The following is a 72,089-nucleotide window of genomic DNA, read 5'->3' on the forward strand; positions in this document are numbered from 1 at the left end:
TTCTGGGTCATCACATATTAGTTTTTAAAAGGAAAGAAAAATTATATAAGTTATCCAATTAATAGACTTTTCTGATTTTGCCCACATTTCAAATAGCCAAAAGATGCAGCAGAGGGGCAGGATTCGTTTGGTCTCAATATAATTGAGTACTGTTTGACTCCAATAACCCGGTCCACGTACAAATCCAACTATTACTATGAACCAGAAAATTTTGATGTCTATCAATTTAATCACTTAAAATAAATTTTCGTAATTTTAAGAAATTTAGATAAGAAGTAGGAAAAAAAAAATATAAGTCCTAAAAACTAGAATGGCGAGAAATGAGAAAGAAAAAGAGCGCGTCGAAAAAGGTCGAAAAAGAAAATGTTTGAAAGAAAAAAAAAATAATAAAAGGCGTCAAAAAATAAGAAAGAAAAAGAGTGACTATAAAACTTTAAAACACTCGACTAACCCAACCTTATTATTATCACTAACTTAAAATTAAAATTGCAAATTGAGATTACTAATTGGAGTGATAATTGATACATAGGTAAAAGGCGTCGAAAAATAAAAATAAGAAAGTAGCGCGTTGAAACTTAAAAAGGAACTAAAAAATTAAAAATTAAAAGTTGCGTCTAAAACTATTAAAGCTTACAAGTAAATCTATATCCCAAATGGCAATATCTTAAAAAGGCACTAAAATATAAAAATGGCGTCGCAAAATTCTAAAGCACCTAAATCTTAGTCTAAAGAGAAAGCACTTAAGGGATTTTACGGCAAAGCTTAAAAATCTAAAAGTAAAAATAACTATGGCAAAAACTATGACTTAAAACTAAATATGAGTGAAAAATACAAATATTACGCTAAACAATTAAAAAGGTACAAAATATAAAAATATACTAAAAGTTGTAAAAAGTACAATTTTATAAAAATATTATTTTTATATTATTTATTTTATAAAAGTGTTAATTTTATAATTTAATAAAACTAAATAAACTAAATATTACAAATTAATTAAAACTTAAATTAAATACTAAATGAATTAAATATTTAACCCTAAATACAAATTAATTAATAATAATAAATAATACTCCGTAATTAATGCTGATTAGGGTTCTGGTCATACGCGTCAGGGCAGCTCCGCGAGTTGCGGTGCCACGTACCAAATAAACCCGCGAGTCGCGGAGGTTAAAATTTTAAATGCACAAGTTTCGTTCGACAGGTTCTGTAGTTTTTTTTAAATTATATTTTATATATTTTCTGTTTTTAATAATTATATTTTTATAAAACTTATATAGAAATACTTTATAATTTTATAAATAAAAATCTTAAAAACAGATTTATATATATATTTTTTTTCGGTTTTTAAATTTTTATATTTTTTAATATTTAAAATGTATTTTTACAAAAACTAAATAAAACTTAATAAAAATCTCTTTTTTTTTATGTGGCGTTTCGCTTCGGCATTCCCCGGCAGTGATAATGCTAAAAACGAACATATATTTCATAGCATTATTCCTCAAGAAAGACAAGCTTTTAGTTGCAATTGTTCTATTTACAAGAGATATTCGTTTAAATAATAAAAGGTGAAGACAAAAGACAGATTCGACGAATTGAAGACGCAAACGACCAAAAAGCTCAAAAGTACAAAAGACAATCAAAAAGGTTCCAATTATTGATAAGAAACGTCTCGAAATCACAAGAGTACAAGATTCAAAACGCATAGTACAAGATATTAAATTGTACGCGAGGACGTTCGAAAATCCGGAACCGGGACCAGAGTCAACTCTTAACGCTCGACGCAACGGACTAAAAATTACAAGTTAACTATGTATATAAATATAATATAATATATAATTAATTATATTAATTATATATATATTATATATATATATTAAAAACTATCGGCAGCCAGAAACTTCAAGGGTGTAAAGTGAAAATACCTCTCCGCGACTCGCGGAGTTTGAAGGGCTATTTGCCGCGAGTCGCGGAGCCCCAAAATTCATTTCTGGCTATAAAGCCAACCGAATTCTGATCGAATTTAATCCATCTTTTTTCTCTTCCTCTTCAACGTAATATATTTATATTTATAATTTATATTTTAATTTTAATTATAATTCTAATAATAAGGGTATGTTAGCGAATGTTGTAAGGGTGTAAGTCGAAATTCTGTCCGTGTAACGCTACGCTATTTTTAATCATTGTAAGTTATGTTCAACCTTTTTATATTAATGTCTCGTAGCTAAGTTATTATTATGCTTATTTAAAACGAAGTAATCATGATGTTGGGCTAATTACTAAAATTGGGTAATTGGGCTTTGTACCATAATTGGGGTTTGGATAAAAGAACGACACTTGTGGAAACTAGACTATGGGCTATTAATGGGCTTTATATTTGTTTAACTAAATGAAAGTTTGTTAATGTTAATATAAAGATTTACAATTGGGCGTCCCTATAAATTATCATATACACTCGATCGGACACGATGGGCGGGGTATTTATATGTACGAGTAATCGTTCATTTAACCGGACACGGGAATGGATTAATAGCCACTAGAATAATTAAAACAGGGGTGAAATTACATTCAAGGGTAATTGGTGTAATTGTTAACAAAGTAGTAAAACCTTGGTTTACACGCAGTCGATAACCTGGTGTATTCATTAAACAAAGTATTAAAACCTTGTTACAATTCGAATCCCCAATTAGTTGGAATATTTATCTTCGGGTATAATAATAATTTGACAAGGACACTTGCAATTTATATTTATGACTGATGGACTGTTATGGACAAAAACCAGACGGACATATTGAATAATCCAGGACAAAGGACAATTAACCCATGGGCATAAAACTAAAATCAACACGTCAAACATCATGATTACGGAAGTTTAAATAAGCATAATTCTTTTATTTCATATTTAATTTCCTTTATTTTATATTTAATTGCACTTCTAATTATCGCACTTTTATTTATTGTTATTTCATTTTATCGCACTTTTAATTATCGTACTTTTTAATTATCGCAATTTAATTTTTATCGCATTTTTATTATTCGCAATTTCATTATCGTTATTTACTTTACGCTTTAATTTAAAGTCTTGTATTTATTTTATATTTTACATTAGGTTTTAACTGCGACTAAAGTTTTAAAATCGACAAACCGGTCATTAAACGGTAAAAACCCCTCTTTATAATAATAATATTACTTATATATATATTTGTATTTTTATAAAAGTAAACTAATATAGCGTTGAGCTTTGCTTAAAGATCTCCCTGTGGAACGAACCGGACTTACTAAAAACTACACTACTGTACGATTAGGTACACTGCCTATAAGTGTTGTAGCAAGGTTTAAGTATATCCATTCTATAAATAAATAAATATCTTGTGTAAAATTGTATCGTATTTAATAGTATTTTCTGCTAAAAATAATAACTATTTTATATACTACCCCGCTGCACATCAAGTATTTTTGGCGCCGCTGCCGGGGAAATTACTCTTAAAAGCCGGAAGCGCAACGCTAATAAAAAAAAAAAAAAAAAAAAAAAAAGATTTTTATCTACTTTTATTAAAAGTCGTTTTTGTAAAAATTACGTTTTAATCATTCAAAAATATAAAAAGAAAAACAAAAATATAAGTATTTTTAGGATTTTGTTAAATATTTAAGTTTTATAAGTTTCTTTATCTTTATTTTAATTTATAAAAATATAAATTTTATTAAAAATCGTTTATTTAAATTAAAAACAGAAAACAAAATAAAAAAAAAAAAAAAAAAAAAAATAAAGAAAAACGCGTAAAAGTACAATCTGTTAACTGAATTCTGAATCCCCGCGACTCGCGGGGTTTTCCTCTATATTCACCGCAACTCGCGGAGACCCTCTGACACTCGGACAAAAACCCTAATCACGGGTTATTATTTATTATTATTATTATTATTATTAAAATCTAATTACTATTATTATTATTATTAGATTTAATTTTACTTTTTATTTAATTTGTTGTATTTTGTTAAATTAGTTTTAATAAAATTGTATTATTTGTAGTTTTATTAAATAAATAATATAAAAATAATATTTTTATAAAAATTGTACTTTTTACAACTTTTTGTATATTTTTATATTTTGTACCTTTTTAATCGTTGTAGCGTAATATTTGTATTTTTTAGCTCATAATTAATTTTAAACTTAGTTTTTGCTATAGTTAATTTTACTCCTAGATTTTTAGGCTTTGCCGTAGAATTCCTTAAGTGCTTTTTCTTTAGACTAAGATTTAGGTGCTTTAGAATTTTGCGACGCCTTTTTAAGTTTTAGTTTCTTTTTAAGTTATTTCCATTTGGGATTTAGTTTTTCCTGTAAGCTTTAATATTTTTAGACCTTTTACTATGTATCAATTATCATTCCAATTAGTAATTTCAATTTGCGATTATAATTTTAAGTTAGTTGTAGTAATAAGGTTAAATTAGTTAAGTATTTTTAAGTTTTGATAAGTTTCTTTTATTTTTCCGTCACCTTTTATTTTTCAACCATTTTTTCTTTTTCGACATTTTGCGACGAACTCTTTTTCTCTCTTATTTCTCGCTATTCTAGTTTTTAGGACTTAGAATTTTATTCTACTTCTTATCTAAATTTCTTAAAATTACGAAAATTTATTTTAAGTGGTTAAATTGATAGACATCAAAATTTTCTGGTTCGTAGTAATAGTTGGATTTGTACGTGGACCGGGTTATTGGAGCCAAACAGTACTCAATTATATTGAGACCAAACGAATCCTGCCCCTCTGCTGCATCTTTTGGCTATTCGAAACGTGGGCAAAATCAGAAAAGTCTATTGATTAGATAACTTATTATAATTTTTCTTTCCTTTTTAAAAACTAATAGGATATTCTGTGAATGCACCGAGCAAGACGTTCATCACCTTTTGTACGTTCACCACCTGTAACTCGATCAAGACATCGTTTAACAAATATAACCGCCGTTGATTTTTCTTTAGAATCGTCATCCAGTCAACCAAGTACTTCAGTTCAAAATACCGATAATCCATTTTTTGAACCCGACCTCACAATTGAGAATCCAGAAAATATTCAGGAACGGTTCATAGATCCTGAACCATTAAACTTTCCTCCGGAACCACCAATCATTCAAACAGAGATTGTTGAGGAACGAACTATTAAATCAGAATCATTCAGTGATACCGATTCAACAAATTCAATTATGGAGAATCTGGAACCTTTAAGTATGGAAGACCGAATGAGAGCTAAACGCACTGGCCAAGGTCACGCAATTACTCATCCAGACATTAATGCGCCAGATTATGAAATCAAAGGACAAATTCTACACATGGTGACTAATCAATGCCAATTTAGTGGTGCGCCGAAGGAAGATCCAAATGAACATCTACGTACCTTTAATAGGATCTGCACACTATTTAAAATACGAGAAGTGGAGGATGAACAGATATATCTCATGTTATTTCCCTGGACTTTAAAGGGAGAAGCCAAAGATTGGTTGGAATCGTTACCTGAAGGGGCGATCGATACATGGGATGTTTTAATTGACAAATTTCTTAAACAATTCTTTCCTGCATCTAAAGCCGTAAGACTTCAAGCAGAAATTGTTACGTTCACACAAAAGCCAAATGAAACTCTATATGAGGCGTGGACAAGATATGGAAAGTTGTTAAGAGGATGTCCGCAACATGGTTTAGACACCTGTCAAATAGTACAAATATTCTACCGAGGATGCAACATCACTACAAGAAAAGACATAGATATAGCAGCTGGTGGTTCTATTATGAAGAAAACCGAAACTGATGCTTACAAAATTATTGATAACACTGCTTCCCACTCACATGAGTGGCACCAAGAAAAAGATATCATTAGATCATCTAAAGCAGCTAGAGCCGATTCTAGCCATGACTTAGATTCCATTTCCGCAAAGATAGATGCTTTCGAGAGACGAATGGAAAAGATGACTAAAGATATTCATGCTATACGAATTAGTTGTGAGCAGTGTGGAGGACCACATTTGACAAAAGATTGTCTAAATATTGAATTAACAATGGAACAAAGAGAGAATATTTCATACATAAACCAAAGGCCTGGAAATAATTATCAGAATAATTATCAACCGCCAAGACCGATTTACAATCAAAACCAGAATTATAACCGAAATATTCCATACAACAACCAACAAGGTCCTAGCAATCAACAAGTATCCAACAATACTTACAATCAGCAAAGACCGAATTTTCAAAACAAACCACCACAACAAACCGATGATAAAAAGCCGAATTTAGAAGATATGATGACGAAGCTAGTTGAAACTCAAACACAGTTTTTCACATCTCAAAAACAAACAAATGAACAAAATGCTCAAGCATTTAGAAATCAACAAGCTTCTATTCAAAATCTGGAACAAGAAGTAAGTAACCTAGCAAGGTTAATAGGTGAAAGAAAACCGGGAAGTCTACCAAGCGATACAAATGCTAACCCCCGGAATGAAACAGCTAAAGCTATTACCACAAGAAGTGGTACAACATTTAAACCACCTGAAATACCTGTAACTTCTGATGAAACTATTCCTACTCCACAAGAACCACAACCTGATCAAGATAAGGAAAAAGAACCGGTAGTTGAAAAGGTTAATGAAGATAACACAGTTAAGGATAAACCTTATGTTAAACCATACCAACCACCACTTCCTTATCCGAGTAAAATGAAGAAAGAAAAACTTGAAGCCGAGCAATCCAAATTCTTGGATATGTTTAAACAGATAAATGTAAATCTTCCTTTCATTGATGTGATTTCAGGAATGCCAAGGTATGCTAAATTCTTGAAAGATCTAATCTCAAATAGAAAGAAAATGGAAGAACTCTCGGCTGTTACTATGAATGCTAATTGTTCAGCAGTGCTGTTGAATAAGATACCAGAAAAACTATCTGATCCAGGAAGTTTCACAATTCCATGTTTTCTGGGTAGTCTTAGTTCAATAGAAGCATTAGCAGATTTAGGTGCTAGTATAAATCTAATGCCGTATTCACTATACGCTAAACTAGACCTTGGAGAATTAAAACCAACCAGAATAAGCATACAACTAGCCGATAGATCAATAAAATATCCTAGAGGGATAATGGAGAACATGCTAGTTAAAGTTGGTACTTTAGTATTTCCAGTAGATTTTGTTGTTTTGGACATGGAAGAAGATTCTCAAGTTCCTCTCATATTAGGAAGACCATTCTTAAACACGGCTAAAGCAATGATAGACGTGTTCGGTAAGAAACTGACCCTAAGTATAGAGGATGAGAGTGTTACCTTTTCAGTTGATAGAGCAATGCAACAACCACAATCTGCAGATGATACATGTTATTATATTCAAACTATAGATGCACATGCAGAATTATTAGAAGAATTTCCAGAATTACAAGGAACAGGAGAATGTTCTTTAGGAGAAGGAAATGAACCAATTGATGAAGCTGAAATGTTAGCTACACTTATAGCTAATGGATATGAACCAACAACAGAAGAAATTCAAATGCTAAAAGAAGAAGACAGATATCGATATAAATCATCGATAGAAGAACCTCCGAAATTAGAGTTAAAGCCACTTCCAAACCATTTGGAATACGCTTATTTACATGGTGAATCTGAATTACCTGTAATAATATCGTCTTCTCTTACTGAAAATGAGAAATCACAACTCATTTCTGTGTTGAAAGCTCATAAACCAGCCATTGCATGGAAGATTCATGATATTAAAGGAATAAGTCCTTCGTATTGCACACATAAAATCCTTATGGAAGAAGGTCATAAAACGTATGTGCAACGCCAACGAAGACTAAATCCTAATATGCAAGATGTAGTTAAGAAAGAGATTATTAAACTGCTAGATGCAGGTTTGATATATCCAATCTCTGATAGTCCATGGGTAAGCCCAGTTCAATGCGTGCCTAAGAAGGGTGGCATGACTGTTATTACAAATGAGAAAAATGAGCTTATTCCTACTAGGACTGTAACAGGATGGCGTGTATGTATTGATTATAGAAAATTAAATGACGCCACCAGAAAAGATCACTTCCCCTTACCTTTCATAGATCAAATGTTGGAAAGATTAGCCGGAAATAGTTACTATTGTTTTCTAGATGGATTTTCCGGATATTTTCAAATTCCAATAGCACCCGAAGATCAAGAGAAAACCACATTCACGTGCCCTTATGGTACTTTTGCTTACAAACGCATGCCATTTGGACTTTGTAACGCCCCTGCAACCTTTCAAAGGTGCATGATGGCGATTTTTCATGACATGATAGAAGAATGCATGGAAGTATTCATGGATGACTTTTCAGTCTTCGGTGATACATTTAAATCATGTCTAGTTAATCTGGAACGAATGCTAATTAGATGCGAAAAATCAAATCTAGTACTTAATTGGGAGAAATGCCATTTCATGGTTAAAGAAGGCATCGTTCTTGGACATAAAATTTCAAAAGAAGGAATTGAAGTGGATAGAGCTAAAGTAGATGTAATTGCTAAACTTCCACATCCCACCAATGTTAGAGGAGTTAGGAGTTTTCTAGGGCATGCCGGTTTTTACCGACGTTTCATAAAAGATTTTTCTAAAATTGCCACTCCTATGAATAAACTCCTAGAAAAGGATGCGCCATTCATCTTTTCAGATGAATGTATCAAATCTTTTAATATTCTTAAAGAAAAACTCACTAATGCACCGATCATGATAACACCAAATTGGAATCTACCATTTGAACTAATGTGCGATGCAAGTGATTTTGCAATGGGAGCCGTTTTAGGACAAAGGATTGAAAAACGATTTCAACCTATATATTATGCTAGTAAGACATTACAAGGAGCACAAACGAACTATACAACTACTGAAAAAGAACTCCTTGCTATTGTCTTTGCTTTTGACAAATTTCGATCATATCTCGTTCTAGCAAAAACGGTGGTCTATACCGACCATTCTGCTCTTAGATACCTATTTTCAAAACAAGATGCTAAACCAAGATTAATCCGTTGGATCTTACTCTTACAAGAGTTTGATATTGAAATCCGAGATAAAAAAGGAGCAGAAAATCTCGCCGCTGATCATCTTTCTCGTCTTGAAAATCCCGAATTAGAAGTTCTGAATGAATCGGCCATACAAGACAACTTTCCTGATGAATATCTATTGAAGATAGATTATAAAGAAATCCCATGGTTTGCAGACTATGCAAACTACTTAGTTTGTGGATTCCTTGAAAAAGGATTATCGTACCAAAGACGAAAGAAATTCTTCAGTGATATAAAACACTATTTCTGGGAAGATCCACATCTGTTTAAAAGTTGTCCCGATGGAATAATACGCCGATGTGTATTTGGAGATGAAGCTAGTAAAATTTTAAACCATTGTCACACAGGACCAACAGGAGGGCATTATGGGCCTCAACTAACAGCAAGAAAAGTTTATGAAGCTGGATTCTATTGGCCTACAATTTACAAAGACGTACACCTTCTTTGCAAATCCTGTGATGCATGTCAAAGGGCCGGAAAAATAAGTCAACGTGATGAAATGCCACAAAATGTCATCCAAGTATGTGAAGTATTTGACATTTGGGGTATTGACTTTATGGGTCCATTTCCAAAATCTCATAATAATCTATATATACTCGTAGCCATTGATTATGTATCTAAATGGGCGGAAGCACAAGCTCTCCCAACTAACGATGCACGAGTTGTAGTCAACTTTTTAAAACGTCTTTTTGCAAGGTTTGGAACACCGAAAGCTTTAATAAGTGATCGGGGTACTCATTTCTGTAATAATCAACTTGAGAAAGTTCTTAAAAGATATGGAGTAACTCATAAAATCTCCACCGCATATCATCCACAAACAAGTGGACAAGTTGAAAATACAAACCGAGCTTTAAAACGTATTCTAGAGAAAACCGTAGGATCAAATCCGAAGGAATGGTCCATTAAATTGGAGGATGCACTCTGGGCTTTTAGAACAGCCTACAAAACTCCAATTGGAACCACACCTTTTAGACTTGTTTATGGAAAAGCATGTCATCTTCCAGTAGAAATTGAACACAAAGCATTTTGGGCTTTGAAGACATGTAATCTTGATTTACATGAAGCTGGACGTCTACGATTAAGTCAACTAAACGAATTAGAAGAATTAAGACATGAAGCATACGAAAATTCGTTAATCTATAAAGAAAGAACGAAGAAATGGCATGATAAAAGAATCAGAAGTTCAAAAGAATTTAAAGAAGGAGACAGAGTTCTTCTTTTCAATTCACGATTCAAGCTATTTCCTGGAAAATTGAAATCAAGATGGTCTGGACCATTCATAGTCAAAAGAGTTTTCCCATACGGAACGATAGAATTGATCAATTCAAATGGGATTGAATTTAAAGTTAATGGTCACAGAGTTAAACATTACATACAGGGTCCGATGGAAGTCGACAACGAAGTTAATCACAATTTCGACACCACAGCTAACTAAGTGTGGGGAGAATCAAGTCTTTAAAGAATAATATGAATTTCTGTTAAAGTTAGATTGTCTGTTTTCGTGTAGTTCTCGAAAATGGAACACGTATGGTCTTTCCCTAGCAGACCCTAAAGAACTAGTCTTCTCCCCCCATTCTGAATTTTTTTTTTTAGGTTTTTACGTAATGAAGACTGCCTGTGAACTAAACCATGGTCTAATGCTACACGCTTTGATCACTAAAAGAAATAATGACATACTACCGAGCGAATTAGTATCAGTAATCAGAGAAAGAATGGACGGAGTTAGAAAAGGATCCAGATGCGAAGATAATAAGTTACAATTTGGTAAAGGAAAATCAAAATCCGCAGCGAAAAGAAGAGCACGACACCTAGAAAAATGTCACAAATGCGGAAAATGGTCACATGGAGGTAAATGTTCAAATAATCAAACCTATTCAAATACCGAATTTGTTACTTTATGCAGAGACGGACCGTTCATATGTTTAGAAGAAAAGACAATGAATGCTCGAGGTTACGCCTATGCAGCCATGGAAGACCAATTAAACCGACTATCTTATGAATATAATAGATCATATAACTAAGAAATCTATTTCACAGGTATGTCTGTACAGTTTTTATTTTTATTTTTATTTTTAACCTTTTGATAATAAACGCTAATTTGTTCGCTAAAAAGTATTAAATTGGTATTAAATAAAATTAGGTTTGGCGACCGAAATTATTGATATCCTTCAAAAATTTATTACATCACTGCGAAATTTAACGTTTATTCTTAAGGTATAAATATCTTTAATCAATCAAACCAAAATATTTCAAAAATTCGTCATGAGTTAAATTAGGTCTTGGAACCGAAATTACTTTACCGAAAAGAGGGGCGCATATTTTTGATAATATTTGATTGATTAAAGTGGAATAAAAAGACAAAAAGATTTTCAATTTTATTTTTACCATGTTTTTAAAATTAATATTTAAATCTTAAATTAATATTGTAAACTTTGTAAAAACAATATTTTTAAAATTGTAAATATTTGAAAAATTAATATAAGTTTGGTGTAAATTTATAATATGAATTTTTAAATTAAGTTTGGTTTGAATTTTTAATTTTTAAAATATGAAATTTTAATTTTATGCATTTCAAATTTTAAGTTTGGTGTGAATTTTTAATTTTTAATATTAATTTTGAATTTTATATTTATGTTGTGTGAATTTTAAAAACAAAAATTTACTTTATCTCATTAAGTTAAAAATATGATTTTTAAAATTCGTCGTAAGTTGAAGACTAGGTCTTTGAACCGAAATTGCTTTACCCGAGGGAGGGACGAGAACTTTTATTATCATTATTTTTAATCTTATTGATTTAAAGTATGCCAAAAACATTAAAAAACCCAAAAATCTTAGCTTTTAAAACAATCGCTACAAAAAGACAAATTTTAAAATTTTGTCGAGGGACGGACTAGGACATCGATCCGAAACGACCTCGTCCTAAATAACAAGGGAAACAAAATTTTAAAATTAATTTCTTAATTGTTTTATAAGTTAAAGATTAAAAAAAAAAAAAAAAAAAAAAAAAAAAAAATAACTCCGCGACTCGCGGAGTTTTAAGTACAAACCTCCGCGACTCGCGGAGGGACCAAATTACAGAAAAAAAATAAAACAGCTGCACACGAACTGATCACTCACACACACACAAAAACACCCAAATACAGCTCGAAAAAACCCGAGAAAACCCACGAAAATCATCCCAAAAACTCGATTTTTCACCGTTAATCTTCAAATTTTTCACTACAATCATGTTGAGAAGGATGATATCTAGGAACTACTCAAGAAAACAGGTACAATTACACCCCAAATCACCTTTAAATCCGAATTTTAGTGTGTTCTTGAGCATATTTTAATAATTTGAATTTTGTTAATTTTTAGTGTAATTAGTGTTAAATTGTTAGTATATTATGCATGTATAACCTAGATTGATGCTTGTTAACATGATTTGAAGCCAAAAACTTCAAAATCTTTAGAATCTAGGGTTTGTGTTCTTGAGCAAATTTGGGGCTTTTTGATATAAACAGGTTATGGCCGATTTTTGTCATGAATTGTTGCTAAATTGAGTAGTGTAACATGTCTAGGTAGTTAAATGATCCAAACTTTGAGCCTAAACATGATTTTGAGAATTAAAGTGGACTTTTTCAAGTCCAAAATTCATGAACTTGATTTTTGAAAGATAATGCCATTTGAGACTTGTTTATTTGCTAGTAATGATTATTTTGACATGTTATTTGAGTTGAATGCTTATGAACTTGGCGAAAATTTTCGTATATGCTTATTTGAAAAAGTGTAGATTTGATAAAAATGTGAAAATAAGCTTAAGTTTGATGTAAATTGATAATGTCATTGTAATTATTTTGATTGATGATTTTGCTGACACTAATGCATATTTGGATGCACAAAATTTGTGTTTGATGTGTTTTGCAGACTGAAAGGGGTGAATCTTCATCCCAAGCCCGCCATGCTCCTGCTGAGAACTTGGAACAACAGGAGGTAGATAACTACTACAGGCAGGATGTACCTCATCCAGTCATGACCTTTTCAGATATGCACTTGGAACAGTTGCACCCGAACTTGCAATTTGACAGACTTTGGATAGATTATCCAAAATATCAACGGGGTTTGCATACTCTTCATTCCAAGGTTGTTGAGGTACCGAGGGTCATAGAATGGGGACCCTTGGAAGCTGTAGAATTGGCCGGGCCAATTAGGGAATTACTGGTACAGAGGTATGGTAATTCTTCTTTCAATGACTGGATATGTTTATTCACCATACGCAGACCTGTATATAAAGTATGGTGTGAAGAGTTGTTATGTAGTATAGAGTTGAATGATCGGGTAGCCAGTTTAACCGATCGTTCTTTTATTAGATTTTTGTTAGGCGGTTCGATGCGCCACATGTCTTTACTGGACATGGCTCAGGCTTTACGTATATATACGCCTGAGGAATTAGCATCTGCCGATTGTAGAGGATTGATACTAAACGGTAGGAAAATAGATGAGAATTTTGATACACACGGTGTGTGGAGTCAAATGACAAGCCATCACCGTTTTAAAGGGGGAAACTACTCTTATTTGGATATAGATAGAGCCGAATTAAGAGTAATACATAGGTTTTTAGCTAACTCGATTACACAAAGGGGTAAAAACAAAGAAAAGGTAAATGAACAAGATTTGTTTTACCATATGTGTATTCGAGACCCACACAGCGCTGTAAGTATACCATATTGTGTGGGTTATTATTTATCAGCTATGGTTCGAGGGATGCGTCCACATAGCATAATAGGAGGTGGTATTTTTATTACTTTGATTGGTGAATATCTCGGTGTGGATATAAGTCGGGGGGGATTATTAGTAGAAGAGCCGGAACCCCGCGACACTATAGGTTTAAATGTGTACCATGGTGCGAAAGTTTTGAAGCGGCGAAACAACGCCGCAGTACGATACAATGGTAGACATCCACAGGTAGAGAGAAACCAGGAACAAGGTAATGTAGGAGGGGGGCAAGAAATTCATAGGTTTATAGCTTCTCAGGAATACGAAAATGCTAGACAGAGAGCATTTGAAGATTGGCAAGTTCATCAGAACCAGATCATAGCGCATTGCCAACACATAGGTAGAAACTATATTCCTACACCGAAACCCGTCTTCCCTCCTTGGTCGATAGAGATGCAGCCACCATATCCTACGTATGACCCTGCCGAGGCATTCTATAGCACTTATGGTTATGCGTGGAACCCCTATTGGTACCAATATCATCCTTAGTTTACTTATTTTTATTTTTATTTTGTAATTTGTAAGTATTGATATGTTTAATATTTTTTTGTTAATATTGTAATCATTTTTATAATTTCTAACTTTTATTCTTAGATTTTAATAATTTTTGAATGTGGGGTAATAAACCAAACTTCAAAAATATGTATATATGTTTGCAGTTTATCTTATGTACACAACAGGGTAAAACAACGCATTTTCAAAGACTGGCATTAAGTTCAGCAAAAGCAAGTAATTTTGACGACAATGATGCAAAATGTATGTGAAATAACAACAAGACGAAATGAACAAATGACGTGCACCATTTATCATTCAGCAAACAAACGCCAATATATTTGGAAACTTTGGTAAAAATTTAATCATTTTCACACAAATCACCCTCAATAATTTAAATTGTTACTGATTTCTTGCAAATGAGGGCATTGCAAGATCTTAAGTGTGGGAAGGGGTTAAATTCTTTCGGATTTTAAAAATTTTTATATTAAACACTTGGTTACCATTAAAAATACTAGTAAAGCAGTAGTTGTATTAGAATCTAGTGCTCTCTGATAATAAAGAACAGCCCTAGTCTTATATACTGACTACCCAATTCTAGTAAAATTTTTCAATTAAATGAATTCAAATCATGTTTATACATATTTATGAACGATAAAACTAGGTTTTAACACCGAAATTATTGTTACCTCGGAAAGGACATAAATTGAGAAACAAACTAAAATGTTAAAATTCATTTAAAATGGAATAGAGGACGATAAAAAGAAAAATAAAAAGCCAAGTGTGGGAAAATTTACCAAGTTATTTTTATGTCACATATATTTGTAACAAATAACTGAAAATACTTTTGCTTTGAACTAAACTAAACTGTTTTACCCGATGAAAGAAAAGAAGAGATGGATCTACACGATGAATCAATTCCATCATTAAAAGGAAGTAAAGTCTTCCGAAAAAGACACGCGCTTCTTGATTTAGGTCATGAAGTTGTCGTTCAGACCAGCTGTAGGTTGACGAAAAATCTAGAAAAGTCATCTCTAAAATCGGCTGGAAATCCACGGACCTCAGCATCAAACAGGGTCGCCAAGTGGTCAGATTTATCCTAACCATGAGAAGGATTTATCTCGTACAATGGGGGGGCACCGTGCAAATTAGCTTGATAAGACTAATGAATCAGATCCCCAGAAAGGATAATCTCCTTAAAGATTAAAAATCAGCTTTTAAGACTGATATTACTCAATCCTTGAGATTGACCTTAAAGATTGAGAATTACAAACTCATGGAATTCAATGATATCTAAACTCGAGCTTAAACGAGAAAATATTTTGATCAAAAATACAAACCGATTTGTTTTCTGAAAACCCTATTTTCAATGCGTTCATTACCATTGAACGTAAAATCCTAGGAATTCACCTGGAATTCATTAGGTCACCTGAACCAAATCGGGTGTCAACCGTAAGAACGGTGGTTGCATAACATGGTCAAAGACAGAACCTTGTGCCAGACCGAAAAATTATAAGGGTGAGCTTTTACTATTGCTCCTACTGATAGTGTTCCAAATGAACATATATTTAGTAGCAATATCGTTCTAATATGTAATGTTTTTAAATGTAATTTCCTTATTTTTAGTTGTAATAGTTAAATAAATAAGTGCGAAGACGAAAGACGCAAATCGCTCGAAAATGAAGATTTAAAGACAAAAACGAAGATTTGAAAGACCAAAACATCCAAAAAGCTCAAAAGTACAAGATACAATTAAAAAGGTTCAATTTATTGATAAGGAACGTCTAAAAATGACAAGAGTACAAGTTACGAAACGCAAAGTACAAAATATCTCAGCGTACGAAAGGACGTTCGAAAATCCGGAACCGAGGCATGAACCAACTTTCAGCGCTCGACGCAACGGTGTAAAAATTACGAGTCAACTATGCACAAGAATAAAATATAATATTTAAATAATTCATAATAAGAATAATATTAAATAATAAAAAGTTGTTATTTGAGCATAGTTCAGGGGTCGTAAATGAAAATTTCAATTCTAATTTGCCTATAAAAAGGCAACGATGTAACGATGAAGTAATATATATTTTTTCGATCCTTTTTTCTTTCTATCTTTTTTTTCTTATCAAATATCAATATCTATATTTATAATTCTCTATCATAATGTTAATGTAATCAGATATAACAATAATCTTAATTTTAATTTTAAATTATGATAATAATAAGATTTATGATAGAGATCATTTGAGTGTGTAAGTCGAAATTCTGTCCGTGTAACGCTACGCTATTTTTAATCATTGTAAGTTATGTTCAACCTTTTTACATTAATGTCTCGTAGCTAAGTCGTTATTATGCTTATTTAAAATGAAGTAATCATGATGTTGGGCTAATTACTAAAATTGGGTAATTGGGCTTTGTACCATAATTGGGGTTTGAACAAAAGAACGACACTTGTGGAAATTGAACTATGGGCTATTAATAGATGGGGGGTATTGTCTAATTGAGTGACAACTCATTGGAGTCTGTCGAACCTATCTTCAAATTAATTAACCTAATAATTAATAATGATTATGGTTGTCCTATTTAGTGATGTTCATATGGAATCTGTTATAATCATTTAATTAATCAATTGGGTTGGGTAATTGATTATTCATTCTGATCAAGTGGATGAATTAATATTCATAAACTAATTAAAACAGGGGTGAATTACATACAGTGATAACTGGTGTAATTGTTGACAGAAGTGATAACTGCGTCACAGTTTAAATCCTTAATCAGTTGGAATATTTGACTTCGGGTATAAGGGTAATTTGACGAGGATACTCGCACTTTATATTTATGACCGATGGACTATTATGGACAAAAACCAGATAAACGTATCAAATAAACCAGGACAAAGGACAATTAACCCATGGTAATAAATTAAAATCAACACGTCAAACATCATGATTACGGAAGTTTAAATAAGCATAATTCTTTTATTATATTTCTCATCGTATCTTTATTTACTGTCATTTTATTACTCGCAATTTTATTTTCTGTCATTTTATTTATCGCAATTTATTTTACGCACTTTAATTTTTGTCATTTATTTTTACGCTTAAAATCGACAAACCGGTCATTAAACGGTAAAACCCCCATTTTATAATAATACTACTACTTATTTATATATATATTTTTACAAATAAACTTAATAATATAGCGTTAACTTCACCAGCTCCCTGTGGAACGAACCGGACTTACTAAAAACTACACTACTCTACGATTAGGTACACTGCCTATAAGTGTTGTAGCAAGGTTTAGGTATATCCCATCCGTAAATTAATAAAACTTGTGTCATATTTTGTAGTATTTTGTATTAAAAATAATACTATTTCGTACCCTCACGCTACCACATCAAGTTTTTGGCGCCGCTGCCGGGGAGCGCTAAAACGCTATATTTTTAATTATAATAATATTGAAATAAAATATAATAATATAATAATATTGAAATAGAATATAATAATATAATAATATTGAAATAGAATATAATAATATAAAAATATTTAAGAATAAAAGTTTACGTAAAATTTAAAAAAAAAAGTCGTATTTATTAAATATTTCAGGGGTATATTATGTAACTTATAATTAATAATTGCTATCATGTCGCTTTCATGTGAATAGTAAATTAATTAATTTATTTTCATTTACTATTCATGAATAGTAAATGAATTAAAAAAAAAAAAAAAAAAAAAAAAAAAAAAATTTGTGTAAAAAAAAAAAAAAAAAAAATCGTTTTTTTTAATAAGAAAAAAAAATCGTTTTTAAAAAAAAAAAAAAAAAAAAAAAAAAAAAAAAAATTTAAAAAAAAAAAAAAACGAAAAAAAAAAAAAAAAAAAAAAAAAAAAAAAAAAAAAAAAAAAAAAATTTGTGTAAAAAAAAAAAAAAAAAAAATCGTTTTTTTTAATAAGAAAAAAAAATCGTTTTTAAAAAAAAAAAAAAAAAAAAAAAAAAAAAAAATTTAAAAAAAAAAAAAAAAACGAAAAAAAAAAAAAAAAAAAAAAAAAAAAAAAAAAAAAAAAAAAAAAAAAACGTAAAAAAAAAAAAAAAAAAAAAAAACAAAAACGTAAAAAAAAAAAAAAAAAAAAATTATTAAAAAAAATATATTTTTTTAAAATTTTGTCTATAAAAAAAAATGTTTTTTTTAGTTTTATTACCTTTAGATTTTTAGACTATAGTCGCAACTTTTAGTATTAAGTTTAGTTTTGCCATAGTTATTTTTACTTCTAGAATTTTTAGGCTTTGCCGTAAAATCCCTTAAGTGCTTATTCCTTAGACTAAGTTTTAGGTGCTTTAGAATTTTACGACGCCGTATTTCGCACTACTTTCTTATTTTTATTTTTCGACGCCTATTTTTCGACCTTTTATTTTTCGACATTTTTCGACGCGCAATCTATTTCTTTCTTATTTCTCGCCATTCTAGTTTTTAGGACTTAGAATTTTTTTCTACTTCTTCTCTAAATTTCTTAAAATTACGAAAATTTATTTTAAGTGGTTAAATTAATAGACATCAAAATTTTCTGGTTCGTAGTAATAGTTGGATTTGTACGTGGACCGGGTTATTGGAGCCAAACAGTCCTCAATTATATTGAGACCAAACGAATCCTGCCCCTCTGCTACATCTTTTGGCTATTCGAAACGTGGGCAAAATCAGAAAAGTCTATTGGTTGGATAACTTATTATAATTTTTCTTTCCTTTTTAAAACTAATAGGATATTCAGTGAATGCACCGAGCAAGACGTTCACCACCTTTTATACGTTCACCACCTGTAACTCGATCAAGGCATTTAGCAAATATCGCCGCCGTTGATTTTTCTTTAGAATCGTCATCTAGTCGACCAAATACTCAAATTTCCGATAATCCAGTTTTTGAAACCAACCTCGCAATTGAGAATCCGGAGAATACTCAGGGACAATTCCGAGACCCTGATCCACTAATTATTCCTCCGGAACCACCAATCATTCAAACAGAGATTGCTGAGGAAGAAACCATTAAATCAGAAACCTCTAGTGATTCGGAAACAACACTTCCAATCATGGAAAATCTGGAACCTCTAAGTATGGAAGATCGAATGAGAGCCACACGCACGGGCCAAGGTCACGCCATTATTAAGCCAGAAGTTAATGCGCCAGATTATGAAATCAAAGGACAAATTCTACACATGGTAACTAATCAGTGCCAATATAGTGGTACGCCGAATGAAGACCCAAACGAACACCTTCGTACGTTTAAAAGAATTTGTACACTATTCAAAATCCGAGAAGTGGAGGATGAACAGATCTATCTCATGTTGTTTCCCTGGACTTTAAAGGGAGAAGCCAAAGATTGGTTAGAATCGTTACCTGAAGGGGCGATTGACACATGGGATGTTTTAGTTGAGAAATTTCTTAAAAGATTCTTTCCGGCATCTAAAGCCGTGAGACTTCAAGGAGAAATTGTTACGTTCGCGCAAAATCCAAATGAAACATTATATGAGGCGTGGACAAGATTCGGAAGGATGTTGAGAGGATGTCCTCAACACGGATTAGATACTTTTCAAATAGTACAAATCTTCTATAAAGGCGTAGACATCGCCACACGAAAAGACATCGACATAACCGCTGGTGGTTCCATCATGAAGAAAACCGCAACTGAAGCTTACAAAATTATTGATAACACAGCCTCCCACTCGCATGAGTGGCACCAAGAAAAAGATATCTTTCGATCATCTAAAGCGGCTAGAGCCGATTCTAGCCCTGACTTTGATTCCGTTTCCGCAAAAATAGATGCTTTCGAAAGACGAATGGAAAAGATGAATAAAGATATTCACGCAATACGAATCAGTTGTGAGCAATGCGGTGGACCACACTTATTGAAAGATTGTCACATTGAACCAACGATGGAACAACGAGAGAATGTTTCCTATATGAACCAAAGGCCGGGAAATAATTATCAAAATAATTATCAACCGCCAAGGCTAAACTTAAATCGAAATCAAAACATTCTTTACAATCCAAAAGGACCCGAAAATAACTGGTATAACCAACAAGGTCCGAATAACCAACCAACTCAAAACAACACTTTCAATCAACAAAGACCTAGCTTGTATAAACCACCACAACAAACCGAAGAGAAAAAGTCAAATCTGGAAGAAGTGGTATTTAAGCTAGTTGAATCTCAAACACAATTTATTGAAACTCAAACCCAAACGAACGAGAGGTTTAATCAGTCATTAAGAACTCAACAAGCTTCTATTTTGAATCTAGAAAAACACGTAGGTACTCTTGCTAGCATGATGAGTGAGAGGGAACAAGGAAAGCTACCGAGTAATACTGAAGTAAATCCTCGGAATGAGAATGTTAATATGGTATCAACGAATTCTGAAAAACCAGCATCAGAAGATGGGAAGGTTTTAGATGAGAGTAACAATGAAGAAGTTACACCACCACCACCCGAGTATGTAAAGCCAGTGGTGGCACCATACAAACCACCCATCCCGTTTCCAAGAAAAGGAGTTGAGTATGAGCAAGTGATAGGTAATAAAGATTGTGATACCTCTGGAAAGAAGAAGAAGAAAAAGAATAAGAAAGTGCAAGAAACAAAAGCCGTAAATATAAACCCGGTGAAGACAGTTCCACCAAAACCTCCACCTAGGGTAGGTGATCCGGGTGAATTTATTGTTCCTTGTCTACTTAGTGATTGTGTCATGTATGATGCACTAGCAGATTTAGGTGCGAGTGTAAGTGTTATGCCTCTTTCCTTATATAAGAGATTAGGTGTAGGTAAGTTAAGTCCAACGGATATGAGTGTTCGACTCTTTGATCAAACCATTAAGCACCCAGTTGGAATTGCTGACAACCTACCCGTTCAAGTAGGCAATTTAACCTTTCTAGTCGAATTCATTGTCATTGACATAGAAGAGGACCCAAACATTCCTCTAATTTTAGGTCGACCATTCTTTGCGTCCACCGGGGCGTTATTTGATGTAGGAAATGGAAGAATGACACTTAAAAGTGGTGACAAATCAATCACCTTTATGATTCGAAAGTCTAAATCTCCACCAACCAAAACCATTGAACCAATAAAAACGATTGGTAATAACCATGTTGTTTTACCAACTCCAACGGTAATGCTTAACAATAATAGAACGCCTAAGTGTGGGGAAAATGAAGTAACACCTAATGATGACTTGATAATAAAGAACCCCGTTGTTGATACGAAATTAGATGACCCCGTTATTAACAGTTCAATGAAGAAACTTTTTAAACGGGCTATTGATGCTAGAAGTAAGGGGAACTTTAAGTTATGTAACCGGTTAGTATCCAATCTGTCGCCTAAAGAAAAGGCGAAGCTAGTTGAATTATGGGATATTACGGAAGAAGCCGGGCACTGGTTTAAAGAAAAAGTCACAGATAGGCAAGTTGATTATGGACCAAAAGAAATTGACGATGAAGTTAATCACAATTTCGACACCACAGCTACCTAAGTGTGGGGAGATTCAAATGTTCTAAGAAAATGTTATCTAGAGTTATTTGTTCTGTTCTCGTGTAGTTCCGAGAATGGAATTCGATTGGTCTTTTCCGCTAGCAGACACTAAAGAACTAGTTTTCTCCCCCCATTCTGAATTTTTTTTTTTAGGTTTTATATGAAATTAATATGCTTTTAAGTTTTGTGTGATATTTAAAAACAAAATTTACTTTAATTCATTAAGTTGAAAAAATGATTTCTAAAATTCGTCGTGAGTTGAAGACTAGGTCATTAAGCCGAAATTGCTTTACCCGAGGGTGGGACGGCAAATTTTGTTATCATTATTTTTAATTTTATTGATCTAAAGTATGCCAAAAAGATATTAGACTTTATAAATTTTTGAACGTGGGGTAATATACCCAACTTCAAAAATATGTATATATATGTTTGTATTTTATATTATGTACAAAACAGGGTAGAACAACGCACTTTCAAAGACTAACATTAAGTTCAGCAATAGCTACTGATTTTGACGACAAGAAGCAAAATATCAAATGTGATGTAAAATAATATGCTTACAAACTGGGTATTTTTAATCACTTTTCTACACTAATCACCCTCATGAATTTATAATTATAGTCTGATTTCATGCAAATGAGGGCATTGCATGATCTCAAGTGTGGGGAAGGGTTATAAATTCTCTCGGGTTTGCACTTAGTTTATTTGCCAAATTTTGTGAAAATTTGAAAAAAAATTTTAAATTAAATGAAGTCAAAATCATGTTTATACATATTTATGAACGGTGAAAACTAGGTGATAATACCGAAATTATCGTTACCTCGAAAAGGACATAAATTGAGAAACACCCTAAAACGCTTGAATTCATTTAAAATGAAATAAAAGAAAATAAAAAGGCAAAGAAAGAAACTAAGTGTGGGAAGAATGTACCAAGTTATTCAATTTAAAACAAATATCACATATTTTTGTACAAGATTATTGCAGGTACTTTTGCTTTGGACGATACTAATCAGTTTTACCCGGTTTACTGTAATACATTTGAAAGAAAGATGGATCTACACGATGAATCAATTCCATCATTAAAAGGAAGTAAAGTCTTCCGAAAAAGACACGCGCTTCTTGATTTAGGTCATGAAGTTGTCGTCCAGACCAGCTGTAGGTTGACGAAAAATCTAGAAAAGTCATCACTAAAATCAGCAGGAAATCCACGGACCTCAGCATCAAACAGGGTCGCCAAGTGGTCAGATTTATCCTAACCATGAGAAGGATTTATCTCGTACAATGGGGAGGCACCGTGCAAATTAGCTTGATAAGACTAATGAATCAGATCCCCAGAAAGGATAATCTCCTTAAAGATTAAAAATCAGCTTTTAAGACTGATATTACTCAATCCTAGAGATTGACCTTAAAGATTGAGAATTCAAACTCATGGAATTCAATGATATCTAAACTCGAGCTTGAACGAGAAAATATTTTGATCAAAAATACAAACCGATTTGTTTTCTGAAAATCCATTTTCAATGCGTTCATTACCATTGAACGTAAAATCCTAGGAATTCACCTGGAATTCATTAGGTCACCTGAACTAAATCGGGTGTCAACCGTAAGAACGGTGGTTGCATAGCATGGTCAGAGACAGGACCTTGTGCCAGACCGAAAAATCATAGGATGATCTTTACTATCGCTCCTACCAAGGATAGTTCTAGCATCCGACACGTTAATAAGACCATAATCATCTGCATGTCACGGGACATTGCCTTAACAGTTTCTTGTTCATCGCTTTCCTTTACAACCGGACGGTAGTTTGCCGAAAGGTAATATACGGAACAAGTAAACTGGATGTGTGCTTTCCGATACCGGGATAGCAGTGGATTACACGAACCTAAAAGTTTTAGCCAAAATATTGATCCACAAATATATTTTGCAACACCGATGATGGATCAAATCAGAAAACTTGTCTAGGGTAAAATCTAGCTTGAATTTTCAAAAGATCAAATGTTTTCATAAAGATCCAATTTCCTTAAAGGATCTAAATTTTTATAGTCATGTGGGACTGTAAACCGCCTTTCAAATGTGCACTTTGCTTTGGAAACCGAAAGTAAATCGGCTATTTGATTGCAAGTGTCGTTGACCTAAACCCGAGGCAACTGTGGATGACACACCCACCTTTAACCATCATTACTGTCATTGTTTATACCGCTATATCAAAATCACTGATGTACAAAATGTGATGAATAAAAAAGTGATTCATGTATGTTTTTATTTCAAGTTCTGTATTGCTTGAGGACAAGCAACGCTCAAGTGTGGGGATATTTGATAGTGTTCCAAATGAACATATATTTAGTAGCAATATCGTTCTAATATGTAATGTTTTTAAATGTAATTTCCTTATTTTTAGTTGTAATAGTTAAATAAATAAGTGCGAAGACGAAAGACGCAAATCGCTCGAAAATGAAGATTTAAAGACAAAAACGAAGATTTGAAAGACCAAAACATCCAAAAAGCTCAAAAGTACAAGATACAATTAAAAAGGTTCAATTTATTGATAAGGAACGTCTAAAAATGACAAGAGTACAAGTTACGAAACGCAAAGTACAAAATATCTCAGCGTACGAAAGGACGTTCGAAAATCCGGAACCGAGGCATGAACCAACTTTCAGCGCTCGACGCAACGGTGTAAAAATTACGAGTCAACTATGCACAAGAATAAAATATAATATTTAAATAATTCATAATAAGAATAATATTAAATAATAAAAAGTTGTTATTTGAGCATAGTTCAGGGGTCGTAAATGAAAATTTCAATTCTAATTTGCCTATAAAAAGGCAACGATGTAACGATGAAGTAATATATATTTTTTCGATCCTTTTTTCTTTCTATCTTTTTTTTCTTATCAAATATCAATATCTATATTTATAATTCTCTATCATAATGTTAATGTAATCAGATATAACAATAATCTTAATTTTAATTTTAAATTATGATAATAATAAGATTTATGATAGAGATCATTTGAGTGTGTAAGTCGAAATTCTGTCCGTGTAACGCTACGCTATTTTTAATCATTGTAAGTTATGTTCAACCTTTTTACATTAATGTCTCGTAGCTAAGTCGTTATTATGCTTATTTAAAATGAAGTAATCATGATGTTGGGCTAATTACTAAAATTGGGTAATTGGGCTTTGTACCATAATTGGGGTTTGAACAAAAGAACGACACTTGTGGAAATTGAACTATGGGCTATTAATAGATGGGGGGTATTGTCTAATTGAGTGACAACTCATTGGAGTCTGTCGAACCTATCTTCAAATTAATTAACCTAATAATTAATAATGATTATGGTTGTCCTATTTAGTGATGTTCATATGGAATCTGTTATAATCATTTAATTAATCAATTGGGTTGGGTAATTGATTATTCATTCTGATCAAGTGGATGAATTAATATTCATAAACTAATTAAAACAGGGGTGAATTACATACAGTGATAACTGGTGTAATTGTTGACAGAAGTGATAACTGCGTCACAGTTTAAATCCTTAATCAGTTGGAATATTTGACTTCGGGTATAAGGGTAATTTGACGAGGATACTCGCACTTTATATTTATGACCGATGGACTATTATGGACAAAAACCAGATAAACGTATCAAATAAACCAGGACAAAGGACAATTAACCCATGGTAATAAATTAAAATCAACACGTCAAACATCATGATTACGGAAGTTTAAATAAGCATAATTCTTTTATTATATTTCTCATCGTATCTTTATTTACTGTCATTTTATTACTCGCAATTTTATTTTCTGTCATTTTATTTATCGCAATTTATTTTACGCACTTTAATTTTTGTCATTTATTTTTACGCTTAAAATCGACAAACCGGTCATTAAACGGTAAAACCCCCATTTTATAATAATACTACTACTTATTTATATATATATTTTTACAAATAAACTTAATAATATAGCGTTAACTTCACCAGCTCCCTGTGGAACGAACCGGACTTACTAAAAACTACACTACTCTACGATTAGGTACACTGCCTATAAGTGTTGTAGCAAGGTTTAGGTATATCCCATCCGTAAATTAATAAAACTTGTGTCATATTTTGTAGTATTTTGTATTAAAAATAATACTATTTCGTACCCTCACGCTACCACATCACCTACCAAGGATAGTAATTGCGTCCGACACGTTATAGACCATAATTAAAAGCATGTCACGGGACATTGCCTTAAACAGTTGCTTGTTCAACGCTTTCCTTTACAACCGGACGGTAGTTTGCCGAAAGGTAATATACGGAACAAGTAAACTGGACGTGTTGCTTTCCAAATACAAGGTTAGCAAGTGGGTGACACAAAACCGCAAGTTTTGAGCTAAAATTTTCAAATCTGAAACCCACCAAACCCACAAAAATATTTTGCAAACACCGGTAAAGGGTTATTCCGGAAAACTTATCTAGGGTAAAAACTAGATTTAATTTTCAAAAAGATCAAATGTTTTCATAAAGATCCAATTTCCTTAATGGATCTAAATTTTTATAGTCATGTGGGACTGTAAACCATATCGTTACTACCATTGTTTATACCGCCGTATAGAAATCACTGATGTACAAAGTGTGAAGAATAAAGAAGTGATTCTAGTATTTCAAGACAATATTGCTTGAGGACAAGCAACGCTCAAGTGTGGGAATATTTGATAATGCTAAAAACGAACATATATTTCATAGCATTATTCCTCAAGAAAGACAAGCTTTTAGTTGCAATTGTTCTATTTACAAGAGATATTCGTTTAAATAATAAAAGGTGAAGACAAAAGACAGATTCGACGAATTGAAGACGCAAACGACCAAAAAGCTCAAAAGTACAAAAGACAATCAAAAAGGTTCCAATTATTGATAAGAAACGTCTCGAAATCACAAGAGTACAAGATTCAAAACGCATAGTACAAGATATTAAATTGTACGCGAGGACGTTCGAAAATCCGGAACCGGGACCAGAGTCAACTCTTAACGCTCGACGCAACGGACTAAAAATTACAAGTTAACTATGTATATAAATATAATATAATATATAATTAATTATATTAATTATATATATATTATATATATATATTAAAAACTATCGGCAGCCAGAAACTTCAAGGGTGTAAAGTGAAAATACCTCTCCGCGACTCGCGGAGTTTGAAGGGCTATTTGCCGCGAGTCGCGGAGCCCCAAAATTCATTTCTGGCTATAAAGCCAACCGAATTCTGATCGAATTTAATCCATCTTTTTTCTCTTCCTCTTCAACGTAATATATTTATATTTATAATTTATATTTTAATTTTAATTATAATTCTAATAATAAGGGTATGTTAGCGAATGTTGTAAGGGTGTAAGTCGAAATTCTGTCCGTGTAACGCTACGCTATTTTTAATCATTGTAAGTTATGTTCAACCTTTTTATATTAATGTCTCGTAGCTAAGTTATTATTATGCTTATTTAAAACGAAGTAATCATGATGTTGGGCTAATTACTAAAATTGGGTAATTGGGCTTTGTACCATAATTGGGGTTTGGATAAAAGAACGACACTTGTGGAAACTAGACTATGGGCTATTAATGGGCTTTATATTTGTTTAACTAAATGAAAGTTTGTTAATGTTAATATAAAGATTTACAATTGGGCGTCCCTATAAATTATCATATACACTCGATCGGACACGATGGGCGGGGTATTTATATGTACGAGTAATCGTTCATTTAACCGGACACGGGAATGGATTAATAGCCACTAGAATAATTAAAACAGGGGTGAAATTACATTCAAGGGTAATTGGTGTAATTGTTAACAAAGTAGTAAAACCTTGGTTTACACGCAGTCGATAACCTGGTGTATTCATTAAACAAAGTATTAAAACCTTGTTACAATTCGAATCCCCAATTAGTTGGAATATTTATCTTCGGGTATAATAATAATTTGACAAGGACACTTGCAATTTATATTTATGACTGATGGACTGTTATGGACAAAAACCAGACGGACATATTGAATAATCCAGGACAAAGGACAATTAACCCATGGGCATAAAACTAAAATCAACACGTCAAACATCATGATTACGGAAGTTTAAATAAGCATAATTCTTTTATTTCATATTTAATTTCCTTTATTTTATATTTAATTGCACTTCTAATTATCGCACTTTTATTTATTGTTATTTCATTTTATCGCACTTTTAATTATCGTACTTTTTAATTATCGCAATTTAATTTTTATCGCATTTTTATTATTCGCAATTTCATTATCGTTATTTACTTTACGCTTTAATTTAAAGTCTTGTATTTATTTTATATTTTACATTAGGTTTTAACTGCGACTAAAGTTTTAAAATCGACAAACCGGTCATTAAACGGTAAAAACCCCTCTTTATAATAATAATATTACTTATATATATATTTGTATTTTTATAAAAGTAAACTAATATAGCGTTGAGCTTTGCTTAAAGATCTCCCTGTGGAACGAACCGGACTTACTAAAAACTACACTACTGTACGATTAGGTACACTGCCTATAAGTGTTGTAGCAAGGTTTAAGTATATCCATTCTATAAATAAATAAATATCTTGTGTAAAATTGTATCGTATTTAATAGTATTTTCTGCTAAAAATAATAACTATTTTATATACTACCCCGCTGCACATCAGGCAGCGGCGCCAAAAATACTTGATGTGCGCAGAGGTGTATATGAAATAGCTTATATTTTACTAGGAAAAACTATTAAATACGATACAATTTTACACAAGATATTTATTTATTTATAGAATGGATATTGTAGTGACCCGAACTTTTCCATGTTTATATATATTAATTGAGATTGATATTTACATGATTAAATATTTCCAACATGTTAAGCAATCAAACTTGTTAAGACTTGATTAATTGAAATATGTTTCATATAGACAATTGACCACCCAAGTTGACCGGTGATTCACGAACATTAAAACTTGTAAAAACTATATGATGACATATATATGGATATATATATAGTTAACATGATACTATGATAAGTAAACATATCATTAAGTATATTAACAATGAACTACATATGTAAAAACAAGACTACTAACTTAATGATTTTTAAACGAGACATATATGTAACGATTATCGTTGTAAAGACATTTAATGTATATATATATATCATATTAAGAGATATTCATATATGATAATATCATGATAATATAATAATTTAAAATCTCATTTGATACTATAAACATTGGGTTAACAACATTTAACAAGATCGTTAACCTAAAAGTTTCAAAACAACACTTACATGTAACGACTAACGATGACTTAACGACTCAGTTAAAATGTATATACATGTAGTGTTTTAATATGTATTTATACACTTTTGAAAGACTTCAATACACTTATCAAAATACTTCTACTTAACAAAAATGCTTATAATTACATCCTCGTTCAGTTTCATCAACAATTCTACTCGTATGCACCCGTATTCGTACTCGTACAATACACAGCTTTTAGATGTATGTACTATTGGTATATACACTCCAATGATCAGCTCTTAGCAGCCCATGTGAGTCACCTAACACATGTGGGAACCATCATTTGGCAACTAGCATGAAATATCTCATAAAATTACAAAAATATGAGTAATCATTCATGACTTATTTACATGAAAACAAAATTACATATCCTTTATATCTAATCCATACACCAACGACCAAAAACACCTACAAAAACTTTAATTCTTCAATTTTCTTCATCTAATTGATCTCTCTCAAGTTCTATCTTCAAGTTCTAAGTGTTCTTCATAAATTCTACAAGTTCTAGTTACATAAAATCAAGAATACTTTCAAGTTTGCTAGCTCACTTCCAATCTTGTAAGGTGATCATCCAATCTCAAGTAATCTTTGTTTCTTATAGTAGGTTATCATTCTAATACAAGGTAATAATCATATTCAAACTTTGGTTCAATTTCTATAACTATAACAATCTTATTTCAAGTGATGATCTGACTTGAACTTGTTTTCGTGTCATGATTCTGCTTCAAGAACTTCGAGCCATCCAAGGATCCGTTGAAGCTAGATCCATTTTTCTATTTTCCAGTAGGTTTATCCAAGGAACTTAAGGTAGTAATGATGTTCATAACATCATTCGATTCATACATATAAAGCTATCTTATTCGAAGGTTTAAACTTGTAATCACTAGAACATAGTTTAGTTAATTCTAAACTTGTTCGCAAACAAAAGTTAATCCTTCTAAATTGACTTTTAAAATCAACTAAACACATGTTATATATCTATATGATATGCTAACTTAATGATTTAAAACCTGGAAACACGAAAAACACCGTAAAACCGGATTTACGCCGTCGTAGTAACACCGCGGGCTGTTTTGGGTTAGTTAATTAAAAACTATGATAAACTTTGATTTAAAAGTTGTTCTTCTGAGAAAATGATTCTTATTATGAACATGAAACTATATCCAAAAATTATGGTTAAACTCAAAGTGGAAGTATGTTTTCTAAAATGGTCATCTAGACGTCGTTCTTTCGACTGAAATGACTACCTTTACAAAAACGACTTGTAACTTATTTTTCTAACTATAAACCTATAATTTTTCTGTTTAGATTCATAAAATATAGTTCAATATGAAACCATAGCAATTTGATTCACTCAAAACGGATTTAAAATGAAGAAGTTATGGGTAAAACAAGATTGGATAATTTTTCTCATTTTAGCTACGTGAAAATTGGTAACAAATCTATTCCAGCAATAACTTAATCAACTTGTATTGTATATTATGTAATCTTGAGATACCATAGACACGTATACAATGTTTCGACCTATCATGTTGACACATCTATATATATTTCGGAACAACCATAGATACTCTATATGTGAATGTTGGAGTTAGCTATACAGGGTTGAGGTTGATTCCAAAATATATATAGTTTGAGTTGTGATCAATACTGAGATACGTATACACTGGGTCGTGGATTGATTCAAGATAATATTTATCGATTTATTTCTGTACATCTAACTGTGGACAACTAGTTGTAGGTTACTAACGAGGACAGCTGACTTAATAAACTTAAAACATCAAAATATATTAAAAGTGTTGTAAATATATTTTGAACATACTTTGATATATATGTATATATTGTTATAGGTTCGTGAATCAACCAGTGGCCAAGTCTTATTTCCCGACGAAGTAAAAATCTGTGAAAGTGAGTTATAGTCCCACTTTTAAAATCTAATATTTTTGAGATGAGAATACATGCAGGTTTTATAAATGATTTACAAAATAGACACAAGTACGTGAAACTACATTCTATGGTTGAATTATTGAAATCGAATATGCCCCTTTTTATTAAGTCTGGTAATCTAAGAATTAGGGAACAGACACCCTAATTGACGCGAATCCTAAAGATAGATCTATTGGGCCTAACAAATCTCATCCAAAGTACCGGATGCTTTAGTACTTCGAAATTTATATCATATCCGAAGGGTGTCCCGGAATGATGGGGATATTCTTATATATGCATCTTGTTAATGTCGGTTACCAGGTGTTCACCATATGAATGATTTTTATCTCTATGTATGGGATGTGTATTGAAATATGAAATCTTGTGGTCTATTATTATTATGATTTGATATATATAGGTTAAACCTATAACTCACCAACATTTTTGTTGACGCTTTAAGCATGTTTATTCTCAGGTGATTATTAAGAGCTTCCGCTGTCGCATACTTAAATAAGGACGAGATTTGGAGTCCATGCTTGTATGATATTGTGTAAAAAAAAACTGCATTCAAGAAACTTATTTTGTTGTAACAGATTTGTATTGTAAACCATTATGTAATGGTCGTGTGTAAACAGGATATTTTAGATTATCATTATTTGATAATCTACGTAAAGCTTTTTAAACCTTTATTGATGAAATAAAGTTTATGGTTTGTTTTAAAAATGAATGCAGTCTTTGAAAAACGTCTCATATAGAGGTCAAAACCTCGCAACGAAATTAATTAATATGGAACGTTTTTAATCAATAAGAACGGGACATTTCAGTTGGTATCCGAGCGTTGGTCTTAGAGATCCAAAATTTTGCATTAGTGTGTCTTATCGAGTTTGTTAGGATGCATTAGTGAGTCTGGACTTCGACCGTGTTTACTTGAAAAATGATTGCTTAACAAATTTTGTTGGAAACTATATATTTTTAACATGTGAATATTATGTGATATATTAATCTCTTAACGCGTTTGATATTATGTGATAGATGTCTACCTCTAGAACAAGTCCCATTGACTCACCTAATAATAATGAAGAGTCAAATGTAAATTGAAATGATTCGTGGACTGATTCACAAGTTCCCGAAGAGGAACCGGAAGAAGAGTCGGAACCGGAAGAAGAATCGGAACCAGAAGAAGAATCGGAACCGGATGAAGAAATAGAACCGGTGGGGGAAATAATAAAACGGTTAAGTAAAAGAAAATCCTCAACCAACCGACCAAGGTTAATTATGGTCAATGGTGTTTCCGCCAAGGAAGCAAAATATTGGGAGGATTACCAATTCTCCGATGAATCGGATTCCGACGAGAATTCCGATGATGCTATAGAAATTACCCCAACTGAATTTAAAAAGGCAAAAGAAAATAATAAGGGAAAGGGCATAAAAATAGAGAAATCTAATTCCAACCCCGATGAACTTTATATGTATCGTCAACCTCCGAAGTCCTTAAGTTGTAACAATGACCCAGGAACCTCTAAACCACCAGGTTTTTCAAAACCAATGTGGAAAACGACGGCTCGTATTAGGGGAACATCATATATCCCTAGAAACTTGGCAAAACGAACCAAAACCGAAGAAGAAGAAACAAGCGAGTCGGAATAAGATAGTTGTATTCGTGTGGTGTAATATATGTAATATAGTGTGCTTATGCTTTATGATATATGTAAAAATTGCTTGTATTAATAAGTATTTTTTTTTATGAATCTAACTCTTGTCTATTTTACAGTATAAAAACTCAAAATGGATAGACAACCCAATATTTTAAGAGACCTACCCGGAGACATGATTGATGAAATCTTGTCTAGAGTCGGTCAAAATTCTTCGGCACAACTATTTAAGGCGAGATCAGTTTGTAAGACATTCGAAGAACGTTCCAAGAATGCCTTGGTTTATAAAAGGCTTTCGTTCGAAAGATGGGGGATATCACATTGGGAAATCCATAAGTTACGATGTGTTTACTTTGACGCATATATTGCGGGGAACCCAAATGCTATTTTACGCAATGGGTTAAGAAATTATTTTAACTTAATATATCCGAATATTGGACTTCGTGATTTAGAAAAAGCGGCTAACATGCAACATAAAGAAGCATGTTATGCTTACGGATTAGTAATGTTCACTTCTCACCAAAGTGAGAACAAGAACATCGGGCTACAACTATTAAAAAAACGTTCCCACAAGTGACGGAGTCGGTAATTGGGGTAAGAAATGAGGTTTTTAGATTGTTACGGGACTGTTGGACATTACGTAACCCTCGTCCCTTTGACGACGTTACAACACGCTGTCTTATCAACGGCCATAACGGTTATGTTCCACAAGACCAAGGATGGGAAGTAATCCTAGTAAAACCAGAATGCATGACTTGTTTCTGGACGTATGAATTACGTGTCTTTATTGCCTTTGCTGAACGACTTGTGTACTAGCTAGAATTATCTTCACAACCATCTTGTATCAAATTTATTGTGTGCTATATTTCATGCTATATGTAAAATAAGCGGTATTGTAAGTTTGTAAAATATTGTGTAAAAGTTTGAACGCGAAATATTATTATAATTAGTTTTTTCATATAGAATTGTAGTAGTTGAATTGTATATTAGCTACTAAGTATGAACTTAACGGGTAGGTACTACCCGAATTTAAACTTATAAAACGCTAATATGAAGAAAAAGCTTTTATAAATGAGTTCATATTATGCTACGAAATACTATTAACTACTCTTAATATTCTGTATGATTAACTTGTTCCATTTGACTATTTTGAAGGAAATGGCACCGACTACTCGACACACCGTGAATATGAATGAAGAGGAATTCCGTACTTTTCTAGCTTCAAACATAGCCGCAGTACAGGCTGCGCTACATACCAATAATAACCTTGGATCTAGCAGTACAGGAAATCGTGTAGGATGCACCTACAAAGAATTCACTGCCTGCAAACCTTTGGAATTTGATGGAACCGAAGGACCGATCGGATTGAAACGGTGGACCGAGAAGGTCGAATCGGTGTTTGCCATAAGTAAGTGTACTGAAGAGGACAAAGTGAAGTACGCTACGCATACCTTCACAGGTTCTGCGTTAACATGGTGGAATACCTATCTAGAGCAAGTGGGACAAGACGATGCGTACGCACTACCGTGGTCAGCATTCAAGCACTTGATGAACGAGAAGTACCGTCCCAGAACCGAGGTCAATAAGCTCAAGACAGAACTTAGAGGGTTACGAACCCAAGGATTTGATATTACCATGTACGAAAGACGATTCACAGAATTGTGCCTATTGTGTCCGGGAGCATTCGAAGATGAGGAAGAGAAGATCGACGCATTTGTGAAAGGATTACCGGAAAGAATCCAAGAAGATATAAGTTCACACGAGCCCGCCTCCATACAACAGGCATGTAGAATAGCTCACAAACTAGTGAACCAGATTGAAGAAAGAATTAAAGAACAGACTGCTGAAGAGGCCAATGTGAAGCAAGTCAAAAGAAAGTGGGAGGAAAACGGTGATAAGAATCACCAATACAATAACAACAGCAATTACAACAATAATCGCAACAATTATCCCAACAATCGCAACATCAATCGCAACTACAACAAACGACCCAACAACAACAACAACAACAACAACAACAGCAACTACAACAATCATCCCAACAACAATAATAACCGCAACAACAACAATAATCAGAAACAGCTATGCCAAAGGTGTGAAAAGTATCACTCGGGGTTGTGCACCAAATTTTGCAACAAGTGTAAAAGAAATGGTCATAGCGCGGTGAAGTGTGAGGTCTACGGACCAGGGGTTAATAGAACGAAAGGAACAAATGGTGTCGGAACGAGTAATGGCGGAGCAAGTAGTGTCGGAGCAAGTTATGCCAATGTAGTTTGTTATAAATGTGGAAAACCGGGCCACATTATTAGAAATTGCCCGAACCAGGAGAACACGAATGGACAAGGCCACGGAAGAGTTTTCAATATTAATGCGGTAGAGGCACAGGAAGACCCGGAGCTCGTTACGGGTACGTTTCTTATTGACAATAAATCTGCTTACGTTTTATTTGATTCGGGTGCGGATAGAAGCTATATGAGTAGAGATTTTTGTGCTAAATTAAGTTGTCCATTGACGCCTTTGGATAGTAAATTTTTACTCTAATTAGCAAATGGTAAATTAATTTCAGCAGATAATATATGTCGAAATCGAGAAATAAAACTGGTTAGCGAAACATTTAAGATTGATTTGATACCAGTAGAGTTAGGTAGTTTTGATGTGATAATCGGTATGGACTGGTTGAAAGAAGTGAAAGCAGAGATCGTTTGTTAAAAAAATGCAATTCGCATTATACGAGAAAAAGGAAAACCCTTAATGGTGTACGGAGAAAAGGGCAACACGAAGCTACATCTTATTAGTAATTTGAAGGCACAAAAACTAATAAGAAAATGTTGCTATGCTGTTCTAGCACACGTCGAGAAAGTACAAACTGAAGAAAAGAGCATCAATGATGTTCCCATTGCAAAAGAATTTCCCGATGTATTTTTGAAAGAATTACCGGGATTACCCCCACATCGATCCGTTGAATTTCAAATAGATCTAGTACCAGGAGCTGCACCAATAGCTCGTGCTCCTTACAGACTCGCACCCAGCGAGATGAAAGAACTGCAAAGCCAATTACAAGAACTTTTAGAGCGTGGTTTCATTCGACCAAGCACATCACCGTGGGGAGCTCCTGTTTTGTTTGTCAAGAAGAAAGATGGTACATTCAGGTTGTGTATCGACTACCGAGAGTTGAACAAACTTACCATCAAGAACCGCTACCCACTACCGAGAATCGACGACTTATTTGATCAACTACAAGGCTCGTCTGTTTATTCAAAGATTGACTTACGTTCCGGATATCATCAAATGCGGGTGAAAGAAGATGATATTCCAAAGACTGCTTTCAGAACACGTTATGGTCATTACGAGTTTATGGTCATGCCGTTTGGTTTAACTAATGCACCAGCTGTGTTCATGGACCTTATGAACCGAGTGTGTGGACCATACCTTGACAAGTTTGTCATTGTTTTCATTGATGACATACTTATTTACTCAAAGAATGACCAAGAACACGGTGAACATTTGAGAAAGGTGTTAGAAGTATTGAGGAAGGAAGAATTGTACGCTAAGTTTTCAAAGTGTGCATTTTGGTTGGAAGAAGTTCAATTCCTCGGTCACATAGTGAACAAAGAAGGTATTAAGGTGGATCCGGCAAAGATAGAAACTGTTGAAAAGTGGGAAACCCCAAAAAACTCCGAAGCACATACGCCAGTTTTTAGGACTAGCTGGTTACTACAGAAGGTTCATCCAAGACTTTTCCAGAATAGCAAAACCCTTGACTGCATTAACGCATAAAGGGAAGAAATTTGAATGGAATGATTAACAAGAGAAAGCGTTTCAGTTATTGAAGAAAAAGCTAACTACGGCACCTATATTGTCATTGCCTGAGGGGAATGATGATTTTGTGATTTATTGTGACGCATCAAAGCAAGGTCTCGGTTGTGTATTAATGCAACGAACGAAGGTGATTGCTTATGCGTCTAGACAATTGAAGATTCACGAACAAAATTATACGACGCATGATTTGGAATTAAGCGCGGTTGTTTTTGCATTAAAGACTTGGAGGCACTACTTATATGGGGTCAAAAGTATTATATATACCGACCACAAAAGTCTTCAACACATATTTAATCAGAAACAACTGAATATGAGGCAGCGTAGGTGGATTGAATTGTTGAATGATTACGACTTTGAGATTCGTTACCACCCGGGGAAGGCAAATGTGGTAGCCGATGCCTTGAGCAGGAAGGACAGAGAACCCATTCGAGTAAAATCTATGAATATAATGATTCATAATAACCTTACTACTCAAATAAAGGAGGCGCAACAAGGAGTTTTAAAAGAGGGAAATTTAAAGGATGAAATACCCAAAGGATCGGAGAAGCATCTTAATATTCGGGAAGACGGAACCCGGTATAGGGCTGAAAGGATTTGGGTACCAAAATTTGGAGATATGAGAGAAATGGTACTTAGAGAAGCTCATAAAACCAGATACTCAATACATCCTGGAACGGGGAAGATGTACAAGGATCTCAAGAAACATTTTTGGTGGCCGGGTATGAAAGCCGATGTTGCTAAATACGTAGGAGAATGTTTGACGTGTTCTAAGGTCAAAGCTGAGCATCAGAAACCATCAGGTCTACTTCAACAACCCGAAATCCCGGAATGGAAATGGGAAAACATTACCATGGATTTCATCACTAAATTGCCAAGGACTGCAAGTGGTTTTGATACTATTTGGGTAATAGTTGATCGTCTCACCAAATCAGCACACTTCCTGCCAATAAGAGAAGATGACAAGATGGAGAAGTTAGCACGACTGTATTTGAAGGAAGTCGTCTCCAGACATGGAATACCAATCTCTATTATCTCTGATAGGGATGGCAGATTTATTTCAAGATTTTGGCAGACATTACAGCAAGCATTAGGAACTCGTCTAGACATGAGTACTGCCTATCATCCACAAACTGATGGGCAGAGCGAAAGGACGATACAAACGCTTGAAGACATGCTACGAGCATGTGTTATTGATTTCGGAAATAGTTGGGATCGACATCTACTGTTAGCAGAATTTTCCTACAACAACAGCTACCATTCAAGCATTGAGAAGGCGCCGTTTGAAGCACTTTATGGTAGAAAGTGCAGGTCTCCAATTTGTTGGAGTGAAGTGGGGGATAGACAGATTACGGGTCCGGAGATTATACAAGAAACTACCGAGAAGATCATCCAAATTCAACAACGGTTGAAAACCGCCCAAAGTCGACAAAAGAGCTATGCTGACATTAAAAGAAAAGATATAGAATTTGAAATTGGAGAGATGGTCATACTTAAAGTTGCACCTTGGAAAGGCGTTGTTCAATTTGGTAAACGAGGGAAATTAAATCCAAGGTATATTGGACCATTCAAGATTATTGATCGTGTCGGACCAGTAGCTTACCGACTTGAGTTACCTCAACAACTCGCGGCTGTACATAACACTTTCCACGTCTCAAATTTGAAGAAATGTTTTGCTAAAGAAGATCTCACTATTCTGTTAGATGAAATCCAAATCAACGAAAAACTCCAATTCATCGAAGAACCCGTCGAAATAATGGATCGTGAGGTTAAAAGACTTAAGCAAAACAAGATACCAATTGTTAAGGTTCGATGGAATGCTCGTAGAGGACCCGAGTTCACCTGGGAGCGTGAATATCAGATGAAGAAAAAATACCCGCATCTATTTCCAGAAGATTCGTCAACACCTTCAACAGCTTAAAATTTCGGGACGAAATTTATTTAACGGGTAGGTACTGTAGTGACCCGAACTTTTCCATGTTTATATATATTAATTGAGATTGATATTTACATGATTAAATGTTTCCAACATGTTAAGCAATCAAACTTGTTAAGACTTGATTAATTGAAATATGTTTCATATAGACAATTGACCACCCAAGTTGACCGGTGATTCACGAACGTTAAAACTTGTAAAAACTATATGATGACATATATATGGATATATATATATATATATATATATATATATATATATATATATATATATATATATATATATATATATATATATATATATATATATATATATATATATATATATAAATATATATAGTTAACATGATACTATGATAAGTAAATATATCATTAAGTATATTAACAATGAACTACATATGTAAAAATAAGACTACTAACTTAATGATTTTAAACGAGACATATATGTAACGATTATCGTTGTAAAGACATTTAATGTATATATATCATATTAATAGATATTCATACATGATAATATCATGATAATATAATAATTTAAAATCTCATTTGATACTATAAACATTGGGTTAACAACATTTAACAAGATCGTTAACCTAAAGGTTTCAAAACAACACTTACATGTAACGACTAACGATGACTTAACGACTCAGTTAAAATGTATATACATGTAGTATTTTAATATGTATTTATACACTTTTGAAAGACTTCAATACACTTATCAAAATACTTCTACTTAACAAAAATGCTTACAATTACATCCTCGTTCAGTTTCATCAACAATTCTACTCGTATGCACCCGTATTCGTACTCCTACAATACACAGCTTTTAGATGTATGTACTATTGGTATATACACTCCAATGATCAGCTCTTAGCAGCCCATGTGAGTCACCTAACACATGTGGGAACCATCATTTGGCAACTAGCATGAAATATCTCATAAAATTACAAAAATATGAGTAATCATTCATGACTTATTTACATGAAAACAAAATTACATATCCTTTATATCTAATCCATACACCAACGACTAAAAACACCTACAAACACTTTCATTCTTCAATTTTCTTCATCTAATTGATCTCTCTCAAGTTCTATCTTCAAGTTCTAAGTGTTCTTCATAAATTCTACAAGTTCTAGTTACATAAAATCAAGAATACTTTCAAGTTTGCTAGCTCACTTCCAATCTTGTAAGGTGATCATCCAATCTCAAGAAATCTTTGTTTCTTACAGTAGGTTATCATTCTAAGACAAGTTAATAATCATATTCAAACTTTGGTTCAATTTCTATAACTATAACAATCTTATTTCAAGTGATGATCTGACTTGAACTTGTTTTCGTGTCATGATTCTGCTTCAAGAACTTCGAGCCATCCAAGGATCCGTTGAAGCTAGATCCATTTTTCTCTTTTCCATTAGGTTTATCCAAGGAACTTAAGGTAGTAATGATGTTCATAACATCATTCGATTCATACATATAAAGCTATCTTATTCGAAGGTTTAAACTGTAATCACTAGAACATAGTTTAGTTAATTCTAAACTTGTTCGCAAACAAAAGTTAATCCTTCTAACTTGACTTTTAAAATCAACTAAACACATGTTCTATATCTATATGATATGCTAACTTAATGATTTAAAACCTGGAAACACGAAAAACACCGTAAAACCGGATTTACGCCGTCGTAGTAACACCGCGGGCTGTTTTGGGTTAGTTAATTAAAAACTATGATAAACTTTGATTTAAAATTTGTTATTCTGAGAAAATGATTCTTATTATGAACATGAAACTATATCCAAAAATTATGGTTAAACTCAAAGTGGAAGTATGTTTTCTAAAATGGTCATCTAGACGTCGTTCTTTCGACTGAAATGACTACCTTTACAAAAACGACTTGTAACTTATTTTTTCAACTATAAACCTATAATTTTTATGTTTAGATTCATAAAATATAGTTCAATATGAAACCATAGCAATTTAATTCACTCAAAACGGATTTAAAATGAAGAAGTTATGGGTAAAACAAGATTGGATAATTTTTCTCATTTTAGCTACGTGAAAATTGGTAACAAATCTATTCCAACAATAACTTAATCAACTTGTATTGTATATTATGTAATCTTGAGATACCATAGACACATATACAATGTTTCGACCTATCATGTCGACACATCTATATATATTTCGGAACAACCATAGACACTCTATATGTGAATGTTGGAGTTAGCTATACAGGGTTGAGGTTGATTCCAAAATATATATAGTTTGAGTTGTGATCAATACTGAGATACGTATACACTGGGTCGTGGATTTATTCAAGATAATATTTATCGATTTATTTCTGTACATCTAACTGTGGACAACTAGTTGTAGGTTACTAACGAGGACAGCTGACTTAATAAACTTAAAACATCAAAATATATTAAAAGTGTTGTAAATATATTTTGAACATACTTTGATATATATGTATATATTGTTATAGGTTCGTGAATCAACCAGTGGCCAAGTCTTACTTCCCGACGAAGTAAAAATATGTGAAAGTGAGTTATAGTCTCACTTTTAAAATCTAATATTTTTGGGATGAGAATACATGCAGGTTTTATAAATGATTTACAAAATAGACACAAGTACGTGAAACTACATTCTATGGTTGAATTATCGAAATCGAATATGCCCCTTTTTATTAAGTCTGGTAATCTAAGAATTAGGGAACAGACACCCTAATTGACGCGAATCCTAAAGATAGATCTATTGGGCCTAACAAACCCCATCTAAAGTACCGGATGCTTTAGTACTTCGAAATTTATATCATATCCGAAGGGTGTCCCGGAATGATGGAGATATTCTTATATATGCATCTTGTTAATGTCGGTTACCAGGTGTTCACCATATGAATGATTTTTATCTCTATGTATGGGATGTGTATTGAAATATGAAATCTTGTGGTCTATTATTATTATGATTTGATATATATAGGTTAAACCTATAACTCACCAACATTTTTGTTGACGCTTTAAGCATGTTTATTCTCAGGTGATTATTAAGAGCTTCCGCTGTCGCATACTTAAATAAGGACGAGATTTGGAGTCCATGCTTGTATGATATTGTGTAAAAAAAAACTGTATTCAAGAAACTTATTTTGTTGTAACATATTTGTATTGTAAACCATTATGTAATGGTCGTGTGTAAACAGGATATTTTAGATTATCATTATTTGATAATCTACGTAAAGATTTTTAAACCTTTATTGATGAAATAAAGTTTATGGTTTGTTTTAAAAATGAATGCAGTCTTTGAAAAACGTCTCATATAGAGGTCAAAACCTCGCAACGAAATCAATTAATATGGAACGTTTTTAATCAATAAGAACGGGACATTTCAGATATACTTAAACCTTGCTACAACACTTATAGGCAGTGTACCTAATCGTACAGTAGTGTAGTTTTTAGTAAGTCCAGTTCGTTCCACAGGGAAAATCTTTAAACAAAGCTTAACGCTATATTAGTTTTAATTTATAAAAATACAAATATATAAATAAGTAATATTATTATTATAAAGGGGGGTTTTTACCATTTAATGACCGGTTTGTCTATTTTTAAAACTTTAGTCGCAGTTAAAACCTAATGTAAAATATTAAAAATAAATACAAGACTTAATTTAAAGCGTAAAGTAAATAACGATAATGAAATTGCGATAAATAAAAGTGCGATAAAATAAAATTGCGATAATTAAAAAGTACGATAATTAAAAGTGCAATTAAATATAATAACAATAAATAAAAAGTACGATAATTAGAAGTGCAATTAAATATAAAATAAAGGAAATTAAATATGAAATAAAAGAATTATGCTTATTTAAACTTCCGTAATCATGATGTTTGACGTGTTGATTTTAATTTTATGCCCATGGGTTAATTGTCCTTTGTCCTGGATTATTTAATATGTCCGTCTGGTTTTTGTCCATAACAGTCCATCAGTCATAAATATAAAGTGCGAGTGTCCTCGTCAAATTATCCTTATACCCGAAGTCAAATATTCCAACTAATTGGGGACTTAAACTGTAACAAGGTTTTAATACTTTGTTTAATAATTACACCAGGTTATCGACTGCGTGTAACCCAAGGTTTTAATACTTTGTTATCAATTATGCCAAGTGTCCTTGTACATAATTTCACCCCTGTTTTAATAATTTCATAGACTATTAATCCATTCCCGTATCCGGTTAAATGAACGATTATTCGTACATATAAATACCCCGCCCATCGTGTCCGATCGAGTGTATATGGTTATTTATAGGGACGTCCAATTGTAAATCTTTATATTAAAATTAACAAACTATCATTTAGTTAAACAAATATAAAGCCCATTAATAACCCATAGTCTAATTTCCACAAGTGTCGTTCTTTTGTCCAAACCCCAATTATGGTACAAAGCCCAATTACCCAATTTTAGTAATTAGCCCAACATCATGATTACTTCGATTTAAATAAACATAATAATAACTTAGCTACGAGACATTAAATTAAAAAGGTTGAACATAACTTACAATGATTAAAAATAGCGTAGCGTTACACGGACAGAATTTTGACTTACACCCTTACAAGATTCGCTAACATACCCTTATTATTAGAAATTAAAATTAAAATATATATATATATATATATATATATATATATATATATATATATATATATATAGGTTTAGATAGAGAGATTAAAGGATATATAAAACGTTCAGAATGCGCGAGCTTTTATAGGCATTTTCAGAATTTGGGGCTCCATGAGTCGCGGTATTTTTGCCCTTCAAACTCCGCAAGTCGCGGAGTTTGTTTTTACAGCTCATCCCTTTTTGGATCTTCTTTGCCGACGGTTTTAATATATAAATATAAAATATATATAATTTATATAATTAATTATATATTATATTATATTTATATACATAGTTAACTTGTAATTTTTAGTCCGTTGCGTCGAGCGTTGACAGTTGACTCTGGTCCCGGTTCTGGATTTTCGAACGTCCTTGCGTACAATTTAATATCTTGTACTTTGCATTTTGAATCTTGTACTCTTGTAATTCTGAGACGTTTCTTATCAATAATTGGAACCTCTTTGATTGTATTTTGTACTTTTGAGCTTTTTGGTCGTTTGCGTCTTCAATTCGTCGAATCTATCTTTTGTCTTCACCTTTTATTATTTAACCGAATTAGGACAATTGTAACTAAAAGCTTGTCTTTCTTGAGGAATAATGCTATGAAATATATGTTCGTTTTTACCATTATCAGTAACTAACTCTAACAAATTGCCAGCTAGACGACACTAGTAACTAACTACTAACAGACTTAATACTAGCAGCTAGTTCTTCACTTCTTGTGTCCAGTCCATTGATAGTCTTGGAGTCTTGTTGGGTCTTTTATCTTTCGCTTGGGCCTTCCTGTAATGGACTCTTCCTCTATTGGGCTTGTATCTGCATTAGGCCCAATACTATCCTCTTGACCTCTTCCTGAGTCATCAACGCTATCATTGCCCCTTTCTTTTTCAAAAACCATGTCCTCATGGTTCCCGGTCACCTGCTCTCTTCAAAATCAACCTTATCAATCCAGGTCGACTCTTCACTGGGTAACATCTCCCACTTAACCAAAACCTGTGAAATTCAATTACCATCTCTTAAAATTTCCCTTGTATCCAACACGTGTTGTGGAACTAAAATTGGGCCCACATAATTATCAGATTCCGCCAACGGCACACATGCAATTGACTCATCACCTCTGAATTTCTTCAATAATGAAACGTGGAACACTGGGTGAATTCTAGAAGAACTAGGTAACTCCAATTTGTATGCTACTGGACCAATTTTAGCCAAAATTTTGTAAGGTCCAAAATAAGGGTGTAATTTTACCCACACTCTGTCACCCTCCTTTAACTCCAATTCTGTGCGATGTTTATCTGCAATTAACTTCATTTTAGCATTTGCCTGAGATAAAGCTTCTCTTAGCTATCGAATTTGCAAGTGTCTGTCCACTAACACTGAATGTAAAGCCTCTACATTAGTAGAAGTATTAAAGTAATCAGACATCACTGGAGGTTTTCTACCATACATTGCTTCAAAAGGGCTTATCCCAGTGGCTGTATGAACTGCAGTGTTGTAGTGCAGCTCAGCTAATGACAAATACTTTGACCATTGTTTAGGGCACTCAGCCACAAAACATCTCAAATATTGCTCTAACCATCTGTTGATTACCTCAGTTTTTCCATTCGTCTGTGGATGATAGGAAGAAGGTAACTTCATTTTAGTGTTGTGAATTTTGCAAAGCTCAGTCCAAAACTTACTAACAAACACTTTATCCCTATCAGAGACAATAGACTTTGGCATCCCATGATGTTTGCAAACCATCTCAAAAAATAAAGCAGCCACTGTAGGAGCATTATATTTGGCATTGAGACCACCAAAATGAACTCCTTTTGAGAGTCTATCCACCACAACACAAATGACAGTGTACCCATTTGAGTTAGGCAAATCAGTGATGAAATCCATACTCAAGTCCTCCCACACTTGAACTGGAATGTGCAGTGGTTGCAGCAAACCATAAGGTGCAACATTCAAAGTTTTAACTTGTTGACAAATTAAACAATTTTTGATAAAATTCTCCATATCTTGTTTCATCCCTGACCAATAAAAATTGGCTGCCAATCTCAGATAACTTCTTTGCACACCAGCATGACCACCCAATGGTGTTGAGTGATACTCTTCCAATAACAAGGACCTCACTTGAGCTGCAGCAGGTACAAATAACCTATACTTGTAATATATCAAACCATCTTTAATGTGTCAAAAAGGTTTCACTTGTGGATTATTTTGAATAACAGATATCAATTGTTGAGCTTGAGAATCATCTGCAATAATTTTCTTGAGATCTTCAACCAAAGTAAATTTGACTGAGATAATGGCAAGAATGAGCATTCATGTGGAGGCATTCTTGATAATGCATCAGCTGTAACATTGGTAACCCCAGGTTTATACACAATATCATATTGGTAACCCAATAACTTGGTGAGATAATGTTGTTGTTCTGGCGTTTGAATGGTCTGATCCATCAGATTTTTCAAACTTTTGTGGTCAGTATAAATTGTAAACTTGCTTCCAAGTAAATATTGTCTCCGTTTAGCTATTGCTGCAGTAATAGCATAAAGTTCCCTTATATAGGTAGAAGACCTTTGTAATCTTAGGCTCAACTTTTTGCTAAAATAAGCAATGGGGTGCTTTTCTTGTAACAGAACTGCACCTATAGCCATCCCACTAGCATCTGTTTTAACTTGGAATGGTTTATCAAAATTAGGAAGTGATAAAACTGGAGCTGATACCATTTTCTCTTTGAGTGCCACAAAAGATTGTTTAGCTGCCAAACCCCATTCAAAAGCATCTTTTCTTAGTAAACCAGTCATTGGTGTTGCAATGCCTGCATAACCCTTAATAAACTTCCTGTAATACCCTGTCAAACCCAAAAATCCCTTTAGTTGTTTAGTGTTTTGAGGAGTGGTCCAATCTACCATAGATTTGATTTTGGTAGCATCAGGTGTCACCCCATTGACAGTAATCACATGACCCAAGTAATCAATCTGATGAACAGCATAACTACATTTACTTGCTTTAACAAAAAAGCTGTGTTTTCTCAAAATTTGCAGCACTAATTTGAGGTGTTCCACATGATCATCCAAATTCTTGCTGTAAATGAGGATGTCATCAAAAAAAACTATCACACACCTTCTTAGTAACCCTGTGAAAATGGTGTTCGTAGCAGCCTGAAAAGTTGATGGAGCATTAGTCAAACCAAAAGGCATGACTGTGAATTCATAATGGCTAGTGTGAGTTCTAAAAGCAGTCTTGTGAATATCTTCATCTTGCATTCTAATTTGATGATAGCCTGCCCTTAAATCAAACTTTGTAAAATAGGAAGCACCATGTAGTTCATCAATCAACTCATCAATAGTAGGAACAGGAAACCTGTCCCTTACTGTTATAGCATTCAGAGCCCTATAATCAATGCAAAACCTCCAAGTTCCATCTTTCTTTTTGACTAATAAAACAGGGGAGCTGAAACTACTTGTACTGGGTTGTATCACACCAGAACTTAACATTTGCTCCACTTGCTTTTCAATTTCATCTTTTTGGAAATGAGGGTATCTATAAGGTTGGTTATGTTGCAGGTAACAAGTTGATCTTGTGATTCAGAAATCTCTTTGGAGGTAACCCTTTTGGTTCTGCAAACACATCTGAGAAATACTGCAAGACACTTGTAATTGCAGGATCCAACTCAGCTGGTAATGGTAAACAAGATTTAACCACCTCTTGTTCTAAATTGTGTAAATGTAGCTCTAAAATGGAAGTGGATTCTTGGACCTATAACATGTAACAATTGAAGGTGGTGTCAGTCCTCACAATTCTTTTGAACTGTTTTCCAGAAATAATCTCCAAATTGTGTTTTTGAATTCCTTGTAAAGTGATTCTTCTACCCTCATTCATAAAACTCATGGTTTTCTTTTGTAATTAGTAGTCACATCCCCCAAATTTTCCATCCAAGTGATACCTAAAATAGCATCTGCACCATGCAGCTCTATTACATAGAAATCTGTTTCAAAAGTGTAGTCTTGAATGGTCACCATCACCCTTTTACATTTTCCCAAGCACTTAAGGTGCTGACCATTACCCACCATTAAATGAAATTGGTCTGATTGATGTAATGGAAGGTTCAAATAAGTGACCATCTTCTCTTGAATGAAATTATGACTACTTCCACTATATATCATCAATTGAATCTTTTTGTAGCCCACAACTCCTTCCAATCTTAATGCCCTAGTATTAGATTGTCCTAATAAGGCATGCAAACTAATTTCAGGGTGGTCACCTTGAGTGTTCTGTTCCACAGGTTCATCTTCTAAAAGACACAATTCAGGTTCTTGAATTACATCTTCACAGACTTCTTCATCTTCACAGTCCATAAAATGTAAAGATTTAGTTTGACATTTGTGATTTCTATTCCATTTTTCATCACAATTATAACATTCACCTCTAGCATCCTTTCTTGCCCACTCACTATCATATAAATGCTTCACAATTCTTGTAGATTTTGCAGGTACAAACTCGGAATTGCCATCATTAAACTTTGAAACAGATGGAGTAGGCAAAATTCCATATTGTCTATTACCCCAAGAAGGTGAAAACCCCCTATCTTGTTGTTTGGATTCATACATCTTGGCTAATCCTATTGCTTGACTTAAAGAGAAAGGACTTTTTGCTTTCACTTCTCTTTTAATATCATGCTTTAAACCAGCAATAAAGCAACTTTTAAGAACTTTATCAGACAAATCTCTAGTTCTACAACAAAGCTTTTGAAATTCGAGTTGATAATCTTGGACTGACCCTTTCTGTACCAATCTTGTCAACATCTCTACAGGATCTTCATAAGCAGAAGGACCAAAATGTACCTTTAAAGCTATTACAAAATCTGACCAAGATGCAATTTGATTGGTGATCTAAAACCATTGAAAAAAACTGCTAGCCATTCCATCCAAATGCATTGATGCATACATCAGCTTTTGAGATTCAGATATGTTGTGTACTAAGAAGAACTTCTTAGCTTTATATAACCATTCAGATGGATCCCCTCCACCAAATCTAGGAAACTCCATGGTAAATTTCTTAGCAGGAAATGCAGGTTGAAAAGTTTGATTCGTATCACCCATGGTATTGTGTGAATTGTAGGTGTTTTGTGTATTTTGTTGTTACGAAGCCATGGAAATCAATGGCTGCAAAGCTTGAATTAAACAATCTGTCATCCTCTCCAAAAGATCATTTTGAGAAGATGAAGATTCCGCCATTGTTAAACCTTGGAGTTTAACAATGAAAGCACCAAATGATATGCCTTATTCGAGATAGGCACAATCTCCTTGAGAAAATAGAGAGAAAAGAACAATTGAATTTGTTTATTGATGATTGAATGATCTGTTTACAAGTATTGAACACTACTTAATACACTTGGTAACTAACTCTAACAACTTGCCAGCTAGATGACACTAGTAACTAACTACTAACAGACTCAATACTAGCAGCTAGTTCTTCACTTCTTGTGTCCAGTCCATTGATAGTCTTGGAGTCTTGTTGGGTCTTTTATCTTTCGCTTGAGCCTTCCTGTAATGGACTCTTCCTCTATTGGGCTTGTATCTGCATTAGGCCCAATACTCTCCTCTTGACCTCTTCCTGAGTCATCAACGCTATCAAATGCCTACCACCATTTTTTATCATGTTGGGGGGAAAGTAATTGTTGTCATGCATGTCTTTATTGGAACCCTTGTTATCAAAGAATTGAATTATATGCATATGCATTAGAATGTGAAGTTAAGGTTTGTTAGAGATGTCATTGAATGAGTTGTGAAATCTGCTTAAATAGTCATTTTTTCACTTTTGATTACAAAGACGAGTCGACAAGAATCGAAGATAACGGACTTAATACAAAAATTATAGAGCGAATACGGTAGACCAAGAAAATAAGCCACTTGCCCAGGAAAAGAATCCTTGTTCACGTGCTCAAAACCACGGGCATACCGGGTGGTTTGACCGGTACTGGTTGGTTCGCCCGCTTTTTAGTGGTTTAGCTGGTTCTGGGTGGGATTGGACCGGAATGCATAAAAATTACGTCTTGAACCGGTTCAATTGCCCAATACCGGTTCGATTGCTAAATTCCCGCTCAATCATCATTCCAGTCCGGTTCATGTCGGGTGCTTATAAATACCAAGCTCAAGTCACTTTCTCACTCCCTAATCATTTGATTTAGTCTTTTAAGTTACTCCCTATGATTAATGTATTGATTATTGATTAACGATAATCATCCCTGAGTCTGATGGATGAGAAGATTGTAATACTTAGAAGTGCGCGTGAAGTTGTCACTTTTGTGCTTTTACATTTACATTCGTATTAATGTATGGTTATTTCTTTTCGTTATCTACTTATTTATCATGTCTTTCGTTATCACTATTTTTCTAAATCATGTCATAATTAACAACTAGTTATTTTATGTAGTTGTTATGATGTAGTTAGTTGCTTATATAATTATGGGATGAGACATATTCTCTGAAACGTACTATTTTAATATTGTCAAAATCTATTTTCAAATTAACATAGTTTCACTTTGTCATTTGAGACATCACGAACCTCAATACAATGAATTGTTTATGTAAGAGAAAGGGTTAATTTACAATGCAATGTGAGCTTCATACGATAACTAACATGCTAGAGTAAGGCACATCGATTATAGTAAACCTACATCTAGCGAAGTATCGCCACTATAGAACAATTTTCTAAGTCATTTGTGTTAGATAATAAGTTAGGCCCAACTCGATTGTGATTTTGGGTCCATTAGGTTTTTAGGGTTATGAATCTATATATAGTGGCTAATGTAATCAATAAGATTTACAGGATTTATATTATTCAACATGGTATCATGAGCTTAGGTCTGATCCTACCTCTAGACCCTCCATCAAATCATCTACCCTAATATTCTTCACCCCCTATCTAACTTTATCAATTCGTTCTTTATCTAATAATGTACCTCTATTCCTATATGTTATTCGAAAACTAAATACACATAACCATTTATCGTATTTTATTTTTTCTTAGTTTGTCAAGCCGGAAAAAAAAAAAAAAAAGTAATCGTCCGCTACCTTCTGCTTCTTGCTCCAAACCAACATTTATTGTTTATCTTTCTTTTTTTTTTTTTTTTTTTTTTTTACTTTTGCACTCTTACCACCGTGTTTTTCTTAATTCTTTTTGCAATCGATGTTTACCGGAAGAAAAAAACATTTTAATTAATCAATTCATTATCCTGCCTTTACTCACCATCGATCTACTTTTATATTTTATATCTTATTTCATGAAGATCTTCAATTCCAAGAATAGTCACAACCGCCTCCATGTCTAATCCTTATAATCTCTTGTATTAATTTTTTTTTTCTCTTACCATAATCGGGTTGGGCCTGACTTATTATCTAACAACTAGTGAAATGACCCGTGGAACCACGGGTCTGTTTAAACAAAACAGTTTAATGATATGTTTTATGTATTAAGTGAACGTAAATGTTAAAGTCATTTAGTTTAATGACCCGTGGAACCACAGAGTCCGATTAAAAAACTCGTCAGCTGAACATTTCATCAAACACCTAAAATGCATATTAAACAATCTACATCCAATCATAAGAGATAATATTGGTTGTCATTTTATTTTAAAATTGTAAATTAAAATATAAATTTAGAATTTTTTCCTTCTGCCTAGCTTTTATACCTTCTCGTACTTAATTCGAAATATTTAATTAAAATAATTCAATATTATTTAATTTTAATAATTAAAATAATTATTAATAAGATTTAATAATAATAATTAGTTAATAAAATTTTATTTTAATTCAAAATTATTTATATTAATGACATCATTGTTAGAGCCGTTTGGATCTTCGGATCGATGTTCTAGCGAATCGTTGACTTTCGGGTACCGATTGAGTCGAACCGGATCATGTAGATCGGATTAGATCGATGCCTAGAGTCGTTATTCGACTTGGTTGGATTTTGGATCAGTTGTGGTTGAGAGAAATAACCAGGGAACGAATGAGGCGATCAATCAACAAATGAAGCCTTGAACCTCTATTTATACTCAATGGGCTTCGGTCATTCGTTTGGCCCGAATGTCTTTCGTCAGGCCCGTTCAACTTGATTCTCACTTTCGTTGATATAACTGGGGACTTAATATGCACCAACAAACTCCCCCTATGACCTAGTTCTATCAACATTCTTTCTTTACTCGAAGTTGTACACCATCAAACTCCATTCAGGATCAACATACTCCCCCGTGGATGTGGCATTACATTCAGTTTCACGAGTCTTTCTCTTATGCACCAATAAAATCCCTTATTTGGCACATAATTTCTCTCTTCATTTATTATCCTTGTTATATCTCGATGATAATCGCAAGTCGATACAATTACCAAGAAATACAACTTGTTGAACCATTGAGTAAAATCTCTTTTGATACCCGAAGAGTTATACTCAACAATCTTCAAAGCTCATCAGTCATCAGATTAACCCTAACTTATGACTGTTATGACTTCAGGTTCTTCAATCTCTTCAAATCTTCTTAGAAGTAGTGGAATATTAAGATTTGACAATGTTTGGCCCATAAATAATCAGACGATTCTGATTATCCCACAGTAACTTCTATTACTTTCTAAAGCTTCATAACCTGCACATGTAAACATCACAAAGTACGATGACATATATAAACATGTACACGTTAGCCATAATCAATCTCTCGTTTCTTTACAACATAAACATTATAATTATCAAGACGATTAATTAAGCAGCTTTATTCCTTCTTTTGACGTACGCCATTCCTTCACATTCATTGGCACTTCAGAATCTCCAACTTCAACTCCTTCTTTCAGTTATCATGGCTCGTATGTATATCAACTTTAACACAAAGTTGGTCATATAAGACATTTATCTCAAACACACTATGGCTTAGCCATTTTGACTCAACATTTTCACAATCATTCAAAACACATTGTTTAAACATTTAAACACATGGATTTTCAATCAGAAAAACATTTTTCACCTTTCACACAAACTCAGATTCAGTCTGATACGTCAATTTGAATTCACATGAGTAACCAAAAAATAAATAAGACGAAAAATATTTTTGGATTTTCTAAAATTTATGCTAAAAGACACTAAAACTATTTTTGTATTTTTCATAGTACGAATTCATGTATGAAAAGCAGATGTAATTTCACTAAAATACTAACAAACATTTTAACGGAAACAAAATCACATATTTTTGTGAGATGATGATCTTAACATGGAATCAATACTAAACTATAGTAGCAAATCATCATCGTTCAATTCTTAAGATTAAGTACCTACAGATTAAAACTCTGATTATAGATATCAAGTCACATTAAGCTTTCATATTCTTTCCTCATAGACATTTTGATGATCACGTTGATTAATTACTTTAACATATTGCTATGCTAGATTAGATCATAGAATCAGTCCTCATTTGAGATCGCACGATGTATCAGGTAGTCAATTGAGCACTAAAGTCCAGACGCTGTCCGTTATCACTAGCACATACTATTGATCTAATTGATCATGAAGTACTCTCTCAGTATTTTGAATATTACTGTCAGCCTTGGGCTTCTACCTCAACCTATACCTTCGATTTAGATGGCTCGAGTAGATCTCATAGTATTTTGAATATTCTGAGATGTGCATACACAAACGCTATAAACCTCATGCTTTTCATTTGTAATAGCATAACTTAGAGTACATATCTATAAATATATTTCTCGCTTCTTGTCTTAATGGGTATATCGTATATCACAGACACAATGATGCTCGGCAGTTCAATGTGAACCCCTGGATCAACATTCCAAGCCACGCGAGAGCGGCACACTATGAATGATTTGAGATTTGAGCACATATCTTCCTTAATTATGGGAACTCTCCTTATTATCTTTCTTCTTAATTGATTTTGACTTGAATTCTTCATCTTTGAACATTTGAATATTGTTTTCATCTTGTTGAAACTTGACTTAAACTTTATGCAGATGCTCATTGACTTCATAATTACTTTGAATGCTCAAATCATTCATATGTGTTCTCCCTTAAAGACAGGGACGGTCCGCGATGGTCGGATATACTTTTAGACATTATTTTCGAAATATATTTACCTCTATGTAAGCTAACCTTTCTATGTTTAGATTCAAGCATTACGAGCCGATAGAATTTGATATACAATATCTGTACAAAATATCCTCACCTTGTATTGATCACATGAATATCCCAATTAGTCGTCAGACTCAATGGTATAGCAAATTTTGATTATTGCTTGGGGATATTCATCGCCAAATATGTCCAGTATAAATCTTAATAGGGAATACCCTCACCTTCTGTTGATTTTCTGAACAATTATTTCTAGAATATGCACACGTGATAATTAGGTGACTACCATTCAATCGCTGTAAATCTTTTCATGATTTCTTCATCAAGATATTTACATAATTATGAGTGCGATCATCTCATTCTATGATTGAGTCATAAAGCTTAACAGTACTTGATATGAATAATCACTAATTTAATCTATACTACTTACTATTCGCGTCAAGAGATAAACATGCAAGTTCAGTAATACAGTCATCTCCCTAACATGTAGATCAAGTAACTCAATTTTTTGATTTTCTATTTATTTATATTTTTGTATTTTCGGATGTTGCAATTTTCTCCCCCTAAATTACTAAAACCAAAAATCTTTTTGGCTTTTTGGATTTTATGGAATCGGAAAATTAAAATGCAATGCAGAAATTTAAACTACCTAACATGCAAATGTAAACAAATACAATAAAGAAAACATAAAAAGAGTTGGTTACTCATTTGACGTCTCGTTTCTGGGACGATATCAGACTGATTTTTGACACCAAATTACGTTACTCAACGCATTCTACACTGAATTCTGTAAAAGCCAACATACGTCTCATTTCGGGTTGCATACTGAAGATATGCAAGCCATTCTCCTGAACAGATATGTGCTGGACCGCCCCATTGTCGACAATCTATGTACTATCAACAAGGTTAAACAAACATGGCGACCTGCACAAGGCTCAAAAATAAAATTAGTTCAAAGTGGGAACCCAAGCCCGAATGGCAGTAGGTTTCCCGGCGACACCTACAACCTGTAAATCCGCCCATTTTCCTGTGGATCCCGACGATGTCAAAATTACATCATTACCACTTGAACTACCACCTCCATCAGACTTAGCTTTCCAAACTTGATGCTTAGATGGCGACTGTTTACGATAAACAATTACCGAGTCAAAGTTAGGAGGTGTGGAAGTTCTGAAAGTTGGGGTGGAAGCACGTTTCTTAATCGGAGAGGCTGAACGATTCTTGAAAAATCTATTGTTCTTCCATTTTGACCTAGACAAATTTTCATTAAATGTTTGGTTCAGGTCAACCTTCCTATACGGTGTACGAGACCTCTTTGGACAATTCCATGCAACATGTCCTAATTCTCCGCAATTAAAACATGTTCTATGGTCAGCAAATTTACCTGAGTAATGAGTTGCTCTCCTGTCAAGTCTACATTCATGACTCACATTTCGTCTATGTGGAGGTATGTATCTATTTTTGACATTCTGAGTCTTTATGGGGACCCCAGGGATAGTCTTGTATTCTAGGTCTCCTTCCTCAGTAACAGGCTTGGCTAATGGATTGTGATCAGACTTAACCTTAGATTTTGATTTAGACCTAGAGGACTTGAATTTAGTAGCCGTTCTTGGTTTTGACTCAGGTCTATCAACAGGTTTTGACACAATCTCCTCAATAGTCTCATCACTAGTAAGAACTTCCTCAACAAACTTAGACACACTACTAGTCTTATAACCCTCACTCTTAATAAGTTCTTCAGGTGGTGAGGTAAGAACATACTCATTATCTATGTTCAGTCCTTTCTCATACTTAACAGGTGTTCGAAACACAAGCTTCTCCTTAGGGTTCCTAGACTTCTCAACTTTTCTTGGTTTTAGTTTCTTACTAGCACTCATGGGATTTTTCAAAATCGTGATGGGTTTAGTCACAGGTCGGAATGGTTTGCTGTCTTTCTCAGTGTCGATATCAGTAACGGACTTTGTCTCATAGAAAACTTCTACAGGTTTCTTAACCTCTACCTTCTCACTCTTATCCTTAAGGTCAACGTGTGTCTCCTTAGACTCACCGTATTGCTGTTCAACAATATCATCCTTACACTTCTTACTAGGCTTCTTAAGATATTCATTCATAAGAGGAGGCGCACACTCGTTGTAACTAACACCTTTCTGTTTATCATCCTTAGGAGGATTAGATGTCTGTAGCACAAACTTTGATCTCTACCAATTGTCAATCCAAGCCTTTTCAGTTTCATACTTAATCTTAAAAGATTCCTTTTCTTCCTTAAGGCTCTCTGTCTGATTCAAGTACATAATAATGACCTTCTGATCATCTATAATAGTTGCTTTTAAGAACCTTATTTGTGTTTCTAAGGTCTTAATAACATCTACGTACTCCTTCTGCTTATTGAGATAATACAATGCATCCTTATAATTCTTCAAGTTTGTGTGATTATCTATACTTAAGTTTTTGAGCTCTAACTTAAGTTTTGGACAATTCTCACAAGTTACAGGTATCTCACTAAGCTTAGAAATAACACATTCAAGTCTATTAATTTCCTTCTCAAAATCAATGCATTTAGAACAAACAGAAGTAGATTCAGTGTGTACCTTATCATTGCTTGACGTGTTGTCCGTGAATGCATAGTTGGTAGTCGAGTTCGAGACCTCAATTTCAGACTCTGACCGAGAACTGTCTGACACTATCTCCAGCTTCTCAATACTATCAGCAACAACATTCACAATTGGCTCTTCTTCCCTAGCTGGATTTTCAATATCAGTAGCAGCATTACCACTGTCATCTGAAGATTCATCCTTAACGTAATCACCAACAATCTCAACCCCGTTATTAGATCCGGATGCAAATTCAACATTTATCTTAGAATCTTGAAGCATATTCCCTCTAATACATTGGTCCAAATCCTTATTTCTCAACTTGGAAATAAATGAATTGAGAGTGAGAACATTATTTGTAGCCCAAGCTCTCGATTCAAGCTGCTCAATGTATGCATCCCATTTTCTTGGCAATCCCTCTTTTAGAACTTTTACAGCTTTAGATTGCGTCACCTCGATTCCACAAATTTCCATCTCAGATATAAGATGACGATACCTCATTATCGTATCTTCTAAACTTTCCGTGCTTAGTGCCATAAAATTTTTCCATTCCCGTTTCAAGGCCTTACTCTTCTTTTCCTTCATTTCGTCACACGAGTAAAACATTTGAATATCTTAAAATTTGACAAAAACTCGCGAAATCTAGAAAAGTGGCTAAAGATTGACTATCGAAGTCAATTGGATAAACGTATCAAGCTTTCCCCGTAAAAACCTGACGAAATTTGAATATCTAAAAAATTCGCGAAACTCAGAAATTTAAAATTCACGAAGTTAGTCCTTTCCTTGGGTTGTAGATTTGATATTTATATACATGACTTAGTTAGTCCTTTCCTTGGGTCTCTTTTAAATTGCAAATGGGCTCAACTAAATTTCACACACAAGTGACTTGGGCTGCTACAGCAAATAGAATCAAGAAATAAAAATAACTAAATTCTTGCCACAGATGGGAATGGAACCCACGACCTTTAGTAATTCTTTAACACTCTTAACCAGTGAACCAATTTGATTAATTTGAAATAATTCAGCGCTGAATTGTTTTATCCTTTTACAAGCTGCAGTCTTCTTCTTCAAAAGAAACGCAGCAGCAACAGTATGACCTGCAACTTCAAAATTTTTTTTTAATCTCTTCTGTGTTTCTTCACTATCATTTGATGCTCTGCAGAGTCTAGGTACAGTCAATTGATAGAAGATATCAGTCGAAAATCGGGCAGCAATTCGTTACGATTTGAAAAATTGGTAGTATAACACACACGGTCGTGTGTCTCAATCCTTTGGTCGGTTGTGTAGACTCAAACGGTCGTGAGTGTACTCACACGGTCGTGGTGAAAAAACGAAGGTACTCACACGGTTGTGGTGAAAAAACGAAGGTGTTCTTGGTGTTTTTGCAGTTTCCAGTGGTGGTTGGTGGTGGTTCGCGGTGGTGTGTGGCGGAGATGGTTAAAAAACGCAAATTAGATCACGAAAAGTTTCAGATCTCGGCGGTTTTTGATTCCTAACACTTCTACACTTTTAGATTTTCAAAAAAAAGCTCTTAATCTATGAAAACGAAATCGAATAAAAACTATTTTTCAAACCGAAAAACATAGATTTCTCAACGATTTGGAAAACCAAACGAGATCCGTAAATTGCAGTGAGTTTGTATGATAATAAGGGATGTTTTTCACTGATCAATTTCAACTTTTAACACACGAAAACGATTTTTGCAATTTTAGGGCAAAAACATGAAAAATACACAAAAATCCAATTTTTTTAACAACTTAAAAACGATTTTCGCTGACAACGATTCGATCCTACAACTCCAGCTCTGATACCACTTTGTTAGAGCCGTTTGGATCTTCGGATCGATGTTCTAGCGAATCGTTGACTTTCGGGTACCGATTGAGTCGAACCGGATCGTGTAGATCGGATTAGATCGATGCCTAGAGTCATTATTCGACTTGGTTGGGTTTTGGATCAGTTGTGGTTGAGAGAAATAACCAGGGAACGAATGAGGCGATCAATCAACAAATGAAGCCTTGAACCTCTATTTATACTCAATGGGCTTCGGTCATTCGTTTGGCCCGAATGTCTTTCGTCAGGCCCGTTCAGCTTGATTCTCACTTCCGTTGATATAACTGGGGACTTAATATGCACCAACAATCATCCACCATGCTTAGATTTTTTTCTTTTTTCTTTTTAATTTTTTCTTAACAAAGGAATTAGCCTAATAATGACATAATCATTATAGAATTTTAATATTAACTATAGATTTGAGCGTACATCGGTAGCTCCCCTATTATGCAATCGTCTGCATAAAATAAATATCACAGGATACATAACGTATTTAGTTGAGGCACTACGATTGTAGTAAACATGTCGACACTATGGACTAACTGTGATTAACATACTACTTGGTGGAAATAATGAACGAACTGTATTAGCACATCGTACCATATATTAATCTTATAGAACATTGTCTAAATCTCAACTTACGAAAGTACATCGGTATGTGTACATCAGTTGAACTCTAGAACTTCTTTGGTCAATTGAGATAACATTTTAAGTACTTGATTATAACTAAGTCAATTATCTATTGCATTAAGAACGTCTAGACCATACCCATGGTTAGACTAAGTTGTTTTATTCGAGTGTCCAAGAAATACATCTCAAGAGGGCCACTTACATCCACAGAAATCAGTATCAGGGCTGCATAATCAATAGGAAATCAAGGGTAAACCACTATACGACTGAATTATTGTCATTTATTTCTAAGCAAGCGTCTTCATTAAATATGTTGCACATCATTTTTTCTTTTATATAGCTAACGAAGTCATAACAACTACTCCTACCTCTTTATCCATTAGTTGAAATTATAAATGTATTTTATATGATTTATTTACTTTACTTGTCTAGTTGAGATAAAACTGAAAAACAGTTCACTACTCTTTTTTCCACTTTAAGGCAAAATGTGTGTTGCCTAAAGTGTTTTCATCGCTTAACTGGTTACTTTTTAAGAACAATATGTCAACTTGTTTTTCGTAACTCTTGGAAAAGGAGTAGTAGATTCAGGTACCAAGGCTACATATACGAATTTCTTCTTTGATTCACATCGAAATTCAAGTCATTGATTAGCGACCAACACAACTAACGATTAACCTAACACACCGACGTGCATCACACCAAGTTAGCTGTTTTTTTTTATGATGGCGAAGTTATATTTGTCAACGGGTCTAGTTAGGCTTTTAGGGATTTGAAGTTTATACTTTGATACTATGATAACTTGGTATATTGCGCAACGCTTTGATACCCATGTAAACACATTAATTAACCTATATACTGAAAAAAAGAATGAAGTGAATAGTAGCTTATTGCTGAAAAAAAGAATGAAGTGAATAGTAGCTTATTGCTGACGTCATGCTAGCAAAAAAAGAATAAAGTGAATAGTAGCTTTTTGCCGACGTCATGCTGCGCTAGCATGCCGTCAGCTATTTGGTCATCTTCCTATTTTTTTTTTTTTTTTAATTTTATATAAAAATATTACCTTTTGCTACAACTCATGAGTTTCCTAACTGGTTTGACCTATTTTATTCATAACTGGTTTGATCTATTTTATACATAGAGAATTAACTTACCCTATACAGAGGCGTCTTCGAGCAAAGACAAGATTGGCCAACCGCCTAGGGTCCAAAAATTTTAAATATGTATTTTATATACTTTCCAAAATAATCTATTTAATTGAATAAAAATTTTCAATTAACGTTGTAATACGGTAATTTTAAATAGTTAACTATGATGTGGGTAAATAAATAAATAAATTTAAGTATTACATTTTTATATGTTTTTAAAAAATTAAACGTGAGTTGGGGCTCAGTTTTATTTTCGGCTAGGGTCTTCCAAATATCCACTTTTAAATATTAAACAAATATAAATAAAATATTCATAAATCATAAAATGTAAAACGTAAAAAAGGAAGAAAAGAAATGTAAAACTTAAATGAAGGTGTAAATGAAAAACGAATAGTTTGCATGCTGGTCACAATTGGAATACGTTGAATCCTATGCAGAGCTATTGCATGTGAAGTCATTAATTCATATCTCTGTCGCGTTTGTAATCAATCGAATCCTAATCAGCAACAACCACCCATTAACCTACCTACACCAGGCCATCTTCAGTAGTATTTTCTGCAAACCAACTACTCTATTTTTTACACCACTTCTTTTTATATACTACTCAACTGACTTGCAAAACTTTCCTCATGGGTTTGTTTTGGAATGTATATTTAGCAACCTTACAATTAGGTAAAAAAGATTTAAATTCAATTATATCTTATATGTTATTTATATCACAATTAAACGTGTTAGTTGTTGATGATAACAATCATTTTAACTTAATTGTGATTTACTAGAAAGAATGAATAATCAAGTCGTATTTAACAACGGGTTAAGAGAATGTATAAGACACATCCGCAAGAGTTTACCTAATATTGTCGCGAGAACTATGGGGGGTCAAGAAGGGCAACGCCCCCTTTGAAGGGGTAAGGTGGAAGCGCCAAAAGGTGTGAAAAGTTACTTCCAAACGGTATATTACTACTATACATGTTTAGTGAAAAGTTGATTCCAGACGATTTCCTCGCCAAAAAGAGTGACTTTTCGTTAACTGGTTTTCCTGCCAAAACGAAGGGTTGTACCTTTTCGTTTTCAACCGAATTATGTTGTTTTCTTTCCCGAAAACATAGTATGCTTTCACAACATAATACACAGAAACAATCACATTCTCGTTAATACTATAATTTGAATTGTTCTTGACTACAATCAAATCAATTTCTTGTCTTATCTCAGTAAGTTTTCGCATAGTCCAAGGCTTGTAAGAGTCGAAACACTTAATTAGGAATGTGTTTCACGCTTCAAAAAACAATCAGAGATTATCAATTTACAACTCGTTTTCTAACATACGTTTAATTGAATATAAGTTGAAAAGTCCCGTTCATATTGATTATAAATGTTCCATATTAATTGATTTCGTTGAGAGGTTTTGACCTCTATATGAGACGTTTTTCAAAGACTGCATTCATTTTTAAAACAACCATAACCTTTATTTTATCTATAAAGGTTTAAAAAGCATTACGTAGATTATCAAATAATGATAATTTAAAATATACCGTTTACACACGACCATTACATAATGGTTTACAATAAGAATATATTACATCAAAAATAAGTTTCTTGAATGCAGTTTTTACATAATATCATACAAGCATGGACTCCAAATCTTGTCCTTATTTTAGTATGCAACAGCGGAAGCTCTTAATAATCACCTGAGAATAAACATGCTTAAAACGTCAACAAAAATGTTGGTGAGTTATAGGTTTAACCTATATATTATCAAATCATAATAATAGACCACAAGATTTCATATTTCAATATACATCCCATACATAGAGATAAAAATCATTCATATGGTGAACACCTGGTAACCGACATTAACAAGATGCATATAAGAATATCCCCTATCATTCCGGGAAATCCTTCGGACATGATAAAAACGAATTCGAAGTACTAAAGCATCCGGTACTTTGGATGGGGTTCGTTAGGCCCAATAGATCTATCTTTAGGATTCGCGTCAATTAGTAGATCGGTTTACTAATTCTTAGGTTACCAAGCAAAAGGGGCATATTCGGCTTCGATCATTCACCCATATAATGTAGTTTCATTTACTTGTGTCTATTTCGTAAAATATTTATAAAACTGCATGTATTCTCATCCCAAAATATTAGATTTTAAAAGTGGGACTATAACTCACTTTCACAGATTTTTACTTCGTCGGGAAGTAAGACTTGGCCACTGGTCGATTCACGAACCTATAACAAATATGTACATATATATCAAAGTATGTTCAAAATATAATTACAACACTTTTAATACATTTTGATGTTTTAAGTTTATTAAGTCAGCTGTCCTCGTTAGTAACCTACAACTAGTTGTCCATAGTTAGATGTACAGAAATAAATTGATATATATTATCTTGAATCAATCCACGACCCAGTGTATACACGTCTCAGGCTAGATCACAACTCAAAGTATATATATTGTGACGATCGCTCCAAATCCATATGGACAATACGTCATTCATTGATTTCATTGCGAGGTATTTGACCTCTATATGATACGTTTTGTAAACATTGCATTCTTTTGAAAAAGCACACCATAAATGAATATTTAAATCAAAGGTTTTCGACATCTGATGATTTCTACATATAGACAATCACCGTAAATAATAGTTTACAATAGTACTTCCGTTGACAATGCAGTCAAAATAAGATACATGGTGATAATTTGGTGAATGCAACGTTTCCTTGAAAAGTATGTCATGTAAGACTCCATGCACATAGCTTGTCTAACATATAAGCAACAGCGGAAGACTTCTAGTAAACCTGAGAATAAACATACTAACAAGTGTCAACACAAAGGTTGGTGAGTTCATAGTTTTATTGTTTTGTATAATCTGTATGTAAAGGTGAATCACAAGTTTTCAGTTGTTTCATCCAGAAACGTTTATCAAAATATTCTACGAAATTGAGCACCCTGGTAACTAAACTTAACGTATATATAATTTGTACCCTTTGTATAATCATCTTAATAATACACGCAAACCAACGTATACGCTTCTCAAATAGAATACGTCCGTTAAAAGGCTAGTGCTCTAGCTCGGACGGGGATATCAAGCCCTATGGATCCATATACTACTACTCGCGCCCACCAGTTCTTATAACTGGCAGTTAACAGTTACCAAAGCTAAGGGATTTTCGGTTCAAACTCAGTGTAGAATTTAGTATGTACTTGTATCCATTGCGTTTAAAATAAAGTGCATGTATTCTCAGCCCAAAAATATAGATTGCAAAAGCAATTAAAAATGGATCAATGAAACTTACCTTAGCAGCACATAAAGTTGTTCATCGTAATGTGACCGAAACTCGGTATATCAAATAATCGTATATCTCAACCTAGAGAACATATGTTGGTCAATAAATGTCTATCAAGCTAGGTCAGGTCATAGTGTATCACAATCCTATTGCTCGAAATTGACATACAAAAGTTATTCAAAGTTGTTTCAAAAAGTCAATTTTGACAATAGTTCAACAAACGAGACGTACCTTATATAAGGATTCATTTACTCGGTTGGTAATATTCAAAAATCCATTTTATCAATCTCGTAAACAAGTTGTTTAAGTATTAATTGTAGATTCAAAAAGCAATTCCAATTAATGTCAATTATAATTCAGTTGACCATATCTTTTTATTCGTTCCTCGAAACTATTCGATATCTAAATGAAAAGTTATTGATTTTTCGCCAGCTTTCCGAAAACATGTATATCATATACCTTTTACCCGTCATATATGTATTTAATTCTTGATTTATTATAAACTGTTTAACGACGAAATTTAGTATACAAGCATGTATAAATATATATACTCGAGCACTAGACATGTATACACTATTAATTTATAAAAGATAAAATATAAATGCTTATGTATCAATATTGTGATTCAATATTTCAGAAAAGTACGTAGACGTAACGGAGATGATAAACACTAAGTTAAATATACCCCCGAACATTACCCATAACCTCCTTGGCAATAACCCATAATTTCCTTAGTTCTATCCCGCTCGAAAAACCATTTTGAAAGTGATACGCTCAAGACCTCGTCGTAGTATTTTATGTATAATATTAATACTACTAATAATAATAAGATTAATAATAATATTAATCTTAATAATAATAATAATTATAATTATAATAATAATAATAATAATAATAATAATAATAATATAATAAATAATACGGAGGAATGTGGAAACCAGCTCGAGCTTTTATAGGATTCTGGTCTGCTACAGTACCCCATGCGATCGCATGAGTTTTCAGTGTTTTTGCCATGCGATCGCATGGCCGCCTTATCCTGTTTTTGTTTGCTAGTTCGCCGACATCAAATAGTATTTACTGTAGCAAATAGTGTGCACTGTAGCAAATAGTGTGCACTGTAGCAAATAGTGTGTACTGTAGCAAATAGTGTTTTTACTGTAGCAAATAGTGTTTAATGTAGCAAATCACTGTAGCAAAATACGGTTTCACTGTAGCAAATAGTGTTTTACTGTAGGAAAGTCGTTTTTACTTGTACATATATATATATATATATACATACATATAATTGTTCATGAATCGTCGAGAGCAGTCAAATGTAATTTAATACATGAAACAGTTCTAAAATTTTGAAATTCAACTTCATAGACTTTGCTTATCGTGTCGGAAACATTAAATCATTTAAAGATAAAGTTTAAATTTGGTCAGAAATTTCCGGGTCATCACATATATTTTTGGAATCAACCTCAACCCTGTATAGCTAACTCCAACATTACTGCATATAGAGTGTCTATGGTTGTTCCAAATAATATATATATATGGGTCGATATGATATGTCAAAATATTTGCATACGTGTCTATGGTATCCCAAGATTACATAATATATTAGAATACATGTATAATACAATATAAGTTAGCTAGGATATGATTAATATAAATTTGTTACCATATTTCCTGTAGCTATAACAATCAAAAAATATCCAATCTTGTTTTACCCATAACTTCTTCGTTTTAAATCCGTTTTGAGTGAATCAAATTGCTATGGTTTCATATTAAACTCTATTTTATGAATATAAACAGAAAAAGTATAGGTTTATAGTCGAAAATATAAGTTACAAGTCGTTTTTGTAAGAGGTAGTCATTTCAGTCGAAAGAACGACGTCTTGATGACCATTTTGAAAAACATACTTCCACTTTGAGTTTTTACTGTAGCAAAAGAGTTTTTACTGTAGCACTATAGCAAAATACGATTTCACTGTAGCAAATAGTGTTTTACTGTAGGAAAGTCGTTTTTACTTGTACATATATATATATATATATACATACATATAATTGTTCATGAATCGTCGTGAGCAGTCAAATGTAATTTAATACATGAAACAGTTCTAAAATTTTGAAATTCAACTTCATAGACTTTGCTTATCGTGTCGGAAACATTAAATCATTTAAAGATAAAGTTTAAATTTGGTCAGAAATTTCTGGGTCATCACAGTACCTACCCGTTAAAGAAATTTCGTCCCGAAATTTAAGTGAGGTCGTCATGGCTAACAATAAAAATGTTTTCATGACGAATATGAGTTGATAAATAGAATTTTATCACCGTTGAATTATATGGATAAAGCAATCCAATTACTCGAAGCGTATGAGAGAAGTTATCGTAATCGAGTGAAATGGAGAATAGAGATTCATCTTAACTTTTGACGTATTAACGATTGATTTTCGGAATTTAAGGAATAGAAAATCTTCATAATCTATATAAGATTTGATTCTTCAGAATTTGCAAAAATTAGGATTTTCTTTGATTAAATGCGTAATCTGCCTCGATTGCTATGTCTGTTTTTTCGCTATAAATTGACTTCTTCCGTTTCATTTATTTTCACCACTCCTATAATCTTCTTTTTTTATTTCATACATCCCAATAGTTTGTGAAAATGCTTAATCCAGTTCTGATTCTTGATATTTTCCTGGCTATCGTATCCTTCATTCTTCTTTTTCATCTGCCACCAGAGGAAGTTATTTTCTTCTACTATTACCTTGGGGTTATAATGTTTTTCATTCTCCCGTGTCTTTATATTGCTATACGCATTGATATACACGGTTTGTAATTTCGGGGTTGTTATCGGGATTTATATTCTCCATTATATTTCGGAGCTTCATGCATTCGTTTTCTCTTCCCGACCTTAAGTCAAGCGGATAATGGTCCAGAATTCGTAGGTATGAAGTTTCAGATGAACATAACTAATGTTCTAAGAAAGAAATGGTAATAGCACAATCTGACTTGTCAAATTACCAGAATATCTGGAAAAGACCGAATCATCAAGAAAAATATTTTCTTGATATATTTAGAGGTTAAATATAATGAAAGAGTTATGTAACATGGTTCATGATGAGGGTGTGATCTGTGAACCTTTATCACGTTCCATTAGAAACTCAGCATGACTTACTGTAATATAATCACGTTGATCAAGTGTCATTATATTATACTAACCCATGCTTCAATTCCCAACATTACTTCAAAACATTTATATTTTAAACTTGAAAGTTTCAGAATTTAGAAACTAAAATAGTTTCTTTTATGGTGTAACACATATATCGTAAGGAGAAAATTGATTTCCGATAAAAATGATTATGGAATTATCTCCAGAAATATGGAGGATATTTATAATGAAAGATACGATGATATCTTAGAATTTCTAATATCAGAGGATGATGAAGAATATTGTCCGCAAGGGTTTAGATTCGGAAGCAAGGTATTCGTTAATGGCTTCAGCAGATACTGAATCATTTGGATTCTTTGAAGACAGATTTCGTCCTTGTGATTTATCCACAGCCTCTTTCATACTTTGCTCAATCCATTTTCCAGTTCCAAACTTTCTCTTTTTCTGAGCTTTGCCAGCACACTATCCTTTATCATCAAACTTTCGACTATTAAAGTCGTTTATAGTTTTTGCTGCTTTATTAGCATTTTTCCAACATTCGGAGAACTAGTTTCGCAGTTTGAGGTGTTTTTCAGAAACTTCACATTCGAAGTATGTAAGTCCAGGAGGTAGACGTTATATGTACACATATAACTATTGGCATAGACGTGCTGCAAGATTTCAAAATACTGATTGCTAATTCCTGATAATTCGTATGGCAATTTTCGTTACAAGATGCAAATGAGTAAATGATAGGGTTTCAATGAGTATTAAGATTTTTCGGAAGGTAAAAGATCAATGAATTTGTTGGTAAATTTACTGCTAATGTGGTGGAACATGAAAGGTTCCCCGGTAACAAGAACGTATATGTCCAGATTACAATAAGGCTAATCTGAAAAAAAATAGAAGTTGACTGGTTGGAAGTGTGATAAATCTGGATACTTTGAAAATGATTGCAAGATTATTTTCGATAAAAACAACGCTAAAGGATCTTGCACAGTTTTGAAGTCAAAATATAGCTTTGAAAGATGTAGAGATCTAAGAATGATGTCACCGGTTCAGAGTTATGACTTGGATTCTGATCCGTCAATATGTAATCGAATTTGTATGAAAACGATTGTATATCGTTGTGAGCATTGTTAATAATTTTTGAATCAAAGTTGAAGAATGTACAGTGTAACATATTAATTGCGAACTTATATATTTCCCGGGTATTACCTACCAGTTAAAGATTTCACAATTAATACTTTGTACAAAAGAATTTTTATTACCGTCTTTATGAAAATATATGTATGTATATTTTCTTCAGATGTAACACAGATTTAATGAGTTAATATCATATTAAGCTCATTTAATTTTCGACTTGACTTAGAAATGATTAATCTCTAAAACATTAAAGATTACATAATCTTTGCGGAGTATTTCGCTAATGTAATCGATACTTCATTATTTATTCTTATTGATATTCCTCAGTGAAGGATGTTGGTGCTCGTGGAATTTTTGTGAAGCTTACAAGGCACAGATTGAAAAGTTTCGAGTATATTGAAATTGAAAATGTAAAATCAATTATGTAATTGATTAATACACTTGGTTTATTATGAAATGGAATTCTTTGGATTGAAACAGAGATTGTAGTTAACGAAGGTTAAGTTGTTAACGAAGGATGTACATCATAGCATATTAGTAATATGAATTTAACCGAGTAGTATTTACCCTTTTTCAATTCATACTTAATAGCTTAGTACAAAAAGATTTATGATGGTTTTAAAATATATATAAGATATACATATAAATTCTTCAGAGGGAATGAGTTAATATTTCATAACTCGTTGATACAAATATACGCGTTGTTGACTTGTAATAATATCCACAGTGCTTTCTTGAACTGGCGGAGCTTGTGATGTTAGAGGTGCTGATGATTCTAATGATGTTGACAGCCCTAACTGTGCTGGTGAGGCTAAGGGTACTATTGATGCTGTTGGTAAAACAAGTCTAGCTTGTACCTTACGCATTATTCTTGTTAGGGTTTCTATTCTTCCTTCTATTTATCTGATTTACGGTTAGAACTGGTATAAATAATCTCTAAGATTTTAGAGATTACATAATCACCGTAGAATATTTCTTCGATGAAGTTATGAATCAGTACTTCATCATTTATTGTTGTTGGCACTCCTTGGTATCTACGGTGCGTATGATGTTGATATCTGAAGTACAGTTTTTAGATGTGATATTGAGGTGTGGGATGCGGATGTGGTTGTTGGTGGTGGTAATGGTACTGTTGTTGTTGATGATGGTGGTACTGGTTATGCTGCTGGTGCTGCTGCTGGTGTTTGTAACCTTCGCACCATATTCTCCAAAGCCACTACCCGAGCGCGAAGCTCGTTGACTTCTTCTATTATACCGTAATGATCGGTGGTTCGGACGAGCGGACGAATAAGATTTATAATGTGAGATAGTATATAATCATGACTAGATACTCTGGAAATGAGAGAGAAAATGGTATTACGAACAGGTTCGCCGGTAAGTGCTTCAGGTTCTTCGCCAAGAGGGCAATGTGGTGGATGGAAGGGATCGCCTTCTTCTTGTCTCAAATGAATAAGTAAGCTACGAACCCATCCCCAACTCATCCAGAATAGATGATGGCTAATTGGTTGATCCATTCCGGTTACACTGTCTTCGGAGTTCAGGTGAATATCCATATCGGAATAGCTGTCGGAATTTAAGGAATTTGAACTAGATACGGGATCCATCTTGTATAATTATGGAGATGATTTTTGATATGAATTAGATTATAGAATTTAGTTTGGTATTCTTCAATACATAATTTACATATGTATATATAATACCAAATTCCATAAATCACGGAGAAATTTTCGGAAGATATCATTAAAAGTTTACAGTAACAGATACGCTAAGATATGAATTTTTGTTTATACACTATTTATGCAATAAATGCAGGAAAATGTGTCTAGACTTAAGAATGATAAGCATGTAATTTTCGACAAGAAATGATAAGCAAAACTTTTAACATGTAGACACGGTCGAAGTCCAGACTTACTAATGCATCTTAACAACTATCAGTTAGACACATTTATGCAAGACCTGGTTCGCTAGGACCAACGCTCTGATACCAACTGTGACGATCGCTCCAAATCCATATGGACAATACGTCATTCATTGATTTCATTGCGAGGTATTTGACCTCTATATGATACGTTTTGTAAACATTGCATTCTTTTGAAAAGGCACACCATAAATGAATATTTAAATCAAAGGTTTTTGACATCTGATGATTTCTACATATAGACAATCACCGTAAATAATAGTTTACAATAGTACTTCTGTTGACAATGCAGTCAAAATAAGATACATGGTGATGATTTGGTGAATGCAACGTTTCCTTGAAAAGTATGTCATGTAAGACTCCATGCACATAGCTTGTCTAACATATAAGCAATAGCGGAAGACTTCTAGTAAACATGAGAATAAACATGCTAACAAGTGTCAACACAAAGGTTGGTGAGTTCATAGTTTTATTGTTTTGTATAATCTGTATGTAAAGGTGAATCACAAGTTTTCAGTTGTTTCATCCAAAAACGTTTATCAAAATATTCTACGAAATTGAGCACCCTGGTAACTAAACTTAACGTATATATAATTTGTACCCTTTGTATAATCATCTTAATAATACACGCAAACCAACGTATACGCTTCTCAAATAGCATACGTCCGTTAAAAGGCTAGTGCTCTAGATCGGACGGGGATATCAAGCCCTATGGATCCATATACTACTACTCGCGCCCACCAGTTCTTATAACTGGTAGTTAACAGTTACCAAAGCTAAGGGATTTTCGGTTCAAACTCAGTGTAGAATTTAGTATGTACTTGTATCCATTGCGTTTAAAATAAAGTGCATGTATTCTCAGCCCAAAAATACAGATTGCAAAAGCAATTAAAAAGGGATCAATAAAACTCACCTTAGCAGCACATAAAGTTGTTCATCGTAATCTGACCGAAACTCGGTATATCAAATAATCGTAGATCTCAACCTAGAGAACATATGTTGGTCAATAAATGTCTATCAAGCTAGGTCAGGTCATAGTGTATCACAATCCTAATGCTCGAAATTGACATACAAAAGTTATTCAAAGTTGTTTCAAAAAGTCAATTTTGACAATAGTTCAACAAACGAGACGTACCTTATATAAGGATTCATTTACTCGGTTGGTAATATTCAAAAATCCATTTTATCAATCTCGTAAACAAGTTGTTTAAGTATTAATTGCAGATTCAAAAAGCAATTCCAATTAATGTCAATTATAATTCAGTTGACCATATCTTTTGATTCGTTCCTCGAAACTATTCGATATCTAAATGAAAAGTTATTGATTTTTCGCCAGCTTTCCGAAAACATGTATATCATATACCTTTTACCCGTCATATATGTATTTAATTCGTGATTTATTATAAACTGTTTAACGACGAAATTTAGTATACAAGCATGTATAAATATATATACTCGAGCACTAGACATGTATACACTATTAATTTATAAAAGATAAAATATAAATGCTTACGTATCAATATCGTGATTCAATATTTCAGAAAAGTACGTAGACGTAATGGAGATGATAAACACTAGGTTAAATATACCCCCGAACATTACCCATAACCTCCTTGGCAATAACCCATAATTTCCGTAGTTCTATCCCGCTCGAAAAACCATTTTGAAAGTGATACGCTCAAGACCTCGTCGTAGTATTTTATGTATAATATTAATACTACTAATAATAATAAGATTAATAATAATATTAATCTTAATAATAATAATAATAATAATAATAATAATAATAATAATAATAATAATAATAATATAATAAATAATACGGAGTAATGTGGAAACCAGCTCGAGCTTTTATAGGATTCTGGCCTACTACAGTACCCCATGCGATCGCATGAGTTTTCAGTGTTTTTACCATGCGATTGCATGGGCGTCTTATCCTGTTTTTGTTTGCTAGTTCGTCGATATCAAATAGTGTTTTACTGTAGCAATAGTGTTTACTGTAGCAAATAGTGTTTTACTGTAGCAAATAGTGTTTACTGTAGCAAATCACTGTAGCAAAATACGGTTTCACTGTAGCAAATAGTGTTTTACTATAGAAAAGTCATTTTTACTTGTACATATATATATATACATACATATAATTGTTCATGAATCGTCGAGAGCAGTCAAATGTAATTTAATACATGAAACAGTTCTAAAATTTTGGAATTCAACTTCATAGACTTTGCTTATCGTGTCGGAAACATTAAATCATTTAAAGATAAAGTTTAAATTTGGTCAGAAATTTCCGGGTCATCACATATATTTTTGGAATCAACCTCAACCCTGTATAGCTAACTCCAACATTACTGCATATAGAGTGTCTATGGTAGTTCCAAATAATATATATAGATGGGTCGATATGATATGTCAAAACATTTGCATACGTGTCTATGGTATCCCATGATTAAATAATATATTAGAATACATGTATAATACAATATAAGTTAGCTAGGATATGATTAATATAAATTTGTTACCATATTTCCTGTAGCTACAACAATCAAAAAATATCCAATCTTGTTTTACCCATAACTTCTTCGTTTTAAATCCGTTTTGAGTGAATCAAATTGCTATGGTTTCATATTGAACTCTATTTTATGAATATAAACAGAAAAAGTATAAGTTTATAGTCAGAAATATAAGTTACAAGTCATTTTTGTAAGAGGTAGTCATTTCAGTCGAAAGAACGACGTCTTGATGACCATTTTGAAAAACATACTTCCACTTTGAGTTTAACCATGATTTTTGGATATAGTTTCATGTTCATAAGAAAAATCATTTTCCCAGAAGAACAACTTTTAAATCAAAGTTTATCATAGTTTTTAATTATAAAACCCAAAACAGCCCGCGGTGTTACTACGACGGCGTAAGTTCGGTTTTACGGTGTTTTTCGTGTTTACAGGTTTTAAATCATTAAGTTAGCATATCATATAGATATATAACATGTGTTTAGTTGATTTTAAAAGTCAAGTTAGAAGGATTAACTTGTGTTTGCGAACAAGTTTAGAATTAACTAAACTATGTTCTAGTGATTTCAAGTTTAAACCTTCGAATAAGGTAGTTTTATATATATGAATCGAATGATGTTATGAACATCATTACTACCTCAGGTTTTGTGGATAAAACTACTGAAAATGAGAAAAATAGATCTAGCT

Source organism: Rutidosis leptorrhynchoides, chromosome 5 (genome assembly GCF_046630445.1).
Source record: "Rutidosis leptorrhynchoides isolate AG116_Rl617_1_P2 chromosome 5, CSIRO_AGI_Rlap_v1, whole genome shotgun sequence".
Taxonomy (NCBI): domain Eukaryota; kingdom Viridiplantae; phylum Streptophyta; class Magnoliopsida; order Asterales; family Asteraceae; genus Rutidosis; species Rutidosis leptorrhynchoides.